The sequence below is a fragment of the Podarcis melisellensis genome (assembly GCF_964234715.1).
Source record: "Podarcis melisellensis genome assembly, chromosome: 12".
Lineage (NCBI taxonomy): Eukaryota > Metazoa > Chordata > Lepidosauria > Squamata > Lacertidae > Podarcis > Podarcis melisellensis.
The window spans coordinates 46906304-46978392 of record NC_138544.1 but is presented as its reverse complement, the minus strand read 5'-3'; the positions used below and the strand labels follow the sequence as shown (position 1 = coordinate 46978392).

Here is a 72089-nt window from a genome sequence, read left to right as displayed (position 1 = left end):
GCTGCAGATTTGGAACACACCAGACGCCTGTCCACCTGCTTTTATCATGAAAATGCAGTCTAGGGCTAATTCCACTGTAGCTAAAGGATGAGCCTGCCGCTGGTTCGTGGGCAGGACTGCCTGACTCTGTCCGACTTTCCAGGCAACTCTGACTTGCGATGGCACATATCATAAGTAGCAGCACAATGACAAGGAAGAGAGAAAAAGCTGCAGGTTCAAATCCAATTCAACCAAAAGACTCTTAATCTCAGGTTTGATTATTGCCTCATTAGAAATGGTTTTAAATAGAGGGTGAATTGAATGGCTGGAGGGGCGGGGGTTGGAGGAGAGGCGGAAAGAAGAGCTAATTTGTCTGTGGCTAGGGGGCGCAATCTGGAAGGTTCTGCCAGGGGCGCAAGATCACCCAGCTACTGCTCTGGCTGTAGTGCTTACCTGGAGGCAAGTCCCATTGAACTCAACAGGGCATACTTCAGACATGCACAGGATTGTGCCGTAATTGACTTAACTGTTGGGTTGTATTTCTTAATTGACTGATCAGTTACAGCAGTGTTTGTCAACCTTTTTTGGGCAAAGGCACACTTGTTTCATGAAAAAAATCATGAGGCACACCACCATTAGAAAATGTTAAAAAAATTAACTCTGTGCCTATATTGACTATATATAAAGTAATTCTCTTGAATAGGAATCAAATAAACACAAAGAAAGTATTTTATAATTACTTTATTATGAAATAGTAAGTAAACAGAAATATGAAAAATTATAAAATACTTTATTTTTAAATCTTTTGAATTTTTCAATTTTTCCCATGGCACACCAGGCAACATCTTGTGGCACACTAGTGTGCCGCGGAACAGTGGTTGAAAAACACTGAGTTACAGTAATCTATTGAAATATTTTAGATAGACTGAAAAGATGACTCAGTCAGCAGATTAAAAAAATATATATTAATGGCTTTTAATACAGGTGTACACACATGACTGCAGGTGTTAAGCACCATCTTAAAAGAGACATCCCTTCTTGCATATGAGAACAAGGAATGCCTCTTCTGAGATTATGCCTGATGCAAGACGAATGCAACATCTAAAATAGGGATGGGGAACCGACAGCCCTCCCTATGTTGTTGGACTACAAATCCCATCATCCCTGACCATTAGTGATGCTGGCTGAGATTGATGAGAATTGGAGTTCAGCAACATCTGGAGGGGACCACAGGTTCCCTCTCTCTGATGAGAGTATGAAACTGAAATGGAAATGGCTAAGTTAGTTTCATTACTTTCAACAGGTCTACTGAGTAAAATTCAGTGGGCTACAACCCAATATGCTGAAGGTTACATTGGAATACACTCTGCACTTGGCTGGGTTTGACTTCTAATCATACCTGCAATGTAAGTGACTTGTTGATAGACCTGCAGTGATGTGCGGTGATTTCCTACTGCATGAGAAGACTTCCCCAGAATCTTTCAGGGCAGGTGAAGTTTCTGACAAGCACTGCATTAAGTAGGTGACTTCATCTTTTCAAAACATGCGCCAGGTCTATAATTAGCTGTGGGTTGTTACATTGTTGCCAAGAACAAGTTGTCTGTTCTTTTACAAATAACTGCAAGAAGAGATTTCAAGTATACGGGAGAAAAATCCCATTGGCCAATAAAACTTTTGATGTTTAGGTCCAGGGATTGCATTCTCATTTGGAGAAAGCTCAAGAACTTAACTGCTCTTGTAATACTGGGCCTTCGCTTGTTCTCAAGCACGTTTTCTCATTTTTCACTTTGACGGGCCTACCGAATACTGCGGAATGATACTGACATCATTGCTAGGACTCTAATCTTATTAACTAAATTGTGCGGCAAAATCCTGCACATGCTTGCTCAGAAGCAAGTCCCATTGAGTTCAGTGGAGCTTACTCCAAAGTAAGTGTCTGTAGGGTTGCAGCTGAGTGGATCAGCACTACTGTGTGTAGTGAGTGGATGAAATTGGAGAGCTTCCATGTTGGAACAACCACCATGTCAATAGCCCATCCAGCTTTCTGCAACCAGGTGAGAAGATGGATGAACAGGCTTCCCCCCTCCTGTTGACTCCAGTGGGAGGGAAACTACTGGGCTGGTGTAATTTATTTATTTTTAATATAATTTTTATTAAATTTTCTGTTTTACAATTTGGAATATTCATTTAAACAACCTTAAAATATCAAAAACTTCCCTTCTTCACTTTCCATGGTTCATTTTGCATAGCATAAATCCCTGCATATTTCATATAAACTAAACCATTCGGTATTCCATTACTACATCCATCAAAACATATTTACACTGTTGAATTAATCTTAATGTGCTAACGTTTTCAAGTGTACACAATTCTCCCCCATATATTCAATAAACATTTTCCAGTCTTCTTTAAACATATGTTATTCCAGTTCTCTTGTTCTGTATGTTAGCTCCGCAAGTTGCGCATATTTCTTAGGTAAAAGTAAAGGTAAAGGGACCCCTGACCATAAGGTCCAGTCGCGGATGACTCTTTTGGCCGAGGGAGCCAGCATACAGCTTCCAGGTCATGTGGCCAGCATGACTAAGCCACTTCTAGTGAACCAGAGCAGCACACGGAAACGCTGTTTACCTTCCTGCTGAAGCGGTACCTATTTATCTACTTGCACTTTGATGTGCTTTCGAACTGCTAGGTTGGCAGGAGCAGGGACCGAGCAATGGGAGCTCACCCTGTCACATGGATTCAAACCACCGACCTTCTGGTTGGCAAGCCCTAACTGGTGTAATTTTGGGTCCGTTTTGAAGGTGAGGGTGCTTCAGATCATGTGGGTGCACAGCTGTTCCTGGAATGCTCTCTCCATTGCCTCCCAATGGAACACTACCAGCCAGATCACTGGTCCATCTAGCTCAGTTTTGTCTTCACTGAGTGGCTCTCCAGGGTTTTCAGACGTGATTCCTCCCAGCCCTACCTGGAGATGCCATGAATTGCAGCTTGGACCTTCTGCATCCTAAGCCGATGCTCTGCCACTGAGCTATGGCCCTCTAGATAGCTGTAGAGAGAAGATATACAACAGGTGCACTTTGATAGAGCTGCAATGCAGCAGACTGGGATCCCAAGGGGAAAAAACATGTAGCAAATGCATGAAAACCAGGGGCATATTAAGACTTAAGAGCAGAAACAGGCAGCGTTTTACACAGCTGCATTAGGAACTGCACATGGTGTAATGTAACAGCTAAGCTATAAAGTGAATTCTATTGGGGAAAGGTTTATCAAGAGTTCGGAGAAACGTAAACAAGTGCCCTTGTAAAATTAGAAGCTGGAGACAAACTGATGTTGTTGCTTTAGGCTGCTGTTTATAAAATTAAGCATTGCTTTTTGCAAAGAATGTAAGTATGTGTTTACCTTTTAAGGCTATCCGTCATTGCCCTGCAAAGGACTTTACTGGGATTTTTCAACTCTGTTCCTTTTTAGTTGAATTTCAGATATGTACCTGCCGTTAGGAACGGGGGCATTCTGTTGCAATGGAAGGCAATAGTCTAGTTCCTATTCTCAATATGGAGTCATTGGTCCCAATTCAGGAAGGGTGAGCCACGGCTAAGTTGTGGGAAGCAATGGAAATGAGCCAGCCACACGAAGTTCTGGAGAAACCTTGCAACACTCTGAGTCAGAAGAAAGCATTTGAATCCATGCAAAACACTGGAAAATTGGTTCCCTTCCTTACATAGTTCTAGCACAAGAGCTCTCTGGATCTGATGGATGGAATAAAGGAGAGCCAGCTATACGATACTTTAGATTAATGGGACCACAGAATACAGCTTCCCATAACTCTATTTCAAGGCACAATTTTTGTCCTCAATACAATTTAAATTTGGCAGAACAAATTAAGGGTTGGATTCTTGGTAAACTAACCAAGCCCTCTAGGTCAAAATGACTATGGTGGACTATATATATATAGATAGATATAGGATCATCACATCTGCCCCAGTCAGCATGGCCATGTTGTTTGGGGCTGATGGTGTGGGGTAACCAATCTCATATAAGCAACATGCTTAAGTCTAATAAATGTATGAAGGGGTTAATACCATAAACTAAGCTGTCCTGCCAGGTTTAGCTATGTTCACTTCCTCTCACTTTGGGAAGAACTAGGTAGTCAAGTCTTTGTTCTCCTCTAGTCTACATGTGAACTTTGGTATTTGGGGAGCTCTTAAGCTGCTTCCTCCAGCAATGTGGCTCTAACAAGCCTCTCTTAAGTTCCTATACCAATAATCTAGGAACTTTTACCACTTTGTAAGCCATACTTTACTGCCTGTGCAACTTTTTCTGAAAGATGAATGGAAAAGCACATGAATCTGACCTTTGGAGAGGTTGTAAGTAAAGCATATTTAACTTACTAAACATGGGGTCTTTTTCTATGCTGGTCGAAGTGGGAAACTTTGGAAACAAACTTTTAAAGGGGACATTTCAGGACTCACTTGAGAAGGTATATTTAAAAGGTCTAACAGCCTCTATTTCCACACTTTACTTTGCTGCATATTTTGTGATTTTAAATCTTGGCTGGAATTCTCTCACCAAACTTGGATCGTGGCATCCAGGAATTCTCCTTTATTTATCCCCCCCCCCAAAAAAAAACAACATATGGGGAATGTAGTCCAAAACATCTGGAAGTCACCAGTTTGGAGGAGGCTGGTCTATAGGTACCTAGCCATGATTTGCACCAAAGACTTATCTATGGTAGCCATTCATTCATTCATTCATTCATTCATTCATATTCCCTCTCGTCTCTAGAAAATATGAACAGGTGCAAATGCTGCTCTTATGTCCAGAAAACATCAAATAAATGTAGCAATGGTCTTTGACCAGCACAATCCAGGTCAAAAGTGGACCACAAGTCAACCAGGCTTTGCGTATATATGTTTCATTATCCCATTAAAATCATTAACATTAATGGGATTTGTAAGTGCTTAATTGTGGCTAGGTCAGGTGGCTGATGTGAGCTGAATGCTTCTGCCCTTTGTTAGTCCCAGATGAAAGGTGTGATTCATCCTAGACAACGTTTGGAACCTATGCAGATTAACACAACTGTACTATTCATGAATTCATCTGTGACTGACTAATGTAATATCTGGAGCAGCATTGTCTTGTTGTATATAAAAGAGATATACATCATTGTTCAAGTAGATAATGAGAGGAGAGCAATGAAGGTACCTAAGACCAAAGACAATCTCACAAAGAGGATTGTGGAGAGCTAGTATATTTACAGAGACGCCTTTAACCCGACACATTAAAGGTAAAGGTAAAGGTACCCCTGCCCATACGGGCCAGTCGTGTCCGGCTCTAGGGTTGTGCACTCATCTCACTTAAGAGGCCGGGAGCCAGCGCTTCCAGGTCATGTGGCCAGCGTGACAAAGCTGCTCTGGTGAGCCAGCACCAGCGCAGCACACGGAAACTCTGTTTACCTTCCCACTATAAAGCGGTACCTATTTATCTACTTGCACTTAGGGGTGCTTTCGAAATGCTAGGTGGGCAGGAGCTGGGACCGAAAGGCAGGAGCTCACCCCGCCGCGGGGATTCAAACCGCCGACCATACGATCGGCAAGTCCTAGGCACTGAGGTTTTACCCACAGCGCCATCCGCGTCCCAATTAAAACTGAATTAAGTGCCCCTAGAAGCAATAGATAAGACCTGAAATTCAGTAGCTCCCAAACTTTCTGCATAGGAAAACCACCAATAGACTCTTATGCTAGTTCTATTTGGTGACCCAGAAACCTCCCCCTGATTTCATTGACTAGATTATGCCTGATATACGCAATGTGCTCTTTGCAGGGCTGCTTTTGGAAAACCAAAACCAGCAGTAAAAGTTCTGGTTGTGACTTCTGGATGAAGGGTTTTTTTTTTAAAAAATGAATTATTACAGAAATAGAACAAACAAAGGGAAAAGAAAAAAGACACCCTTTACACCCATACCATATGACTTCTAAAGAATACCTCCTCTGAGCAGATGTTCTGCTTTTAACTCTCGGACACCAAAATGGCAGGCCGGGTTTGGGAAGGAAGCCAAATCCAGCAACAGTTGTGGGCTGCTAGCCCATAATTGGCAGAGATGTTCCTGCCAGCTGGTGGAAAAGTGTGGACTTGAGTTTTCCTAAGGGTATTTTGGACACTCATCAAATGTGGTTGTTATTATCCCATTATGAAAACCAATCTTGAGTACTTTTGCTATGACAACGTGGAAGTATGCTCTCTTTCCTGATGTGATGCATCATGGGAAGGTTTAATGAGAGGTGGAAATGGCCACCTGACTAAGGAGGATAAATTTGAGGCGCTCTTTGATTTTGTTGGGGTGAAGTGTAAAAATAAACGAACTGTAAAGCATTTGCATTTGTGAGAGTGGAAAAGTGGAAGATTTGGTCCGCTGCTTACTGGGATAAGACACGAGAGAGGTGCCACTGGGTGGGAAACCTGCCAAATTGCAGAAAATGGGCCCAGGAGCCTATTTGTAGTTGATTTTGGGATGAGGAGAACTAAAATGAATTTCTGAGTAAAAAAATCATTCCCTTTGATTATAACAGAGTCTTTCCCCATGCCTTCTCCCCATTTTGGTGGTTAGTTTCTCTTTCCCCATCATGCTACCCTTGTGTTATGACATTATGGTAAGCTTAGAGATGTTACTTTCACTTTCAGCAAATGTCTGCCTGCCACATTTTTTGAATGTCTGGATCACTGAGGTGTTTCAATTTGTGCCACCTTGTACAAATCCCATTCCGCCTCCAATAAACCTGAAATGTTTGGATTTGGATTAATGCCCAAGTCTGACGTAGATTCCTAGTATTTATGTAGGAACCAATGCACGACTACAGATTAGGATAGATTCGAAATGCAACCGTTTGAATATGTCTCACAGAAGACAAACTCCTAAAAGTAACTCTTATTACGAAACATTTTTAACTCAAACTGTGAAATGACCACAGTTTTTCTTGCCCTTCAGTTTCTGTTCCGAACTTCATTTGTGAAGAACTTGCAGAGCTTTGTTCAGATGCAGCTTTTCATCTCAATAATTCAATTTGCCTGCATTTGAGTTCCAGGCTGGTGGTTGGCATTCATATTTAAATGCCTCTTTCATGCTCTGTTACTGTAATTTAATTTGGCAGGGAGAGAGATCCATATTGTTTCTCTCTGGCGGGTGGGAGGGGGATGGCTTTAGTAAACTGTGTTTGGAAAGTTGCAGTAATAGAATTGTCTGTAACATGGATTGTTAGGGTACCTGTACTAGAATTAAAATAACCACTGCAAAGCTTTCCTCATGGTGTTTCTAATGAGCCCCCAGATCATTGTCATCAAATTACCAGCCCGTGTTTTTCCCCACTGCATTTAATCTGGATTTACCCTTTCCAGGGCAAGTTTGTTAAATTATAAAAAGCTGTTGCAAATGAATGAACGAACCAATGCAACATCTCAATAACCCATTTAAAATATTAAATCCCCACCTGGAAGCACCCTCAGGGTTTGTTGTTGTTCAGTCATTTAGTCGTGTCCGACTCTTTGTGACCCCATGGACCAGAGAACGCCAGGCACTCCTGTCTTCCACTGCCTCCTGCAGTTTGGTCAAACTCATGTTGGTAGCTTCGACAACCATCTTGTCCTCTGTCGTCCCCTTCTCCTTGTGCCCTCCATTTTTCCCAACATCAGGGTCTTTTCCAGGAAGTCTTCTCTTCTCATGAGGCGGCCAAAGTATTGGAGCCTCAGCTTCACGATCTGACCTTCCAGTGAGCACTCAGGGCTGATTTCCTTCAGAATGGATAGGTTTGATCTTCTTGCAGTCCATGGGACTCTCAAGAGTCTCCTTCAGCACCATAATTCAAAAGCATCAGTTCTTTGGCGATCAGCCTTCTTTATGGTCCTGCTCTCACTTCCATACATCACTACTGGGAAAACCATAGCTTTAACTATACGGACCTATACGGACCTTTGTAGGCAAGGATATTCTATACCCTCAGGGTATAGAATACCAATTGTATTCTATACCCTCAGGGTATAGAATACCAATTTAAAGGCATGTTTCTTCCTCACGCACCAGTATGTGGAGTGAACTTATGAACACGTTCCTCTGTTTCCTCCTTTTCTCAACCATTTGCAGAGGCAGCTTGACTCAATGGAAAGTAGGTGGGACATCCTACCTGTCTATCACATGATGTCATAATGGCAGCACATGACTGACCTGTGGTTTGTCCAATTGCTGTTTTCCCGAGGGGTGGCAGCCTGGGAAACAGGATATATGTGTATTGCGTTTTTTCTAGTCTTTATTGAGCATTCATTCTGATTTGTTTGTGGGGAGATTACATGACAATGAGCAATCATCCTGATTTGCTTCTGGGGTATCCATAGAAAATTGTCCCAATGCACCTTTCTCACAAAACGCACAATTTTATATATCTCTATCATGTATCCTCTCTATCATGTATCGTCTTACCTTTTTTCTAAACCAGAATGCCCCAAATTCTTCACAAGGGAATTATTCCAGACCCATTATCATTTTGGTCGCCTCCTTTCTGAACCTTTTTCAGCTCTACAGTATCATATATTTTTTTTACATAAGGTGACCAGAAAAATCCCCAATGAAGGTCATTATATATTTCGTAGAATATTTTATAGATTAAAGAACAGAAGATACAAATGCAGTTTTACAAATATGAAAAGCCAGTCTATTTACATCCATTTTCCTATACATAAGTGAAATTAAAACTAAAATAAGTCACATCCATTTACATCAGGTTTTTCACTGTATACGACAGGATAAAAGAAAAGTAAAACTGATAGAAGTATCAGACAGAACATCCTGACAGTTTCTCTCGAGGCTCTGTTGATTAAAACCCAGCAGGGAATATTAAATTCGGTACAAAACACACAAGAGGTAAAGCCATTCCACGTGAATCATTTTCATTACTATTTTAAAAGAGCATTTTAGCCATTTACCACAATACCTAATTCTGAAGAACAGTGCCCACAGGCTCAACTGCATAATGTGATCTTATCTGCCACTGACTGGCACATGGGTTAAGTATTAGGTAATACAGTGGTACCTCAGGTTACGAACTTAATTCGTTCCGGAGGTCTGTTCTTAACCTGAAGCACCACTTTAGCTAATGGGGCCTCCTGCTGCCGCTGCTGCACAATTTTCTGTTCTCATCCTGAAGCAAAGTTCTTAACCCAAGGTAATATTTCTGGGTTAGCGGAGTCTGTAACCTGAAGTGTATGTAACCTGAAGCCTATGTAACCCGAGGTACCACTGCAATAGGCTGGCTGTAACAGTTTGTCAGAAATTACCATGGTCCAAAAAATACAACCTAGAAAAAAATATCACGCTGTCATTGCCCTAAACCAGGGGCAAGGAACCTCCAAGCCTCTCAATCTCATTCCTGGAATTCTCCCCTATGACCTATTCCCTCTCCCGATAGCTGGGCACGCTTCACACCCGAAGTGTTTCTGCCTTTCTGTAATGCAACCTTGAACTCTGATGCCTCTTGCTTTTCTGGATGTAAGAGAGAGAGATGTTTGTTTGTGCAAAGAGAGACAAACTATTTCCTTAAGGCAGCAAGGAAATTGTGCAAGCCCCAATTGCTTTGGTCACCCTGAGAAGGGGACTGGAAATAGTGGTTTGTTGGCACCTCAATTCCACCCCCCCAAAAACGTGTTCTACATCTGTTGCCATAGTCACGGCCGAATCCAGGACCAGGCAATCCCAGTGGCTGCCTGGGATATGGAGTTTGTAGGGAGACTGTCCTGGATAAATGATCCACTCACCAGCTAAAACCGAGTTCGTGGCTAGCACTCTGTTGTTATTTCTACTTCATAATAATAATAATAATAATAATAATAATAATAATAATAATAGAAGCATATACAACATCATTGCCCATGGTGGTCATGTGAGTGGTTGTGTTAAGATTGAAGTGTTTACTATCAACTTACTTACCATCTTATATGAGGGGGATATAAACTATGTGAGCAATTTGAGAACCCATGAAATGGGCCCCCAAATGCAGTGCAAAACAAGGCATTCAAAAGTTGAGAACAGATTTTTTGGGCTACAGAAAACTATTGCAGCCTAAGGGGGCTGTTTGATTCAGAGCTGGCCCTGGCTAGGGATGGACAGATCTGTCAGATTCGGTTTCTGCCATAGTTCCAAACCAGTTTTATTTATTTAACGAAATCTTCTGGTCATAAAAAAAGTCTTAAGCGGTTTACAAGAACCTTTGAAAACTAGCATACAGTTTGAAACATTTAAGGGTAATTAACAGTGATTTTATTTGGAAAACACGCCAGCATCTATGTGCCTAGATGGGCTTGCCTAAACAAACAGGTCCATATTGCTTTGCATGTGGTGAAGTTGAGCCAAATGGGCCTTCTAAGAACCTGCTGTATGTACAACACCACTTGCCATTTCCCCTGTGAATCAGTTTTCTAGAAATCTCCACGCTGTTTGCTGCCTGTGGTGATTTTGCTAACCCTTCGGTTTATGAGGTAAAAAAAAAAAAAAGTCATTGTATGAGGTATTTTTTTTTTTGTAAGTCCCTGTGGAGAGCACTGCAGCATTTGCATCTATTATTTAGAAAAGACGTGGTCACAGGCGACAACAGAAATAAACACACTCACGCTCCTTTCTTTTAAGAGTGTAGACACGGCATGCTTATATTTATAAGAACCTGTCAGCTTCATATCTTTCCCTTTGCAACGGCTACATAAGGACAGGAGGTTAAAACAAAACAAAAAAAGCCCCTTTCAGTTTATGCCTTTTATGGTAATTATAAAGGGATCCTCTTGGACTCTCCCCCCCCCCCTTTCTAAATGGCCCTGCTAGGTCTGAAGTTGTAAGCAGCAGCACAAAGATACAAAGTGGTACTACAGTAAGGGTATTTACATAGCCCATTAAGTTCCAGCAATATTTATAATCCGATATACTAAACACCAAGGTCCAACCATGCAATTATGAAACATTAAAGTAGACTTTTGGGTGGGAAAGCTACAGTAAAAAAAACCAAATGTTTGACACGAGCTTGGGAATACCCATTTTGATGAAAACGTATCGCACTCCCGGCCTCTGAATTAATCATGCAGGGAGAGGCATTTGTACTTGACGCATTGCAAAAATGTTATGGCCTATCAATGCGTCCTTTGCCAGCTCGCTTTAAAATGCACCAAGCTGATGAGATGGGAAAAGAAAGGAGCAAAATGAAAGGCTCCTCTGGAAAGCAAACACTGTGGATTGGTTGATAGAATGGCAGGTTTGGCATGGGAAATATTAAGGCACCTCATTGTGTTGGTGTGACCTATTCCCCCTCCTTCTTCCACCCAGTATACCTCAGGCATACCCTCAGGGGGCAAGCAACTCGGTAGTGGCACCCTCCCTGTGGAACACCCGCCCTTCAGATGTCAAGCAAATAAACAACTATCTGACTTTTAGAAGACATCTGAAGGCAGCCTCGTATCGGGAAGTTTTTAACGTTCGATGTTTTAGTATGTTCTGATATATGCTGTGAGCTGCACAGGGTGGCTGGGGAAACCCCAGCCAGATGGGCAAGGTATAAATAAAAATATTATGATTATGATTTTAAAGGCTGCAGATATGCGCCTGCATAGCTGTGACTCAGAAGAACATCTGCAACAGCCACCCAGGACATAGAAGAGTCAGCCAAGAAAGGACAGCAGAAAGAAAGAGTCAGTGTGGTGTAGTGGTTAAGAGCGGTGGACTCGTAATCTGGTGAACTGGGTTCGGTTCCCTGCTCCTCCACATGCAGCTGCTGGGTGACCTTGGGATAGTCACGCTTTTCTGAAGTCTCTCAGCCCCACTCACCTCACAGAGTGTTTGTTGTGGAGAAGGAAGGGAAAGGAGATTGTTAGCTGCTTTGAGACTCCTTAAGGGGAGTGAAAGGCGGGATATCAAATCCAAACTCTTCTTCTTAGCTCTGAGTCACAGAAGCATCGATGGAAGGAACATGGAAACTGAACTAAGCCATGTGGCCTTCAGAATCCAATTATGCTTGTACTTTACTGGGGGTGTAGCCAAACGTACCTTTCCACTGCCCTTTTCAGGCACGGCCCACAATTTAATGTTCTGTGTTCCAGCGCCTTGGGGGGGGGGGCTCCAGAGCTTTCCTTGTTAAAACATATTCTTTGAAGTTCAATCGGAGCAAACATCCATCTGTGGAAACCCCAATTTGACCTTTGCTCCTATTCAGCTTTAAAGAGCAGGTTTTCGTGAGGAAAGCTTGGGGCAACGAAAAAGAGGAGGGCAACAAAACTCAGACATTAAGCGTGCCTGGGAAGAGAAGGGTGAAAAGTAAGTGAGGATAATAAGCAGAACATCAATACTACACCCTACAGTCCAGGAAAAGTTTTAGTGCATGATCCTATAACATATATAGACTGGTGGCTGGTCAAGAACATTAATTTTGGTTAACTGATGGGATTAGGTAAAGATTTACCTGGATGCTCTAGGTAAATATTTTAAAATTCTTTTTTTGACAGACTAGTATTTAAATATATATATATTGTTATTGCTATTTATTGTGGTGAGCCTTAAGCAACCAGGTGTTCTAATGCTAGGAATAATTCAAGCCTGGTCCGTTTCTCTTTCCCCTGCTCCAAATGGTGCCGTTCTCTGACTCTGGGCAAGTAACTCGCCTGGTGCCTTCTGCTTCAAGCTTTATTTTTCAATCTGCATCATTATGGTCTAGGTGTCCTAAGCAATAGTTGAAAGTTTTGTTCCCTCCCACTCCCCCCACCTCTTCTTTTACTTTTTACAAATGCACATCAGCATGAATGGAAAACCGCTTGGCAGATATCATAAACACTGGAAAAGAAAATTATATACTGTATATAGAACGATATTCAAAGTATGCTAGAAGAGTTGTTGCATTAAAGAAGTCACAAAAGCATGACAAGTTTTGACTACACGAAAAGACTTGTGCTACCCACACTATTTGATCTGGAAACCATGTTTTTTATTCCAAGATGTTTGGGAGTTCGGGACATAAAATGAAGTCACTCTGCACATACAGAGCTGGTGTAGCGTCTAAGGCTGCTCTTTATGCAGAGTCAGTGGGGCTTACATCCAAGTAAACACGCTCAGGATTGCACTATTAAGAAACTGAGCTGTGAATCAATGGACAGCCTTGGTGGCATCTCTTAGCCTCAGTCGCCCATCTGCAGTACGGGAATACCAATAGTGACCCAAAGCCCAGGGTTGTCGCAAAGATAAATGAAATAATTTAGGTGAAGTGCTCTGAACACTCTAGAGCACTACATAAAACCATCATTTTCTGTCTGCTGAAATTAGATTTGAATAGCAAGCTGACAAAAAGGGAAGCCTTAACAACAGGCAAAACATAAGACATATATGATGATGTAACATAAAAATGCATACAATAAATTAGTATTGGAAACGGTGTATGTGAAAACACGCAAGTCACAAAACAAGTATTTGGAGAATGTAATGAGAAACGTCACAGGAATGGGGAAGCCATGGCGCTCCAGCTGGACTCCAGCTCCTAAGAGCAAAGGCAGTGGTCAGCTGTGCTGCAACATCTGGAGGGCCACAGGTTCCCCATCCCTGTGTTCAAAAGACAGCCATTCATCCCACGTACAACTGTTCCAAATGCAAATCCATTCATTCACTCATTCATTCCAAGAAGGATGAAGAAACAAGTCCAATAACTTTCCCCAACAAGGTCAGAGGCTCCCCTCATGATTAAGGACCCTGTATGGGGGAATTGAAGGTCTGAAGAGGGGATGCATTTGAATACATCACTCTTTGCCAACCTGGAGCCCTCCAGATGTTTTTGGACTACAACTCCCATCAGCCCCAGCCAGCTTGTGCTGATAGGAGTTGTACTCCAAAAATTTGGAGGGTTCCAGGTTGGCACAGCCTGATTTGAAAGTGAATTTCTTATGAGGAATCCTATTTGGAATAAGGGAATTTCCCTTTAAAAAGGGGGAAAGTTGACAGCTATGAACTGGATAAACCTCTGTATAAATTGCAGCATCCTTTTGAGCCTTCTTAGTCAATATAGTAGCTAATTCCCAAGATGGCAAAGAGTTTTATAGCCCAGCTAAAAAAATAAATAGCCACACTGAGACAAAGGTTATGTGTGAAGAAACAGGCTCTACCCACTTATAGCTCTAGGTTGCCTGGAAGGGAATGTGTCCCTTCAGCTAATAAGGTTCCCTGCCCATGGTTTATAAGGTACCACATACCTCAGTCTATACAGTCTTTTTTCTGTCTCCGTGCGGTTCACCGTTCCTCCTTTGTCAAGTTCCAATCTCTGTCTTAAGACTCATTGCACAACCCTGAGCCAAATCATTGGCTCCCAACCGCAGTTTCCATTTGTAAAATAGTAATAATAGTGACCGACATCACTGGCTTGTTGAGAGAGCATATGCAATAATGATGGCGAAACCATTTGCAAATTAAAAGTGCAACATAACAATCAATACCCAGGACACAGCCAAACTGTAGGAACAGAGGGAAAATATGCCAGTGTGTGATAAGAGCGAGGATGTTCTATTAATCAAAGTTCGTGCAAGCTGAATTCTGCAGTTTGTGTGTGTGTCTGTGTCCCCTACAAAAACCTTAATTCTTTTCTTCTGCTAGTCACGGCAAAGGTCTGTGTATGACATCTTACCCAAGCCTCCACCCCCTTAGGCTTCTTAGAGTTCACCAGATTTAAAAGTGCCATTAGACTATGGGCTATATTTTGCAGCGTCTGCTCATTAGTTCCAGGGTGGTGTCTGCAAGCCTCCATATCTTTACCTGATATGGCTTGGCCAAAAGGGACTAGTGAGCCAAATGAGTTGGTCTGGGGGGCCTCATTAGGTCCATGAGCCAAAGGTTCCCCATCCTTGAACCAAAGCCTAGTAACACTTTCTTCTGAAACTATGGACCAGGCTGAGGCCTGCATGCCAACGTGGGTTGATATCATGATCTACATCTATGTAACAGAGCTGGTCCTAAGTCTGGCGATGTTTGGCCTCATGCAAATGTTTGCTGAAAGAACATGGACAAGCAAGCAATATGTTTAGTGGGCATCTGGGAGAATGATTCAGATGCCAGGGTGATGAATTGAAAGTGACTGGCAGGAACTTCAGCACAGACAAAAGGAAGTTCTTCAGACCTCACCTAATTTATCTATGGAACTCAATATCACAAGGTGTGGCAATGGTCAGCATCTTAGATGACCTTAAAGAGGATTAGATACATTTGTGAAATATTAGGCTACCAATGGCTGCCATTCATGATGCCTATATATACCATCCCGGTTCAGGGGAAGTACATCTCCAAAATTATCAAGTTTTAGAGGGCAACCACGGTAGAGGACTCTTGCCTTCATGTCTTGATGTGATCTTTTTAGAGATATCTGGCTGAAAGCTGTTGGAAAAATGGATGCTAAACTAGAGGGACATTGGTCTGAGGCAGCACAACTTTTCTTTTTCTTAATCCAGTAAATCCCAATTATTTTCAGCATGGAATTGGCAGGGGTCAGAATGATAACTAATAAAAATGTATCAAAACACACCACTTCCTATGGTCCAAGGACACAGAAATCCTACAGCTGAAAACAAGTTCTAAGGCTAAACACAAAGGGTACCACGACCTGCACTAGGCCATTCCCACATTTTGACACGTAGACAAAAACGGGGTAAAAACTCTACAGACGTTATAAAATGTTATCACGCTGACCGAGCTGTACAATGCAGCAATATGCCCTATAATCTTTAGTCTTTTGCAGGCACCCATGTGGCTTATATCACTGTGGTTTCCGTTTGGAGGGAAAACTGAGTCGCTGAATTACGATGCAACTGGGAGATGCTTTCTGAGCCATTCCGAGAAATAGAAGAGCTGTGAAGTCTGTAATCTCGGCCCATTCTTTGGTTCAAACACCAACTCCGCCATTTTCTTTTCAGTTCGCCTTGTACCTAAATGTAAACAGAGTGCATCAGCACGCAGAGTATTAGGTGTGCACATTCATAAGTAAAGCTTACATCAATTTGGGGGTGGGGGCTTGGAAAGGTCAACAATGCTTTTCTTTTCTACACGATGCTTTAACATGCAGCAAGGTTGCATAATAATTCCTTTTTGGGAAGATATTTCAGATATACAACGCTGAGAGTGGATACCTCTGAACCAGAGACAGCAGAGCTGCTAAGTATCCCTGGTCAAAGCTGAATCCAAATTTGCACCCACCCATACCCATCCAAATGTTCGAGGGTCCCTTCTCTATCTGGCAACACCTGGTAAGCTTACCTGTTCGTCATGGTGGGTGGCAGCAGAGGTGCCATATTAATTACCCCAAATGCCCCTGATGCAGCATTGCTCCAGGGCACTGTGGGAAATGAAGGCCACGCCATCTTTTAAAAGCACTATGATACCATTTTAAATAATCATGGCTCCCCTCCACACACCCAAGAATTACGGGAGCTTCTGTTTGTTAAGGGTGGTGAGAGTTGTTAGGAGACCCCTATTCCCCTCACAATTCCCAGAGTTTCCTACAAAGATGGGCTGGTAATCGTAGCCTAACAACTCTCAGCGCACTTAACAAACTGCAACTTAACAAACTACACTTCCCAGGATTCCTTAGGAAAGGCATGGCTGTTTAAAGTGGTATTGTAGTGTTTTGTATGTGTGGTGTGAACGTGGCTTAAAATGGCACCTCCTCTATCACAGGAAAACCACCTTGGGGGTTCAGCTGCCTGATCTGAGCGGGAGGGTAGAAGACCTTTATTAGCAGAGAAGTGGGGTCCTGCTGGGGTGCCATGAACTGTCTAGTAATGCTGGGTGCTAACACCAGCCCTGGATCCCTCACAAAGCCTTGAAAGCCCAAGGAACTAGAACGTTGTGGGTTGCACCTGTAAGCTATAGCCCTTCCTTAGTTATTACCACAAGAGACTAAATAAAAAACTTACTTCGCTGTTCAGAAAGCAATATAGGACTGCAACAACCAGGCCCTGTAAATGGGAAATATTAATAAGTTAAACATAACGATAAACTTTTTCAGTAAAAATAATGAACTATGTCAGTTTAAAAAACAACAACAACACTGGGATATATCTTACCTGAAAAGATCCCAGACATAACTCAAAAATGATCTGATAGTTATTAGAAATGCGAATCGGAAAGACCGCAAACAACATGTAGTGAACTCCAAACAGTGGTATAAGCAGCAATGTCGATTTTGCAAGTCTCCTAAAAAACAAACAAACCAACACACGAAAAAGTAAGGATGAATCAGAGCTTAACAGAGATCCCCTAAATTTCCATTTTCCCAACAGGGACTTCTGGGGAGTTTCACTTACTTATACTGGGACTGGTCATTGCCTCCAACATCTGGCGATCTCAGCTTTTGCAGTAGAATTCTTATAATGCTGATGAAAAGTACAAAATTCACCTAGAAGACAGCATGCATGCACACCAGTAAATCCACACATCTCTCCCTGGCAGTAAAAGTTCAATAAGAGTAAACTGAAAAACTAACAATTTATAGTCCTTTCATGATACCCTACATTAAAAGGTGCATGAGGAAGCTGCTTCACTCTAATAGTAGGGCTGGACTTGATTAAAAATTCTGGCCCATGGTCAGTTAGTAAACTTTGTAGCTGAGCAACGATTTGAATATGGACCTCCCCAGTCTGATACTCTAAGCCAGTGGTTCTCAACCTGTGGGTCCCCAGATGTTGTTGAACTACAACTCCCATCATCTCTGAGGTCTGGCCTTGCTAGCTAGGGGTGATGGGAGTTTTAGTCCATCAACATCTGGGGGCCCACAGGTTGAGAAAGGCCCAATCACCTTTGAAATCTGGCCTGCAGGCGGTCCAGGAACCAGCATGTTTTTACATGAGTAGAATATGTGCTTTTATTTAAAATGCATCTCTGGGTTATTTCTGGGGCATAGGAATTCGTTCATTTTTTTTTAATTCAAAATATAGTCCCGCCGCCCACAAGGTCTGAGGGACAGTGGACCTGCCCCCTGCTGAAAAAGTTTGCTGACCCCTGCTCTAAGCCCTACATAACACTAAGCTTAGCGTAAGCCACATTAGGGGGTTGTAGCTGAAAGGCAGGATAGGACACAGCTTAGTTGGTTAGAGCATAGTGCTGATAATCTCAAGGTTGTGAGTTCCATCCCCATACGGGCCACCTGCATATCCCTGCATTGCAGGGCTTTGGACTAAATGACCGTCAGGGTCAACTATACAAATCTAGGATTCTAGGACTGAAAGGCAGGTCATTTGTAACTGCAGGACTGCAAAAAGTCCTATGTAGTTCTCAGTTCAGATTTTCGCTAGTCTAAAACAACACCTTCACTGAAGGAGAATATAAGGCAGCCTTCTGCAATCTGGTGCCCACCAGATGTTTAGCTTCCATCATACCTGACCATTGGCTATGCAATCAGGGGCTGATGGGAGCTGTAGCCAAAAACTTCTGGAGAGCACCAGGGTGGGGGGGGGGGAAAGGGCAGCATATGGACAGAGAATCAGAGAATCAGAGAATTGCAGAGCTGGAAGGTACACCGAGGTTCATGTACTCCAACCCCTGCAATGCAGGAATCACATCTATTGAATCCTAATCATGTGTCTCTCACCTGTTTGAGTCTTTGCCTCAAATTCTTGGGCTTGTTGGAATTTCACTGTGCCAAGTACTGAACAGCGTGGCTGGTACAGGACATCTCAAATTTAAAAGACCAAGAAGAGAAACACGGCACGGAATGCCCAGAGCTTGCCAAGAAGGATTCTTCCATGGCCAAAATGTTATTGGGAGATGTTTCCAACACGCTAATGGTGAGAGCCATTAGTGGCATCAGAAACGAACAGCTCGGTTTGACAGTGTTACCAAAGGGCAAATTACAGCCATTTGACTTCTGGCAAATTTGACCACCACCCAATGAAAAGTAACAGGGAGACTGAATTATAATTTACTTGTGTCCTATAGACGTTAATCCAGAAGTGAGATATTTTTGTCTCATAAATGAATGGAGGCATAACCTCAGCTGAAAGAGAGGTGTGTGTGTGTGGGTGAGTGAGTGAGAGAGAGAGAGAGAGAGGCTACAACTATCCTCCCACTTTTGCGTACATTTTGGAGGTGCAGGTGGGGAATTTCAAGGGCTGAAAGATCTTGGGAGTTCCAGTAAAAAACAAAGTACATCTGACAAGCCTGCCGTCTGTTCACTCCTGTCCTGCCTACTGCAATTTTACTCTACCTTGCTACTCGGTGAACCATCCCTGACACCTCCTAGTGTAGGGCGGTATATAAATTCAATAAATAATAATAATAATACCTACCTATCTTCTCATTATACTTTTGGGGACAAGAAGAGAGCTGCCACAATTGACATCGAGTATAATGAATCCATATAATTCACGATTAATGTGCCTTTTGCCTGTCACTTATAAACAAGGCTAATTAGAGCTTGGGGTTCACCAAGACCTAATTAGCAAATAAACAAACAAAAAAGCCCCATCAGGGTTTACAGGGTCAGCACAGATGGTTTCTGGACAGCCTAGAGCTACAGTGCTTCTATTTTTAATATATATATATATATATATATATATATTGAGGGGGGGATTATTTACATTTTTTTGTAAATTGCTTAGCATACCATTAGAGGGCATTTATACACATCTATATTAAAATGCAATGCATTGTGCAGGCACACTCGTGCAAACACACACACACACACACACACACACCTATGTATGAATATGCCTACAAATAAAAAATAAAATCCTTTGAAACATGAAATTCCTTGATGGGGATTTGAAAAGGTATTGCTCTGGCAGGATGTAATGGGATAAGTATTGCAAGCATCATCAGCTGGCATAGAAAATGCTTTGGTTCCGGATAGTTAGCCCTATGAATGGTGATCTTGCAAATGGAGGCTGATTTAGCTACATCTATTTTAACTTTTATAAAGCAGGTAGGGGCTGTTTTGGTCCACTAAGTATTTGAAGACTGTGTCTGGTGGGGCGGGGGGTGCTGTTGCATTTTTCACTGTTGTTTTTAGGACTTTGTGGGAATTTTAAAAAACCAAAACATATTTCAATGTGCTAGCAGGAGTTCTTTCTGACGGACATGTTATATTAGCTGCCTTAATGGATCATATCATCCTTGAGCTGAAAAGTAGGTTATAAATAAAATCAATACGTTAAAATATGATAGCGCACTTTGCTCAGATCGACACACGCGTACAGAATTACAGAGCTGAAAATCACAGTGTGAAACCGAAGCGTTAACATGCCATGTGAATTTACTTACTAAAATTGAAATTAGGATGGGTAATCTTATAACCCACCAAGGAACGCTGTGATCGTTCGTATCCCAGCAACTATTGGGAAGAAGGGAGGGAAAAAAAGGGAAAAAAATAAAAAAATATTAATCCCGGTAAATAAATTGAGAAGCTGCATTGAAAATGCCAAGCAAATTGGAAAAGGGCAAAACCTCCTAAAAAAACAAAAACAGGCACTATTTTCTCTTGCAAATTCAGTGCTGGAATCATGGAGATATGGGCAGAAGTGAGGCAGCCACAGTAGTAGAGTCCTCAATAACAGGAGAAGCTATAGAAAGCCAGACAAGTCCACCCCTTTTACAGGGCTTGAGGGTGGGGTGGGGTTTCCTTGCTGGCAGTTTGGGGGTCCCAAGTGGGTGCCCTCTTTAGCCCCTGCAAGAGTAGTGAGGTCACACCTCCCTGTGCAGCATCTAGCACGACCTAATGGAAGGATGCACTGGCTTGTGCAGTGTTGGGAGACACATGTGACATCACATGGCTCACGTGTGATGTCACATGTGCACACTGGGCCCCTTCACTTTTTGGAGCAACCCGGTGCCTGTGAGCCACTGTATTAGCAAAGCGAGCAACTTTTGTTAAAAGATGAATTTACCATGTGCTTTGAGTCAGGGGCGTAGGAAGGGGGGTAGGGGCAGTCTGTCCTGGGTGTCATCCCGGGGTGTGTGTGACAAAATCCCCCCGAGTGGATCGCCACACCGCCCCAATGGGCGCCAATAGCCGTGCTGATCACCGCACTGATCGCTCCCAATGGGCGCCAATCACCATGCCAATTGCCCCCCTGGGCAGCTCGTTCCACCCCCGGGCAGCTCCCCCCTGCCCCCAGGTGCACAGCATGTGTGCCACTCTGGGTACCCAAGTGGTTTTGAGTTAGTTCACACAGTGGCCAGCTGTGTGCTTCTGAGAAGCCAACAAACAGAGCACAGAGGTGACAGCCCCTCTCTTGATGTTGCTCCTCAAGAACAGAGCAGAAATTCCCCACAGCTGCTGTTACTTTTGGCCACTGAAAGACCTGGCCTCCCCTGAAGTTGTCGAATCCCCCTTTAAAGCCTTCTAAGCCAAGTTAAATATGTGAAGAAGCATTTGACTGAACCACACAGGACTGAACCTGCTTGCAAATCCCGCGTTCTGTTGTTGAGCACAGAACTACATATGTCAAGCACTTACACCCTGTCCAATCTGGTCTCCTCTAGATGTTGTTGAACTAGAGTTCCCAGCAGACCATGCCCAGGATGGTTGAGGAAGTCTGCTCTATACAGTAGCAGGGAGCAGCCAATATAAAATATTTTTAAAATGATGAATTCATCACCTGTCACTCCCCGTTGTCCCTGGAGCGGGAATGAGCCTCATGAAATGTTTCATAGACACCTCAAAGAATTCTGACATTCCAAGAATTGGTAATATTGGACATAGCACAATTGCCAAAGGACACGTGGCGACAAAACGTGGAAGCATCAAGTTTGCTTTCCTTTTTAAACTTACCCAGTGTCCTCCAAATAGACTCTAGACACAATCCATGCGATGATGAACACTGTGGGGATTCCTGAGAGTGGAATACGAAGTGGAGGGAAAGGAGAATTATTAAATAGATCACTTCCGCAATGCATCAACATTAGAATGCATTACATGCAAAAAATATCCCAGGGTGCAAGAACTAATTGCTAGGTAGTGTTAAATATAGTTAAACGTTTAAAGTAGCTAAACATGTGGCAGAGGAGAGGGAGAGACTGCTGCCACCGCCACATTTGTGGTGTTGAAACAATCAGAAGTAAGGTCTTAGGCTAAGGCCCTTCTCAGCCTTGCTACCTAAACCCCATTTAACTGGAGATGCCAGAGACCGAGCTTGGAATAAATGCTTTGTCTGCAGGAAGCCCAACATGAAGCTACAGCTCCCTCATACTATCTGGCTCCAGAATAGCGATTCACTGTGCATAGTGCTGCCACCTGTCTACTGTATTTTTCGCTCTTTAAGACGCACATTTTCCCCTCCAGAAATTAAGGGGAAATGTGTGTGCGTCTTATGGAGCGAATGCAGGCTCCTTGGCTTCAGCAATAGCAACACGAAGCCTCCGAAGCACAGTGGGAGTGCTCCCGCCACGCTCCAGAGGCTTTGGGTTCCTTTCGCTGAAGGGTAGGTGCCCCTTCAGCAAAGGCGCGGCGCCCCTTCAGGTAAGTGGGAGGAGAAATGGAAAGGGCTCCATTTCTCCTGCCGCTTCACTGAAGGGGCGCTGCACAGAGAGGGGGAGAATTTTTTTTTCTTCTTCTCCCCCTCTAAAACAAGGTGCGTCCTAGGGTTGGGTGCGTCCTATAGAGCAAAAAATATGGTAATTGTGCTTTTAGTTTATACACTTTACTGTGGGCTTGTCCACACTTCTGCTTTTCCCATTTCTACAACGCATCGGTCTGAGCAGTTTTCCACTTGACCCATGCTGTCTATAAGGAGTCCAAGCAGTTCTCCCCTTGCCCTGCTCTTTTCCCAGGGAGAACCCTAAATCCATGCTAAATCAGAGCAAAGGTCATCCCGGAGAAAACCTGAATTGCCATTTGCTCCAACTGTGCACCAAAGAACAATTTCCCTGGGGGGCAAAGCAACGGGACGAGAGGAAGTGTGGATAAACCCTGTTATATCTTGCATTTCAGTTGCTGTATTGATTGAATTCATGTTATGGGGTGGCTATACAAATTCAGTGAATGAATGGATAAGCTTGTCTCAGGATTCCCTCCTTCCCAGGAATGCTGGACCTCTCCTCCAGGGGTTTTAGGCTTTACACATACACACATACATAAACTTCAAGAGTTCTGGGTCCACCAACCAAACAATATGAATACCGTACTTTTTGGTGTATAAGACTATGTTTTTTTCTTTAAAAATCATGCCAAAAAGTGGTTGTCGTCTTATACATGGATAGTGCATAGGGAGGACGTTTGATTGGCTGCTGCCATGGCTGTCAGCAGCTATTGTGTGCGTGCTGTTGATTGCTGTGTCAATGGGTGGTGTTGATTTGCTGACACTGCGGCAGTTGGGCGGGCAATTGGCAACTTCTGCTGGTGATGGAACATAGGTGTGCAGGTGAGCAATTTTCGGCAATCCCCCCTAAAAAAAGCTCAGCAACCCTGGGTAATCCCCCCTTCCCAAAAAGCTCAACAACTCTGGGAAATCCTTCACACAAACACCTCAACAAGTGTGTCATCTCCCCCCATTTACTTCAATTCGAGTCCCACAAAATAGGGGCATCTTATACATGGGGGCATCTTATACACTGAAAGGTACGGTATCTAGGTCAGGCCTGCACAACATGTGACTCCCACCACCCAGCCAAATGCATCTCATCAACCACCAGCAGGAGCTGGTTGCATCTCCATTTTTGCTGCTTGTTTGGAAGCTCAGAAAGAGAGATGGGGGTGAGGGAGTCAAGCAGCCACAATGTATGCCGTGTGTGTCCATGTTGCTGGATCTCAAGTTCTGGAGGCCAGACCTAGGAGCTAAGATACAAAGACCCCGTTTTTACACAGTAGAGGCAAAGAGAGAAGAAAAGAAGGTTGTGTCAATCTTCTTACCCCATCCAATAAGGAGATATAAGGCGAAGTGTCTGTTAGGAGAGAATATGACCATGAGGATGTGGAGATAAAGTCCTTCAACTAAGAGCCAATAAAAGTTGGCCATTACACAGTACTGGAAAATTACCAAGCTACCCTTGCAGCCGACCTGGAAAGTTACAAACCAAGGATGAAACGTTTGGATAAATAAATTGCTTGAACACAGTAAATGGCTTCCTTTGTTAAAAATCTTTCTTTGATAGATACAAGCTCTGACATGAGGGACTTCCCCTTCCATGAACTTGCCTGTTGGTCGCCTGAAAGGGCCTCTTTCTATTGTTTGGATTCTGGTCAAATTATAAGTTTTAGAAGTGAATGGAAACAAATGCCAAGTGTTTCTCAAGGCTTGCTTCCCTAGTGAAACATTTGGGATTTGTCTTGTCTCCTAAAAACCATCCTGCTTCCCCCTCTCTCTCTCTTTATACCTTGTGTTATTCCTTCGTCCTAAATATCGCCTTTTCATTTCAGGGCAAAATATTCCAGGAATAAAAATGCCACCACCGTCGAGGTTAATCTGGGGCAGGGAGGTAATAATCAGGACCACCAGTTAACCAGAAGTAATTTGGTTTAGGGAAGAGGCTCCTGTCACTTTTTAAAGCTAGTTTATTCTATAGAAGCTGTGCCAGAAGCAAAAATAGCCCTGTGGAATGCATAACGAGCGACTGAAAGCTCTTCCTAGCTCTTATGTAACTAAACCGGGGTCAGCAGAAGCAACTCTTTGCTGCAGATATTACATCACCTGGACAACACTGCAGCATATTGATTTATACCAGTTTAACTACAGCGACAAAACTTGCTGTCTTGAAATTCCTTCTTAAATTAGCCAGAAAAAATGGGTGGTGGGAGAAATGAAATGAAAACTTAACCTGTGTCTCCCTGCTAAATTCATGATCCTGAACCTCTGAAGTGACAAGTAATGCTGACATCTCGGTCAGCGATATGGGAAGCTCTGTGGAAGGTTTATCAGCCAATCGCATTTAATTAAGGCAAAAGAAAATGGTTCAGGGAGGTTCGTTCAAGGGACATGTAAAGGTTCGTGCATGTTTCCCACCATTACAAATTTCCTGGTTTTCATGGCTACGTTGAACAGAGTGGAGATATTAACGTAAGGAAAGGGGAAATTCCCCAAGCAAGGAGATATTTATTTGCGGTTTTGCACAGTAGACGTCAGATTTTTAGTCCATTTAACTCACAATTTTCTACACTGATTCGCAGCAGCTGTCCATCAATCTTTTCCTGTAATGTTATATGCAGAACAGGGCTGCAAACTGACTTCGATGCTCTCGGTGTACATAATATGTGCCCTTTTCACTGATTTGTGGCCCCTTATCTTTATCTGTAGTCTAATTCTATGCATGGATAGAAGTCCCTCTGTACTGTATTTACACCCAGGCAAGTTTACTTAGGATTTAGCTCTTAATTATGTTACATCAACATGGAATCCTATTAATAACTTTTTTTATGAATAGCACGGAAGCAAATGTCACCGTTCATCTTCCACCCATTGAATACCCTCTCCAATTCACCCTTTGTCACTGTGTATTTATTAAAAATGTTGAATTCAGAACGTGCTTTGCAATTATTTGACCTTCCAAACCCTGTGAGATAGGTCATTATTATATCAGGTTTATTTTTCAGATGGAGAGCTCAGGCAATTTCCCTAAGGCAACGGCCTGAGTATGGTGTTTTAGGGGGTGAAAATGGTTTAGTTGCACAAGAACACCAGGTCAACTTTAATTACACAAACTTGAATTTGCTTCTTTGTGACTGAACCCTATCCAAAAAGAATCCAAAAAGAATGACAGTTTGGAAGTGCCCCTAGATCATGGGTAGGCAAACTAAGGCCCGGGGGCTGAATCTGGCCCAATCGCCTTCTAAATCTGGTCCGCGGATGGTCCGGGAATCAGCGTGTTTCTACATGAGTATAATGTGTCCTTTTATTTAAAATGCACCTCTGGGTTATTTGTGGAGCCTGCCTGATGTTTTTACATGAGTAGAATGTGTGCTTTTATTTAAAATGCATCTCAGGGTTATTTCTGGGGCATAGGAGTTCATTAACCCCCCCCCCCCAAAATATAGTCCAGCCCCCCACAAGGTCTGAGGGACAGTGGACCGGCCCCCTGCCTTAAATCCAAATCATGCTGCTTTTTAAAGCAATCAATGCCTCTTTCCTTTGGGTCTCACATTACATTACCTCTGATAGGCTTGCTGGAATCCTGCCCTGTTCCTTCACTGGTCAGCCTCACTGCATGTATGGTGTGGATATATGACCCGGATGTTTGTGTTTTGAATTCTGATTGGTTCTCTTTACCAACTCATCTACTATTGCCAATTCATTTCTTCACTTAGGATGAAGATAGGGAACTTCTGGATTTGCAGATGTTGTTGGACAACTTCCAACCCTCCTGACTACTGGCCATGCTGGCTGAGGCTGATGGGAGTTGAAATCCAACAACACCTGAAAGGCCACACTTTCCCCACCCTGAAGCCCCATCCTAACCACCCTGAAGCCACATCAGCGGAGGTGTTGACTTGCACCCAAGACTGAGGGGGCCCATCGTGTGTCACACACACATGACATCATGCACGTGTTGCATATGTGTGATGTCATGTGCCCATGACGTCATGTGCAACGTTGTACTGTCAGGAGGAGGCTGAGTGTGGTGGTTCCTCCTCTCTCTCTCTCTCTCTCTCTCTCTCTCTCTCTCTCTCTCTCTCTCTCCCCCTCTCTCGGAGTTGACTACTGAAGCTGTGCTGTGCTTCTTCTGCCCCCTCTACATGAAGGGGGCCCAGCTCCCTCCCAACAATGCAACCTGTCTGCGACCAATATAATGCTCTCTTAAAAAGGTAAAGGGACCCCTGACCATTAGGTTCAGTCATGACCGACTCTGGGGTTGCGGCGCTCATCTTGCTTTATTGGCCGAGGGAGCTGGCGTACAGCTTCCGGGTCATGTGGCTAGCATGACTAAGCCGCTTCTGGCGAACCAGAGCAGCGCACGGAAACGCCGTTTACCTTCCCGTCGGAATGGTACCTATTTATCTACTTGCACTTAGACGTGCTTTCGAACTTCTAGGTTGGCAGGAGCAGGGACAGAGCAATGGGAGCTCACCCCGTCACGGGGATTTGAACCGCCGACCTTCTGATCGGCAAGTCCTAGGCTCTGTGGTTTAACCCACAATGCCACCCATATCCCTAATGCTCTCTTACACGCCCCAAAACACAGCACAGGAATGATAAAAACGCTTCAAGTTATAGCAATTTGTTTTCTTACCCAGGATGGTTGATCCTCTGAGCAATGAACTGTGTTACTACCAGAATAGAGGATCTCATCTTTGACCAAGACAGAGATTGCTTTTAGAATGAAAGACAGGAACAAATTCAAATGTATATAGTTCCTGGTGCAGTGAAGTTTCCTACACATGGGGAAAGGATACAAAAACGGAAGAGCAAGTGAATATTATTTTTCTTACTCTTAGCAAAATGAATACCCAGCCTTAAAGAAAAACCTGCAAATGTCATTTCTTAACGAATCAATGACAGAATACACTAATTAAAATGTTTTTAATGGCAGTTGTTTATGCTGGTTCTGTATTTCATTAGCATCTACAATTGGCTGCTTTGTTTTGACAGCTATTCAAGCATCGCTATGGGTTGGATTCAGACTATGTTAGTCATAATTTCGTCACATAGATTTCAGTGGGACTAGACCTGCAACCGTATATTCAGCAGGGCTTACTGTAGGTAAGTGGAGAGGGGATTGTAGGTTAATAAACAGCTTACTACCCCATCCCGATTTTTAGGTATACTTACCTAAAAAGGCAAAGAATTATACTTCCTGTAGTCAGAGCAATGAGAGACGCACTGTGTCCAAGGGTGTAAATCGCTTTCACCAAAACATAGAAAATCTACAAAAGAAACAATTTGCATGCATCGGTCACCGTAAGAGAGCATAAATAGAAGATTCACCAAAATTGGATGATTTATAGTAGTGCCAAGGAATCATGCACAGAATAACATTTGCATCTGCTCTGGTCAGACCTCACCTGGAGGACTGTGTCCAGTTCTGGGCACCACAGTTCAAGAAGGACACTGACAAACTGGAACGTGTCCAGAGGAGGGCAACCAAAATGGTCAAAGGCCTGGAAATGATGCCTTATGAGGAACGGCTAAGGGAGCTGGGCATGTTTAGCCTGGAGAAGAGGAGGTTAAGGGGTGATATGATAGCCAAGTTCAAATATATAAAAGGATGTCACATAGAGGAGGGAGAAAGGTTGTTTTCTGCTGCTCCAGAGAAGCGGACACGGAGCAATGGATCCAAACTACAAGAAAGAAGATTCCACCTAAACATTAGGAAGAACTTCCTGACAGTAAGAGCTGTTTGACAGTGGAATTTGCTGCCAAGGAGTGTGGTGGAGTCTCCTTCTTTGGAGGTCTTTAAGCAGAGGCTTGACAACCATATGTCAGGAGTGCTCTGATGGTGTTTCCTGCTTGGCAGGGGGTTGGACTCGATGGCCCTTGTGGTCTCTTCCAACTCTATGTTTCTATGATTCTATGATTATATGATCTTCCATATGTAGACCCAGCAATACCTCTCCTCTCCAGGGCCTTAGACATTTGACCTTTATAGTACTCATGGGCAACCCTCTCATTAAAAGAAGTGGCCGGGAAGTGGCCATTGCAGTGCATTCGGCAACATCCATGCCTTAACTCTGGAATTGTTTTCCTTATCAATATTTGAGAGATCAAACCATAATATTGAATGTAAAGAACTGTATTTTTAATATTTTGTTGGAAGCCGCCCAGAGTGGCTGGGGAAACTTTTCCGTGTATAAGACTAGGTTTTTTTCTTTAAAAATTATGCTAAAAAGTGGAGATCGTCTTATCCCTGGATAGTGCATAGGGTGGACATTTGATTTGTTGCTGCTGCGGATGTCAGCAACTATTGGGCGTGTTATTAGTTGCTGCGTCAATGGCCGGTGTTGATTGGCTGATGCTGTGGCAATTGGGCGGGTGATTGGCAGCTTCTGGGGACAGATGAGAGGAAGATTTTTGGACACTTGTGGCTGAGCAATTTTCGGCACCCCCCCCCAAATAGCTCACAACTCTGTGCCATCCCTCCTCCCATTTTCTTAAATCTGAGTCCCCCAAAATAGGGTGCGTCTTATACATGGGGGCGTCTTATAGATGGAAAAGTAAGGTAAATTATAAATTATTGTTATTATTATTATAAATTATTATTATATTGATCTTGTTTGTTGGTGGCAGCATGACAATCAGTAATTCAGAGATGAAATTCCTTGGAAGAGCTAGAGCTTGGCATAAAAATGTTTGGACTATTGCACACTTGGGAAGGGGGATCACAGATTGTATTAGACCCCTGCAAGGCACAAAAACCCTTAATTTTATTTGCATATAGTGATGACATGCAAGGACACATGTTGCTAGCTGCCTCAGAAATACAGAAAGGGTGCGGTGATAGAGATAATGCATTTAATTTGTATCTCTTGCACCAAATGAAAATTACTACGTTTTAATTTCCTGGATGTAATGTTATTGAAAATCCTGTATTGGGGGGCTATTTTTAAAATTCTGTTTAATGAAATGTTTTTTTTAATAACCAAGTGAGTATAGTGAATATAAATCTCCGGATGCTTCAATAGAATTGGTGCCTATTGATCTGAAAGCCATTCCCAATTATGTGAGAGTTCATTGCATACATGGCCCAAAGTACATTTCTTTCAACCAAAGAACTGTAAAAATATATCTATCTATCTAGCCATGCAGAAAAAAATCTATGCAGCTTTCTATTAATATGCTTGCTGGCTATAATATACTAAAGTTAGCTTGCTTGAGTGTGGCTTGACAGGCCGTTCTTTCCACTTCAGAGCATATTTCGCACTTTTGCTTAGCAAGGCGAAAAAAGTTGTTAGCCAAAAGGTCAACTTTGTTGCTGCGGGGTCTACAGAGACTTCCAGAATCTACCAGAATTCGACAGTCATCTCTCCGGAATGAGTCGTGCTGCAGTTTCACATGTGACACTGCTTGACATGAAACCACAGCTTAAGAATGCAGGAAGAGGCATGTTAGATCAGAAGAAAGGTCCGTCAGTGGTGTGCCATCAGAGGACTGGTGGGTCTAGGCTTTTCCACTAAAGGTTCCTGGTAAACAATAGAGTATTAAAGTCTGGTGCCTCTTTCACAAAGCCTGGGAGCCTTCTGCCTGGCTTAGCGAGGGTGGCATGATGCTCCAACAGGGCCCAAGAGCCTTTCCACCACCTTCCCAAAGCCCTTTCAGCTTTGGAAAGGAGGCACCAGGGATCTAGCATCCTGCCAGGAAACTGTATGAATCAGATGATTGGGGAATGCTTTCTCAGGCAGATCAGCTCCTCTTTGAAGTGGAGAAAGAGGAGGGGGAAGATTCGCCCTCCCTGTTTCCAGCGGTTTCAGGAACAGAGAGAGACACAGACACTGAACAGCTTAGGCAGGAGTTACCGAGTTACGAGATAATGGAAAGAGAAACAGAAGAGAGGGAACAGTCAGCAGAAATGTCATTAGAGAGTGTGGGGGACACTCCCTCCCCAAGAACTAGGAGGTCTGTCTGTATTAGAGAACAAAGAATGAGCCCAGGATGGTGCTGGAAGGAGGAGGATTTAGAGTAGCCAACTGCTCCCCTTGTGGAGAGATGTGGATTTTTGCTTGCAACAAGGTCCAAGAGCCCTCCTGCCACCTTCCCAAAGCCCTTTCGGTTTTGACAAGGAGGCACCAGGGTTCTAGCACCTTTCCCAAAGCCTGGGAAGTTTCTGCCCGACTTAGGGAGGCGCAAAGCTCACACACGCAACACACCCATCACCCTCACAAGCTGCCACCTCTGGTCCTAACTGTTCTGCTTCGAAAAATTTAACTGAGGTTCATCTAGCCCCATCTCCTGCTTACCAACTAAACACCTCCTCCAGGAAGCCCACAAGCAGGTTGTTGTTGTTTAGTCGTTTAGTCGTGTCCGACTCTTCGTGACCCCATGGACCAGAGAACGCCAGGCACCTCTGTCCTCCACTGCCTCCCGCAGTTTGGTCAAACTCATGCTGGTAACCTCGAAAACACTATCCAACCATCTCGTCCTCTGCCGTCCCCTTCTCTTTGTGCCCTCCATCTTTCCCAACATCAGGGTCTTCTCCAGGGAGTCTTCTCTTCTCATGAGGTGGCCAAAGTACTGGAGTCTCAGCTTCACAATCTGTCCTTCCAGTGAGCACTCAGGGTTGATTTCCTTCAGTATGGAGAGGTTTGATCTTCTTGCAGTCCATGGGACTCTCAAGAGTCTCCTCCAGCACCATAATTCAAAAGCATCAATTCTTCGGCGATCAGCCTTCTTTATGGTCCAGCTCTCACTTCCATACATCACTACTGGGAAAACCATAGCTTTAACTATACGAACCTTTGTTGGCAAGGTGATGTCTCTACTTCTCAAGATGCTGTCTAGGCCTGTCATTGCCCTTCTCCCAAGAAGCAGGCGTCTTTTAATTTCGTGGCTGCTGTCACCATCTGCAGTGATCATTGAGCCTAAGAAAGTAAAATCTCTCACTACCTCCATTTCTTCCCCTTCTATTTGCCAGGAGGTGATGGGACCAGTGGCCATGATCTTCGTTTTTTTGATGTTGAGCTTCAGACCATATTTTGCGCTCTCCTCTTTCACCCTCATTAAAAGGTTCTTTAATTCCTCCTCACTTTCTGCCATCAAGGTTGTGTCATCTGCATATCTGAGGTTGTTGATATTTCTTCCGGCAATCTTAATTCCGGCTAGGGATTCATCCAGCCCAGCCTTTCGCATGATGAATTCTGCATATAAGTTAAATAAGCAGGGAGACAAAATACAGCCTTGTCGTACTCCTTTCCCAATTTTGAACCAATCAGTTGTTCCATATCCAGTTCTAACTGTAGCTTCTTGTCCCACATAGAGATTTCTCAGGAGACAGATGAGGTGATCTGGCACTCCCATGTCTTTAAGAACTTGCCATAGTTTGCCGTGGTCAACACAGTCAAAGGCTTTTGCATAGTCAATGAAGCAGAAGTAGATGTCTTTCTGCTGATGTTTTGAATGTACAGAGAATGCAGGGTTCGGAAGATGGGGGAAGTCCACTAGATCTATGGAAATTTGTAATTGGAAGTTGGATTCTGTATTTTATAAACTTAATAAAAAATTATATTAAAAAAAAAATAGATGTCTTTCTGGAACTCTCTAGCTTTTTCCATAATCCAGCGCATGTTTGCAATTTGGTCTCTGGTTCCTCTGCCTCTTCTAAATCCAGCTTGCACTTCTGGGAGTTCTTGGTCCACATACTGCTTGAGCCTTCCTTGTAGAATTTTAAGCATAACCTTGCTAGCGTGTGAAATGAGTGCAATTGTGCGGTAGTTGGAGCATTCTTTGGCACTGCCCTTCTTTGGGATTGGGATGTAGACTGATCTTCTCCAATCTTCTGGCCACTGCTGAGTTTTCCAAACTTGCTGGAATATTGAGTGTAGCACCTTAACAGCATCATCTTTTAAAATTTTAAATAGTTCAGCTGGAATACCATCACTTCCACTGGCCTTGTTATTTGCAGTGCTTTCTAAGGCCCATTTGACTTCACTTTCCAGGATGTCTGGCTCAAGGTCAGCAACCACACTACCTGGGGTATACGAGACATCCATTTCTTTCTGGTATAATTCCTCTGTGTATTCTTGCCACCTCTTCTTGATGTCTTCTGCTTCTGTTAGGTCCTTTCCACTTTTGTCCTTTATTATGGAAATCTTTGTACGAAATGTTCCTTTCATATCTCCAATTTTCTTGAACAGATCTCTGGTTCTTCCCATTCTATTGCGTTCCTCTATTTCTTTGCATTGCTCGTTTAAGAAGGTCTTCTTGTCTCTCCTTGCTATTCTTTGGAAATCTGCATTCAATTTCCTGTATCTTTCACCATCTCCCTCGCATTTTGCTTGCCTTCTCTCCCCCGCTATTTGTAAGGCCTCATTGGACAGCCACTTTGCTTTCTTGCATTTCCTTTTCAATGGGATGGTTTTCGTTGCTGCCTCCTGTATAATGTTACGAGCCTCCATCCACAGTTCTTCAGGCATTCTGTCTACCAAATCTAAATCCTTAAACCTGTTCCTCACTTCCACTGTGTATTCATAAGGGATTTGACTTAGATTGTATCTTACCGGCCCAGTGGTTTTTCCTACTTTCTTCAGTTTAAGTTTGAATTTTGCTATAAGAAGCTGATGATCTGAGCCACAGTCAGCTCCAGGTCTTGTTTTTGCTGACTGTATAGAGCTTCTCCATCTTTGGCTGCAGAGAATATAATCAATCTGATTTCGATGCTGCCCATCTGGTGATGTCCATGTGTAGAGTCGTCTCTTGTGTTGTTGGAAAAGCGTGTTTGTGATGACCAGCTTGTTCTCTTGACAGAACTCTATTAGCCTTTGCCCTGCTTTGTTTTGATCTCCAAGGCCAAACTTGCCAGTTGTTCCTTTTATCTCTTGACTCCCTACTTTAGCATTCCAATCCCCTATAATGAGAAGAACATCCTTCTTTGGTGTCACTTCTATAAGGTCTTGTAAGTCTTCATAGAATTGGTCAATTTCAGTTTCTTCAGCACAAGTAGTTGGTGCATAAACTTGGATTACTGTGATGTTAAAAGGTCTGCCTTGGATTCGTATCGAGATCATTCTATCATTTTTGAGATTGCATCCCTGTACAGCTTTCGCCACTCTTTTGTTGACTATGAGGGCCACTCCATTTCTTTTACGGGTTTCTTGCCCACAGTAGTAGATATGATGGTCATCCGAACTGAATTCACCCATTCCCGTCCATTTTAGTTCACTGATGCCCAGGATGTCAATATTTATTCTTGCCATCTCATTTTTGACCACCTCCAACTTACCCAGGTTCATGGTTCTTACATTCCAGGTTCCTATGCAATATTTTTCTTTACAGCATTGGACTTTCCTTTCGCTTCCAGGCATATCCGCAACTGAGCGTCCTTTCGGCTTTGGCACAGCCGCTTCATCAGCTCTGGATCTACTTGTACTTGCCCTCCGCTCTTCCCCAGTAGCATGTTGGATGCCTCCCGACCTGAGGGGCTCATCTTCCAGCGTCATATCTTTTATATGCCTGTTGTCTTTGTCCATGGAGTTTTCTTGGCAGGGATACTGGAGTGGCTTGCCGGTTCCTCCTCCAGGTGGATCACGTTTGGTCAAAACTCTCCACTACGACCTGTTCATCTTGGGTGCCCTGCTCGGCATAGTTCATAGCTTCTCTGAGTTCTTCAAGCCCCTTCGCCACGGCAAGGCAGTGATCCATGAAGGGACTCAAGCAGGACTCAAGGGCAATAACAACATAGGAAAGGCTCTGCTGGATCAGGCCAGATGCCCATTTGGTCCAGCATCCTGTTCTCATAGTGGCCAACCAGTTGGCTATGGGAAGCTCACAAGCAGCACCTGAAGGCAACATGACTCTTCCTACTTGTGTTCCTCAGGAATGGGTTTTCCTAGTTATACTGCCCACGACAGTGGAGGTGGAATATGAGCATCATGTCAAAGGACTCTCCGTGGGCCCCTTTTACCTGGAAGAGGATGGGAAGGTGCAAACAGAAATTTTTCTCACAGTCTCAAGGTTCAGGGAATCCTATCCCTCTCCCGGTGGCAGCCAAAAAAGCAGGTAAACAAGAAGAGTCCTTACCATGTAATTTATTCAGTAGTCACAGAGAGAGAGAAAGGAATGTAATCCCTATTGAATAATGGCATTGCTCTGAGTAAAGCCTAACCCCCTCCGTCTCTCTTATCCAACATCATCCCTGACTTGGGCTTTCTGCCTCTGAGCTTTCTGTTCCACTACCCTCAATGCCTGTCTGGTCCTGGGAGAGGGCGCTCAGGAATGCTTTCCAAAGACACTGGGTCTGTCAGCTGTCAATTCCCCGGTATTCCTTCTTCCTGCTGTTCCTCTCCCAGTATTTCCCAGCTTTTCCACTCTGCAGTCTCTGAACTATGTCCTTCCGCAAACCACTGTTCTAAATCTACACTGTCCTCCTGTTCTTGGGCAGCTCAGTGCAGCTCCTGACACACAGTTTCTGACCTTCTTGTGCCTTCTGTGCATATTGAAAATGTGGGTGCTCTTGGTTCAGGGGCCCCCACCTGCTAGTCTTGCATCCCCAGCAAATGCCCAACATTTCCACTGCCCGCATCCAGCCCCCACCATGGCGGCTGTTTTTTTAAATTGACATTATTTTGCAAATCACAGCAGTCACATGCACAGCCTACCAGTTTCAAATAACGTGGAAAACATAGAAGCTTTATTTTAATTACTTAAAAAATACTGTCACACCAGGAAACAGCTTTTCTCCAAATCAGACTGTTCTTGCTGCTACAGACACTCCCTGTCAGACGTAAGAAAGCACCATAATAAAATGTCATATCTTCAATCCGTTCTGCACTGTACAGCTTTAGAAGATTTGATTGCATTATGCAATGCGAAGGGCGTCCCCCCCAATAAAAATGGTCTTATTACTTTGTTTTAGAGATAAGAAGCTTGCAAAGATTCGTTCCAAGCATATATGCTTCATTAGCATTTTCATTTTCCTGCACTTCAAATTTGAAGGCAAAAGTGTGTGATCAAATATTCTGCTTTGCCCCCCTCCTAGTAAATCAGAATATCAAGTATAATAAAGTATAGCATCAGGCAAGAAATACATAATTTCACAGAAATATGTATTTCTGAGTCGGCCATAGCAATTTGCCTGAGTCGGCCATAGCAATTTAATCAGGACATATGTAGCCTTGGTTCCCAAACTTAATCCATTCTGGGAGTCTGTTCGACTCCCGAAATGGTTTGAAAACCAAGGCACGGCTTCTGATTGGCTGCAGGAGCTTCCAGCACTCAATCAGAAGCTGCGGAAGCTGAGTTGGACCTTCAGCTTCCAAAAAACATTCGCAAACTAGAACACTCACTTCCGGGTTTGCAGCATCTGGGAGCCGATTTGTTCAGGAGCCAAGCTGTTCAGGAACCAAGGTACCACTGTGGAGCTTAGGACCATTCCAGATATTTGGTGGCGCTTTGGTAGGCTGTCCTCAGTGGGGCCTTTCTGTGTTGACCCACCTCCAGGACCTACCACAATTTGGGTCTGCTGGCAGTGGAGCACCTGCCAACTTTGTACTCAGCTTAGTTCATGAGGATGCAGAATGGTGGCAGCCCTGCACTATAATGAGATAGTCTTTGGATGCTGCATACATCTAATATTTGGTTCTTTGGGTCTACTGCTGTTGTTGTTGTTACACTTGTATCCCAACAACCTTGTGGGGTAGGTGAGGCTGAGAGATGGTGACTGGTCCAAGGTCACCCAGTAAACTTCACGGCTCAATAGGGATTTGAATCCTGGTCTCCCAAGTCTGAGCTCAGCACTCTGATGAGTACACCACACTGGGGTGGGACCCTCCAGATATTGTTGGACAACAACTCCCAACATTCCTGATCATGGCCTATGCAGGCTGGGTTTTGGAGCCCAACATCATAAGGACAACATAAGAACCTAGGAAGAGCTCTGTAGCTGGATCAGGCCAATGGCCCTCTGAGAGACAGAATCAGAATTGTAGAGTTGGAAGGGACCCCAAGGGTCATCTAGTCCAACCCCCTGCAATGCAGGAATCTCAACTAAAGCTTCCATGGCAGATGACCATCCAACCTCTGCTTAAAAACCTCCAAGGAAGGAGAGTTCCACGACCCCCTGAGGGAGTCTGTTCCATTGCTGAACAACTCTTACCATCAGAAAGTTCTTCCTGGTGTTTAGTCAGAATCTCTAGTTCTTGTAACTTGAAGCCATTGTTTCGAGTCCAGAGCAAGAGAAAACAAGTTTGCCCCACCTTCCACGAGACAACCCTTGAGATATTTGAAGGTGGCTATCATATCTCCTCTCTGTCTCCTCTTTCCCAGGGTAAACATACCCAGCTCCTTCAAGTGGTCCTCAGAAGGCTTAGTTTCCAGACCCTTCTGATATCAAATTCTCACAATGGCCAACCTGTGGGAAGCTCGCAAGCGGGACATGAGTGCAAGAGCACTCTGCCTTCCTTTGTTTTCCAGCGACTGATATTCAGGGGCATTGTTGCCTCCAACTGTGGTGGCTTGGCTTAGCCATAATGGCTAGTAGCCATCGATAACCCTCTCCTCCATGAACATCTGGAGGGTCACGGGTTTCCCATCTCTGTGAAAGGAACCAATGGCTGCAGATTGGACAATGGAACTTGAGCCAAGCCAGCTTCTCAGGGAAGGGAAGGCCAATAGCAGGGCAAGGCCAACCACCCTTTAGAATGCCTCTTCACTCACCTGAGGCACCAGCTTTTCTAGCACCAGCTGGCCCCTTCTATGGTGCTCTGTCCAAGGTCCTGTTCTTTGCACCTGCCTTTCCTGTCATGAACCTGCCTTATGAGCAAGCGTCTCTGCTGCTGTCAGCTTCCTTCAAGTTTTGAGCCATGATGGGGCAGACCACCCTCCCAAAAAAACACCACACACAAATAGCTTCATGGTGGGGGAGTGTTATCTGAATTGAATCCAGGTCAAGAAGTCTGATTGCCGTAGAATTGATGTGTTTGAATTATGCTGCTGGAGGAGGCTCTTGAGAGTCCCATGGACTTGCAAGAAGATCAAACCTATCCATTTTTAAGGAAATCAGCCCTGAGTGCTCACTGGAAGGACAGATCATGAAGCTGAGGCTCCAATATTTTGGCCACCTCAGGAGAAGAGAAGACTTCCTGGAAAAGACCCTGATGTTGGGAAAGATGTAGGGTACAAGGAGAAGGGGACGACAGAGGACAGGATGGTTGGACAGTGTTTTCGTAGCTACCAGCATGAGTTTGACCAAACTGCGGGAGGCAGTGGAAGACAGGAGTGCCTGGCGTGCTCTGTCCGTGGGGTCACGAAGAGTCGGACACGACTAAACAACAAGGGGGTAAGGAGGAATTTTTAAAAAACCAGTTGTTGCTGCACTGATTTTCTAGCTTACAGTAAGTCCCTTCTTCGGAGCTTCTCTTAGTTGCAGAAGAGAGAACACGAAGCCCTTAAGCCTGCAAATCACCCCCCTTTGTAGGAGCTTGGGGATGGAATTTGGATTGGATCTAAGGGAGCAGGAGACCTTCAGAAAGCAGAGGGTGGTGGAGCTGGAGGAGTGAAAATCATGGACTGGGATGGTTACCGATACGAATGGGGGTAGGATAAGAGGAGGGCAAAAGTCCATGGAAGGCTTTGAAAGTCAGGATGAGGAGCTTATGCTGAACCTAGAAGAAAACGGGAAGCCAGAGCTTTAAGTAAAGTGTCATGTGATCAACACGTGAATAGTTTTGGCAGCAGGGTGTGGGATTGATATGAAGGGACCGTGGTGAGAGAATGGCAAACCAGGGAGGAGACGGTGGCAGTAGTCTAGGTAAGTGGCCATGTGGATAGAGAAAAGAGGCAATTTTGTTGCAATGCTATTGAATATGGCTGGGTGGTGAACGGAATATGGGAGGCACAGGAGACAGAGGAGTCAAAGGTTATGCTGAACATCAGAGAGAGAAGGACTGTGAAAGTCACCGCAGTAACAGGGAGGGAAAATCTGGTACTGGAGCTCCCTCTCTGAGATAGAAGCAATCTCTTTCTGCCCTTGGGAGGGGGGAATTCCATGTTTCCTATGGTCTCTGGGATGGTGGTTGCTTGGTAAGGCCACAGCTTTTATTAACACATGCAGTACAGTGTGACATGCGTCACTCAAGGGAATATCACATCCCCCTCCCCCTTACTGGAAATCTCTGAATGTTTGCATTCTGCTTCCTTAGAAAAAATATATTGCTTAGCCTCCTCAGATCCCCAAATTATTGCAATATGTATATCCATATAGGTGCAGATATATTTAAGAAGGCTTTTCCTGTTTGTAATTAAAAAGGAACGAAAATGGGGAAAAGCTTCAGTAGGTCTGCAGGCAGCTGCTATCCACATATACACGGTGTTCAAATGTTCCCTGTGTCTACATGCATGGCTCTGACAGAACAAAATGAGAAAGACCAGAAGTGAGCTAATAATAGTTGTCAAAACCCACAGGAGGAAACATGTCTTTGCAGAGATATATTAAGCAAAGAGTAATAGGGGCACATACATAATATGACATCTTCATCTATCATAACTTTCTAGATGGGGCTTCGAAAGCTTTCTTGGAACCATTCTACACCCCTCACAAAATAAGATCAGATTCTGAAGTGGCAGGGACAGAAATGCCCTCCCCCTTAAACTTATGCATGGGGGGACAGGGAAACTAGAATTTCAGTGGGAGAGTTAGGCTAAATATTTCCGCCTGGTGAGCAAGCGTTCTCCTTGCAAGTCAGTTTTCTGTGGGGTGGACATTTTTAAATAATTCAATCTTCTGCCTGCAGTTTGATGTGGTGCAGTTTCAAATCCTACAGTCTCCTTCTGTCTAATGTGCAGTGCAAATCTAGACACTAAAAGACATGGGTCACTTCTCAATCCCTATTTCTAATCTATTGCCTGGAGCTGGAATCCACCCATCACAGCACAGTTTTCAGAGGCCAGAGCATGCATAGCTGTCAAGTGTCCCTTATTTGAAGGGACAGTCCCTTATTCCAGCGCCATGTCCCGCTGCTGTCCCTTATTGATGGATGTCCCTTAAATGTCCCTTAAATTTCAAAGGAAGCAGCTCCTCTCCCTCCCTCCCTGCCAGCCAAGGAGGGGGGAGGCTCCAACTGTGTTGCTTGGCTGTGTTGCTCACACAATAAGAAGTCTAAGAACGACTGGGGAGTGGAGCTTGCATGCCTTGTGTGTGGCTAGTTAATGCAAGCTGAGGGGGGTTTTGAATGCTGGACGCCATTTTGTTGCACGTGCTGCTGCAAACTTTGCAGTGCAAAGCCAGGCCGGGGAGCCATCTTAAGTTGAGGCTGCATAGGCCTTGTGGTGCATGTGATTCAGATTCTATTCAGTTGAACCTCTGGTTACAAAGTTGGTCAGACAGTGTTCTCGAAGCTACCCAGCATGAGTTTGACCAGACTGCAGGAGTACAGGAAGACTGGAGTGCCTGGAACAGGTGAGGCTGCAGGTCCCTTATTTTGGCTGCTGGTCCCTTATTTTCAAATCTGTAAGTTGACAGCTATGGAGCATGTGCAATTTCACTGTAGACGGAAACAGCAAGACCATGGAAGAGGATGCGTTAGGCACATGGCTTCAGCTATGTGAGGGGTGGTGAGAGGGGTTTGTGGTTCTGAAGAGCCCGCTTCCACCTAACCAGCTGAACTGGTTTATCGCGTGACCAAAACCACCCACATCCCAAGGCCAAGGAGAACAACTATAAATTGCTTTGGGGTGCCTCATGGGAATCAATAACAACAGCAACAACAACAACAACCTCAGTGATCAGTATGTTTCCTCAGAAATAGGCTGGAAGGTTTTCACCCACATTTCTTTAGAAAATAACTACAGCATTGTGAAAAATGTCAACATGAACGACTTGTAATTTCCGCTGCAATATTTTTTTGGGGGTGTTGGTGATAGAGATCGCCAGCATGGCCACAAAATGCTAGAGCAGGACCAGCATCACAGAAATGTTTCCCAGTCATCCCACCGTAAAGGTGACGTCTATGTAATATTTACACCACAGGCCTCATCTTCAAGTAAATCCCTTGCACAGGGACACAGGCCCTCAAGGTTCCCAAACAACCTGCAATTCAGAGTCCGTTTCTACACCTTTCCCCTCCTCTAGGTTGTACCTCTAGAGATGCATGAAGTAATGTGGCACGGGGTGGGGTGGGGTTAGCTAACTTCCTCTCCCATTAACCCAGTTAAAGGTAAAGGTACCCCTGCCCGTACGGGCCAGTCGTGTCCGACTCTAGGGTTGTGCGCCCATCTCACTTAAGAGGCCGGGGGCCAGCGCTGTCCGGAGACACTTCTGGGTCACGTGGCCAGTATGATGAAGCTGCTCTGGCGAACCGGCACCAGCGCAGCACACGGAAACGCCGTTGACCTTCCCGCTATAAAGCGGTACCTATTTATCTACTTGCACTTGGGGTGCTTTTGAACTGCTAGGTGGGCAGGAGCTGGGACCGAAAGACAGGAGCTCACCCCGCCGCAGGGATTCAAACCGCCGACTGGCAAGCCCTAGGCGCTGAGGTTTTACCCATAGCGCCACCTGAGTCCCATATATAAACCCAGTTAATGCCCCCTAAAGCTGCTATTTGCTCCACAGGGCAAAACAAACAAGCCTCACAGGTGCCTGCATGTTTTGCTCTGTAGGGACAAATAGCAGCTATGGGGGGTGATTTTGATGGGGGAAAGAGTTCAAGATTTAATTCTACTTCCACAGCACCATTTTTTTAAAAAATGGATGATTTCTCAAACAAGGCCTAGTATGGTCCTGAAAATGGTCCAAAAATTGATTGAGTGCATACTGTAGGAAACAAGATTGTATGAGGTAGAGTTTATCATTTGGTTTTAAAGGCTTTCTGCAGTTAGTCAGCAGTGTCACAGGAGGAAAAAGTCAACAAATACGGAAAACACAAGATTTATTTGATGATAAAGCATATTTGATTCAGTACATATGCAGAATTAGAATTTCTAGAACATTCGACCAATGTTCCAGCATCTCCGCTGGGTCCATACTGCCTTCTAAAATCAACTCTAGGTGCTGGTTTTGACCCATAAAGGCCAATTGGTTTGGGCCACTACAATTAAGATGGACCTATGCAGTCTTCCAGGAGCAGTGTTTTATGTTGCGCTTTCTAAAACCGATCTGGATGGTGTTCCATCTCTAACATTTAGTTTGATTTGTTTTCCTTTAATTAACACAAATTGGCAGCTTAAAATTTCAATAGTTCTCCAGTACATTCAATTCCGAGTCATAGAATTGTTTGACTTACCGCGCTGTCTTCGTCAACTTCTTTATATCCACAAGCAAAGAAGAAATCTGGAAATATATCTGTCCAACCGTTACTTGTACAATTTTTGCTGATATTTCCTAAACAAAAGGGGGGAAAGTGTAGCAATCAGGAGCTGAATTCTAATTCACTAAAAAGGTTGTCCCTCACAGGTGACTTGAGGCTCCTGCTGCCAATCTACTATAACCTATAGTAATGTACACACCATCACTAGCCTCCACCAGCAGAGAGGAGTGTTGTTGTTGTTGTGGTGGTGGTGGTGGTGTTTGCCCAGTCACAATGGAGGCCTAGTTTCACTCTGGCAGGTGGGAAGCTACCACCAGTGGTAACCAACAGCAAGCTCCCTAAACTGGCCATTTCCCACTTCCCAAGCCAGTGGAGGTGACAGGACTTTAGATTCAGTGCTGCGTCTGCCCTGTTGCTTCCAGCCAGGGGTCAGGATTGCCCTGAGTATCTTGACGCTGAAGTCAAGAGAACCCATGTGTCTATATTTGGCCAAAGTCAGAGCGCTTACTTCAGATAACCTAACTTGTGTCTCATCATCCCAAAATAAAACAAAAGCATCCATGGTATTGTCACGACTAGAAAAATGACCAAAAATGACCAGGTATGGGGTGTGTTCTTCGTCAGCAACAGATCAGGAGGCTCCGTGCGACATTTAAAAATCACTTGGCAGAGGTTCTATTAGCGTCCAGCTTTTGAGAAGACTAATTTGCGGCTATAAATGTGTTAGATGGGGACGTAATTTGAATAAAATTATCTTCATAAAAAGCCTTTCATTACCCTACACTATTATTTAAGGTGATATTGAATGATCTATGGCAGGGTTATTAAAGCCTTCAGATCCTGCAGTGATGAATAACTAGCTGGAGAGATGAATATTCTTCTGACACACAGCAATTCCCAATTTCGCTTATAATGTGTTTCTAAAAGCCTTGTCCCAATTATGAGAAGAGGAGCAGAGATGAGAGAAAGTTCTAGAAGGAACAACAAACTGGAGGGCTTTCCTATTGTCCCAGAACATTGCGGGAAACTCTTCTGAACGCTAATTCATAAATATGCACCTGCCAAGTAGGCAATGCTTAAATAAATCTACATATCCAGAATGACTAGAGTCGTAACCCTGAAATAATCAGACCAGCGTGTTGGATTGGGAATACCTGCCCTTGAATCCATCCCATAAGCAAGGTGGGAACACGGAAACACAGAACGTAGAAAGCTGCCTTATACAGAGTTAGATTACTGGTCTACATAGCAAAATATTGTCTACACCAGGGGTCAGCAAACTTTTTCAGCAGGGGGCCGGCCCACTGTCCCTCAGACCTTGTGGGGGGCTGGACTATATTTTTTGGGGGGAAATGAACAAATTCCTATGCCCCACAAATAACCCAAGATGCATTTTAAATAAAAGCACACATTTTACTTATGTAAAAACACTAGGCAGGCCCCACAAATAACCCAAAGATGCATTTTAAATAAAAAGGCACATTCTACTCATGTAAAAACACGCTGATTCCCGGACCGTCTGTGGGCCGGATTTCGAAGGCGATTGGGCCGGATCCGGCCTCCAGGGCTTAGTTTGCCTACCCAGATATCTGTCCTATCTAGAGATGCTGGGGACTGAACATGGGACCTTCTACACGCAAGCCACATGCTATACCATTAAGCGAAGGACACAAACGTGGTCCATCCTCTGCTGATGCTGAATGTCACTTCTAAAAAAGGTCCTGCACAATATTTCAGAACTTATCTAAAATATTGTGCAAAATAGGTCAGCATATGTTGGGTTTCACACACTTCTGGGTCCTGTTCAAATGCTATGCCCCATGCGTAGGGGTCCAATGATGCTGGAGAGGGGGCATGTGTTGGCCTAGGGTTCTCCTAAGGCATTCTCTTGTTTCTTGCCAGGTGTATGAGATAGATCCAGGGACAGATATGGTCCAATGTGGCCCATAACCCACATAAAGGCAGGCCTCTATAACAGTCGACATCCACCAGTCATCAGGGTCACTCTGAAGATATTTTCCTGCCTGTGGCCTAAGACAAGATGGTGCCTTTTCCCATTCCACGTACAAAAGACAACTAGACTAGCAGCCGAATCTCACTGCAGGGCAGCATAGGGGGTGCAGTGCAGACCAAAGTTATTCCCACTTTCCATCTCTCAGCAACTGCAGCCTGAGGCAGCTGTGTCACTCTATCTAATGATAGGGCTGGCCCCACAAGTCATCAGTTGCGAGGCCTACCAGGTGCATAATCAAGCTCCACCCTTCTGCCCTGAGTTTACTGTTCTGGACAGGCTGCAAAACCCATGGGACACCATATACAGCTGGTGGGCTGCATTTTGGTTTGGTGGGTCACAGACCCTGCAAACCTGATACCCATGACATAAATTCATAGAAATTGCTCAGCACTATGGCCTTGATGCAAACCTGAATATAATCACTTGCATGTTTTCAAGATTATAGACATACAGTAAGCCTTTGTAAGTGTACACATCTTGAGATACAGGTATTAAAACAACAACGACAATGACAGCAACAGTCCTTTCAGTATGTAAGTTGCCCATCACCAAATTAAAAATGAACTCTTCGTAGCAAAAATGATTTCTTAATTTCTGGCTGTTGTTACCTGCACATGAGAACCCTTTAAAACACACACACACACACCTCAATATGGTTTCCATTATATAAAAGATATATTACCTGATTTGCTGAAAAAATTGCTGAAGACTTTTGGGCACGGTACTGTCACGGTTTCTCCAATTTCTGCAGGGTGCCAGCAGGTAATGTTATCCCAGATCCCAACACACCCTGGAAAAAACAAGCAGAAAGCATCTCATCTGGAGCTCCTTGAGTGAATCCCTCCTCCCACTGTGTTCTTCCCTCTTCCACAATTACAGTGGTACCTCGGGTTACATACGCTTCAGGTTACATACGCTTCAGGTTACAGACTCCACTAACCCAGAAATAGTGCCTTGGGTTAAGAACTTTGCTTCAGGATGAGAACAGAAATCGTGCCATGGCGGCGCAGCAGCAGCAGTGGGAGGCCCCATTAGCTAAAGTGGTGCTTCAGATTAAGAACAGTTTCAGGTTAAGAACGGACCTCTGGAACGAATTAAGTACTTAACCCGAGCTACCACTGTACTTCTAAGGAAGCACCTGTGTTTTTGGTTATTATGAAATATTTAAAAAAAACAACCAACATCTGCAACAAGTGCTTTGAAAATGTAGCAGGTTTTATATCGTTAGCTCTTTGCCATCAGGAACTGTCTTCCTGTACTTTGCAAAGGATGAGGTACACTGATGGATTTCTGCAGGTAATAGGAATAAGTCATGTCTGGACAGGGCAGGCCTCCCATTGAGGTGGTGGATGTTGTGGAGTGGGAAATGGCGACAAGATCTCAAGAGTCTGAGTGTACCACATGGCGTGCCCTACACCTCCCTAAGCCAGCCTGCTGTGGAGGATATTGCCACACTGCCAGGGGTGAGCTAAAAGTCAGCTGCCAACACCGTTAGTTTCTGTATGTGGAACAGGAGGGTGCAATCCTTCCCCTCACAAAATACACACAGTTCTGCCTGCGACTGCCTATCAATTATTTTACATTTCGAATGGAAAAATAATAGCCCTGGCCTCTTGGGTACCTAAATTGGATGCTGGCAATCCAACACAGATTTGCAGACTCAATAAGAAACAAATATTGGTTGACTTATCTCCCATAGGATTTTCTGTATCAGCAACTCAAGCAAGATTTGATCCACTCCTGTGTACCCTAATTAAGCAGAGACTGTGTTAACAACCTCTTTCCCTCGCAGAATGTGTTTGTTTACAAAGATTACCGTGCAAGCAATGTTATTATGATGTAATTAATGCAATTGCCCTCATCTGTTTCCTGATTTAAAGAATTATACTATAAAAGCAGCAAGGCTTAATGAACAATTTCAACATACTCATAAATCTTAGTAACAAATCTTTTGGAACTTTATTAAAATGGACTTTCTAAGGGGAAAATGTTACCAATGAATCATGCAGAAATAGAGCTGATTCATGTCTCCCTAAGTAATCGTATGCCATGTTTGTGGAGAACTTCACTTTTTAATGCATACTTCCTCCTAATCTATGCATTTTTGCATGCATTGTTTAGCTGGAGACCTGCACTTCAAAATTCAGAGAACTGCAAATTTCAAAGGATAGCCTAATTGTGTTTTTGGTTCAAGAAGTGTGGATTGACTTGCTTCTCATTAAAATGCAAACAAAATCAAATTTCTGCCCCATTCCTGGTCAGGTCAACCAAGGTCCTGGAAATTTCAGCTGCATCAAGATCAGGAGTCCTTTGGCTATTTTTCCAGTTACCTAGTCACACCTGCTTTGCTTTCTCCACCTTATCTGCCCCTGCTCTACTCAACTGACCATAGCTGTCAACTTACAGATTTGAAAATAAGGGACCAGCAGCCTCGAAAATAAGGGATCAGCAGCCAAAATAAGGGATTTTAGTCAACCAGCTCCTTTCCTTTCCCCCATGTTGGACGTGTACAGTACTGTGAAACGACAATGGAAATAGGCGAGGGGAATGGTCATTAAAAGAAAAAAAAGGGTGCACAAGGATTTGACTGCCATTCCATCGGCTCGGGCAGGCTGGCTTCAGGATCGTTACCAGGTCCCGGCGAGAGGTGACAATGCCCCAGAGAAAAACAGCGCAGCAGGTAATCTAAAAGGATCCCTCTCCCCCTAGATCAGGCACGTCCAACTCCCAAGTTGGACTCCCATGCCTGCAGTGGCGGAGCTTCGTGCTGCGGCACAGGGGGTGGGCTGGCGCGTGTTCTGGGGGCAGGGAGCCCAGCACGGGGCAGGCAGCCGCGATTGCACCCTGCCAGGATCACACTGCCGGGGGCTGGGCGCTCCCCCAACCCTCCTCTTCCTCCGCCAGTGCATGCCTGCCCTAGATCCTATGCCGAGCAAGACCCTGCGTATCTAGCTGTGCATGCCAAAGTTGTAAGGGATGCCTTGGGCGGCTGTAGCAGCGATAGTTCTCTCCCCGCTGGCTCTTTAAAGAAGGGGGTGAGCCCTGTCGCCCGACAGGATGGGCCGGACGCGGTTACCTCCGCCAGCTTAGAGCTCCCCAAGTCTTGCTGGAGTCCAGGGATGGGGGGTTAGCTGGCCGCTTTTCATTTGGGGAAGGAAGCCCCCAAATCGCCCCTGAGTGCACATTATCTTTGCAGCTCCTGGTGCGCCCTAGGAGTTATGGGCTGTTGGGTGTGTTGGGTGGCGGGCGCTGTGACTCTCCAACAAGCTGACATTCTCCCCCAAAGGCGCGCTCCTCCCTTATCTCCAGAGACAGGCGGATGCTCACCGAGGCCCTGCCGCGATGTAAGCAGACCCTTGTGGGGATGGGTCTTATCCCTGAGAGTGGGGGTGGCTGGGAGGTGGGGGTAGTAGCCCTTTTCTCCCAGGCAGCATTGAAACCCAGGAAATTTAAGGGACATCATCAATCCGGGACAGCGCCGGGACACGGCACTGGGATAAGGGAGTTTCCCACCAAATAAGGGACAGTTGACAGCTATGCAACTGACCCTCTCCTAGATTCTGAAACTACTTGGCTTCCTCACAATCATTTCTTGCCCCTTCACTGCTATGGAACAGACTTTCCTCTAGCCTTGAATGTGTGTACCTTGTGTGTACTTTCACCTGCTAGTTTGATTATTTTAACAGAGGCAACGGGGATTAAAAGAACACTGAACCACACCAGCAACAAAAAGAAGACTGCTTCACATCACAGCGCCACCTGCCTGTGGCCAAGCAAACTGTAGCGTGACAACACTCTTCCATATATTAAGCATATAAGGCAAACCAAAGCACCACTTATTCTCCATCACTTCTAAAAAAAACTGCTTTAGTTTGCTTCTGGCATATTATTCCAATGATTGATTTTGCTTTGGGAAAATTATTATTTACTGCCAAGTGCCACAATAAATAAGCACTGGGCTACTAAAAGGCAGCAATACTAACAAGACTGAATTATTTTTACTTTGGCATCAAAATGCATTAGGATCTAACGACTTGGGTATAATCAGAAACGTTTAGAATTCCAAGTGAAAGAGCCCCAAAAATATTGTGATGAGAAAACTTAATTCTGTCGTAGGAATAAATCATGCACGTCAAAAAGATCTCCAGTTATCTACCACATTTACAAACTTTATTATGCAAAGGAGAATTCTCGTCATAGGGCTGCTCCCCTTTCCCTTACAGGAGGGGAAAGCTCAAGAAAAATGGCACCCATGAAACTGATATGGCTCTATCCCTCATCAATTTCATGGTAGATGAAAGACAGTGAAGTAAATGTAGGTACTGAATAAAAAGATGGGTTTTAAGTATCCAGCTCTGTTCTACTTAGAGTAGACCCATTGAAATTAATGCACTTGTTAGTCAAAAGCATTAATTTCAGTGGTAGGACTCTGAGTATGGCTAGCACAAGATACAACCCAGGAACCCTACTCAGCTACCCCAACCCACCACAATTGCCACCATGGGGGTGAGTCCATTGGCCCTGTGCCTTCCCAAACATTTCGACCCCTGTTCCTGCACCTCTCTAGGCACTGGGGGTTGAATGTCTATATTGGGGAGACTGCTGCCTTCGAGTAAGTTCCCTGCATGAAGTTGAACCACAGAAATCCTACATATAAGCAGAGAAGGCTCCCTGCAGCAAACACCCAGCCTCCAACATGTGATGGCTGCAGGAATGTCATCAACACCAGGTACCACTTTGTCACTACAGATCACACTCCCAACTCCTCCACTTGATGCAGGTGGAACAAGCCTACATTCAAAGCCACAAGTGCACTGCCATCCTATGTAATTCACACATAAGGATTCAGGACTGGTAGCCTGGTAAAATTGGGAAAGGTGTATGGTGCTTACAGAGAGTCCAGACTAGCAGAAGAACCTTCCTCTAATCCAGGGGTCAGCAAACCTTTTCAGCAGGGGGCCGGTCCACTGTCCCTCAGACCTTGGGGGGTGGGCAGATTATATTTTGAGGGAAAAAATGAATTCCTATGCCCCACAAATAACCCAGAGATGCACTTTAAATAAAAGCACACATTCTACTCACGTAAAAACACCAGGCAGGCTCCACAAATAACCCAGAGATGAATTTTAAATAAAAGGACACATGCTACTCATGTAAAATCACGCTGATTCCTAGACCATCCGTGGGCCAGATTTAGAAGGCGATTGGGCCAGATCTGGCCCCTGGGCCTTAGTTTGCCTACCCATGCTCTAATCTGAACGTCCCCTGTGGATGAAATGAGGGTGACATTTGTTTAAGGATGGTCTATCTGCACTTTGCTCTTCCTTGTGCATGGTCCAAATACATTTTATCTTGATGAAGTGTGTTGTCTCTGATTTTTGAGTGTGCACTGCGTTTCCAAGAATCCAACCCTACACTTCATAGAACTGCTGAAAAAATGTTCTTGGCTACGTGGATGTTCATTTCCTAAAAACATAAAGTGGAGTCTGTAGACACTCTACTATCCGACAAGATACTAAATTACTAAGAGGCTCTTGAATGGTCTCAGCCAGGCAAGATAAATCTCTTTTCTCTGTTGCTGGATGGCCTGGAGCGACAACGGATGGGATCAAAGGAGGAACAACTTGACAAAATGGAGAAGTGTTACTGGATCTGCAAGGTGAGTGGGAGCAGGAAGGTGAAGGTGAAGGTGTGGCCTCCTAAATTATAAATCAAACTGAAACAGTAAAGCTAACCTTTCCTAACCCTGTGCATATACCATAAAGCACCGACCCAAAAGCTGTAGTCCAGAGCACAGAATATATGGTTTCCTAGGTTTCACAAAGCAACAGGTAAGAAAGACAAAGGGAAATAAAAGCAAACAGCAAAACGCAAGAGGGGTGAACCAATCAGGAGGCTTAAAGCCTAGAACATTCTCGTGTTTTGGTGTGGGTGGCTTTTCCCACACACACAGCTGAAATAAGTTCCTCAGCCTAGATAGCGCAGAGGCCTCAATTCAGCGACATCATCTCAATTACTGGGATACAGTTTTCTTCCAAAAGGCTAGCATTTTACCCAGAGACCTATGCAGAGGAACCATTTTCTTGACAATGTTGTCATATTAAACAACAACAACCCCACAATTCTACCACAAGTAGTGGTCATGCAGGACAATGCCCAAGTACTAGAGGATGGTGGGTATCACTAATAAAGAATTATTTTTTATATAAAAAAACCAAACCCATAAAACTAGATTTGCTATTGTGTTTATTTAAATGCATAAGGACTTTGGGACATGTGAAATTATACAAGCTTCTTTATGAAAAAAAAAAGTGTAAGGCCTACAATGGAAGAATCAAGTATCGCAAATCGTTACTTTGATGGAGCGGATTGCATCTTAAAGAAACAGCAATTATAATGAAATAGCAGTTATGGATTGGAAACCAGTCTGACTTTATGTTAAGTATTTTGGGGTTTCAATCTATTAATTATAACTACCTGAGTTAAATACAAGTTAATGATTTGCAATCACCTTAATTAGGTTATTTGGTGAAACTGCTCCCCAATTGCAGGATTGATTGAATAATTTAAAATGCTATATTGTGTGTGTGTGTGTGTGTGTGTGTGTGTGTTTGTTTGTGAGAGTGTTGTCCATAGCTGCTTTTCAATCAAATTTTCTGAAGTGGTAATCTATTATCTCTATGTTTGTTTTTTAAAGGGGTCCCTCACACTGATGCAATGAGATCCTTTGAGCATATGTAATCTTGCATAACCTGTTTGGAAACATCTCCAAGCTTCTTGCCCTGTGACATGAGCTGGTGATGGTTCAAAAAATATATTCCCATGGTAAGGGTAAATCTCTACTTCTCTAGATCACTTGCCAGCAAGATCTTCCCCCTTTATGGCTGCACTTTTCATCTGACTTCCAGTTTTAAGATCACTTTTTAATGTTGGCATTGCAGTGAACATTATCTGGTTCTCATAATGAAAAGTAGATAGTCTACCAGCCAGCTTGACCATTCCCCCCAATCTGTATGCTCCCGCTCAAACTGTAAACAACTTTATTAAAACATGTCTGTAAGCCACTTTAGACTATGCAAAACTTATTGGAGGCTTATACCTGAAGGAGTGTCTCCATCCCCATTGTTCTGCCCGGACGCTGAGGTCCAGAGCCAAGGGCCTTCTGGCGGGTCCCTCACTGTGATAAGCAAAGCCACAGGGAACCAGGCAGAGGACCTTCTCAATAGTGGCTCCCACCCTGTGGAATGCCCTCCCACCAGATGTAAAAGAGAAAAACAACTACCTGACATTTAGAAGACATCTGAAGGCAGCCCTGTTCAGGGAAGTTTTTAATGTGTCACATTAAATCTTTTTAATGTGTGACATTTAATTTTTGTTGGAAGCCGCCCAGAGTGGCTGGGGAAACCCAGCCAGATGGGTGGGGTACAAATAAATTATTATTATTATTATTATTATTATTATTATTATTATTATTATTATTTTAAGAGAAAGGGCATATAGAAATGTTCCTATGGGGTTTCTTCTGAGTAAACATGCATAGGATCATGCTGTGTATCTCACCCCCACAGCACTATCCCATACTGATCTTGTTATCTTTGTAACCTGCATCCAATACGAGCAAAGCCAAACTGTCAATAAACCTATTTGACATGACTCCGGCCCACCCACTGATGTCCAGCCTGAAAGAAAATGCTTGAAACAGACTTCCAGGATTGTACAAAGTAATGGTAGACTTTTGCCCCTCGCTATCTCACAGCGACATGCGCACGTCATTTGTGCTTGCCATTCAATGTGTGCAACCCGTGCCCATCTCACGCCGGCACATCATGTGGCGTGAACATGTGATGTGAGAACATTGTGTGGTGCTGGCCCCCTCAATCACGGGGGCAAGCAAGCTTGCCTGCCACCATAACAGTGGAATAGGGATGTGCAGGTATATTGTGAGCTCTACCATAGGTCTTTGTGGAGGTGATGCATTTGTAATTTCATGTGTTCCGGTCTTCAACCATGTACAGGCTTGGAGTACGCAAACAGCAGCCATAATCCACAGGACTCCTGTCGTACTTTCGGTTCATAACTGTTTCAACAGGCAGCATGGCACGGTTTGGTTCTGTGCCCCATGGTGCTCCCTGTGCCACCGACAAGGGTCCCCTATCTCTGTGTGAGGCGGTGGTGAGGTCAGCAGCAGTGCAGCCAATCCAGCGCTCCAATTGGAGCATTTGCACCTTGTTCAAACTCCACCGCCACACTGATGCTGCACTCCTCTCTCTCTTGGTAAGCCACAGTGACACAGACAATGGGAGGTCAAATAAGCTTCCCCAACCTGCTAACTGGATCCAACTGAGCTGGAAGAAACTGAGCTATTTTGCAAGTTTGTGGAGGATATAGTTCAGGTGGGTTTTTTTTGTCCATTTCTGATCCTAAGCAGGGACAATCAGTCCATTACCATCTGGGGTAACTTCACATTTTAGGTGTTGCTAGCAAAGCTATGTGGGCAGAACCCCTATTTGTTTGATTTACGGCACCTATTCTGGCCTCTCAAAGAGGATTCAGTCCACCTACAGGACTCCAGACCAGGCTTTCTTTTCCCTCCAGTTGATTTTAGGCCAAAGACAGCATTAGAAACCTGACACACAAGAATCCCAAAAAGACAATCAATTCTTATTTTTTTAATTTATACTTTAAAGAAGTCTGGCAGCGCTGGTAATTATGCACATACTGAAAAATGAGTAACTTTCTGGCTCGACTGGATGCGGAATTCATACCAGTGGCAAAGGACAGCCGAATAAATTACTTCTTTTGCTCCAGTGCGATGTTTTTGGGTCTGTTCCAGAGATGAAGGGCAAAGGTCCATCTTTCCCTCACTTGTGGAAAATATCTGAAAGATGTTGATAGGAAGGTTGCTTTTCTTCGTGTACACACAGACTACTGATGAACGTTCCCGTGCTGGAGCTAGAGAGAGAGCTTGTCCTCCTAGGCTAATGGAAGGCTCCAAGGTGTGAGTCCGAAATCACAACAATTAGGCTTTGGCATCCTTTCTCCTCTATCATCAGCGCTCTTTGCATTATGATCTCTGAGCTTCAACCTGCACTATCTAGGCAAATGTGAATGCACGCATTGCCACAGACCCAGAAGTGGAACAAAAAGAGGCAAAAACAGCCCTAAAAGAGCGTAAAAATGGCACAAAAATAGTGTCTAGCAATCCCACAAGCCTTTGCAAGTGCAACCTCAGGAGTCTTTGCACCAACCTTTGAGGCCTGTGGAGAGTTTGAGCAAGGAGGTTTGGAGGGAGTGATTGTGGTGGATTTCTGGTTTTTTAAGGGTTTCCAGAGGTGTAGAGGGTGTTTGCAGGCTTTCTCAATAGTGTCCCCCATATACATGATTCTACTTAAATGTGTGGTGCCCAAGAATGTACCCCTCCCTGCTAAATGGGGAGTTGCCTATATTTGAATGGACTTTTCAGTGCATTTCAACTTTTATACAGTGGTACCTCTGGTTGCAAACAGGATCCGTTCCAGAGGTCTGGCTGGATCCTGAGGTTTTTGCAACGTAAGGATCACTGTTATACACATGTGTGCGGGGTGGTAGACCGCTTCTGCACATGCGCATGAAGTGAAACACTTCTGGGTTTGCTGCTTTCGCAACCTGAAGTTTACGTTACCCGAGCGTGATGTAACCCGAGGTGCTACTGTACAGTCGTACCATGGTTTGCATACCTCTTGGTTTGCATACATTTTGGATTACAAACACATCAAACCCGGAAGGGCGTGTCCCGGTTTGCAACCTTTTTTTGGATTGCAACCCTTTTTTTTTTTATTACCAACAATTTTTGGGGGGAGGCCCCATTGGCGAAAGTGCGTCTTGGGTTACAACCTGTTTTGGTTTACAAACAGACCTCTGTAATGGATTATGGTTGTAAACCAAGGTACCACTGTATTTTAAAATGACTGTTACCTCTCATCAATCTGCTGCAAACCTGGGAAATGAGAACCAAGGAAATGAATTTTTAAAGTAAGCATTGACTAAGATTTTTTGCACACAGGCGCACACACGGTAAAATCTCTCCACAATTTCCAGCTTATAATTCTAAGAGTTTTATAGATACTTCATATTACTGCTGCATGTGAAAAGAAAAACTTAACCCAAAATTAGTTCCAGTGAACCTGGTAATAAAAAGATGCAACTATAAAACGTCACGAGGGCAACAGGAATCATTAATATGCAGCTTAGGGCTATCAAAAGAATGTGGACAATCGTTTCAGGCTTGATTTGTGTGTCTTTTGGCAATTAGCCTTGTTATTATTATGGAAGAAACTAGAAAGAGAAAAAGAAATATCCCAAAGTGATTTATTACCATGGAAAAATATGTTTTTGCTATTAGAAACACATACAGGACAAAAATATTGGACTCGGCTCGAATGCTGACAACACTAAATATAGAAACTTACTTTTTGACATCCTTATAATTTCTATATTTTAAAAGCCCCACACTTTAGGCTTTCTTATATACTGGAGCTAACATTCTATGCACAACAATCTGAGAATTAGCCTTCACTTATGACTGAACAGGCAGAGGGTTGTGTTGTGAGTTTCTGTTGACATATTAACAAATTAACCAATGTGAGTCACATGCCACTTGCAGACCGTTTATCAGTAGCAAAACCAGCTCAGCACTTCTTCTACATGGTCTATAGTGAAGACCCCGCTGGAAACCCAAGCCGGAGCGTCCCAAACAGCCTTCTGGAAATTACTATATTTAGACAACTGTGTTGTGTTGCTTCTTGAATCACTTTAGAAAAAAAAATAGGGGTAGCTTTGGGGAGGTACAAACATGCCTGAAAGCTCTGTCTAATTTGGGGGTTATATTGGCTCCATCAACATATAAGCACATGTATATTAACGGGCAGCTTCCCTTTAAGCAACATTCATACCCAGTGCCTTTTTTCTATTAAAAAAATGTTTAGGGGTACTCTCATTTTGATTCAAGAAAAATAAATACAGTAAATGGAAATCAGCCCTGAGTGCTCACTGGAAGGACAGATCATGAAGCTGAGGCTCCAATACTTTGGCCACCTCATGAGAAGAGAAGACTCCCTGGAAAAGACCCTGATGTTGGGAAAGATTGATGGCACAAGGAGAAGGGGATGACAAGAGGACGAGATGGTTGGACAGTGTTTTCGAAGCTAGAAACATGAGTCTGACCAAACTGCGGGAGGCAGTGGAAGACAGGAGTGCCTAGCGTGCTCTGGTCCATGGGGTCACGAAGAGTCGGACACGACTAAACGACTAAACAACAACAAAATGGACAAAAGTACAAAGATTCACAAAATGTTTAGGGGTATGCGTCCCTCTGCATCCCCCCAGAAAAAGCACTGTTCATACCAAACTCCCCAGATGGCTTTTAAAACAACCAGCAGGGAAGTCCTATCTTAGCTGGAAGCCTGGCTGGTAGACTTTAGGAATCAAGGGTGGGGAACCAGCTGTTGTTGGAATCCAAGTCCCAAGTCAAAATGGCCGGTGCTCAAGGACAACGGCAGCTGTAGTCCAACAGGTTCCCCATCTATAACTATAACTGCTGCTCCACTAGGAAAGAGGAGATGCAATGGCAGGAAAGCACCTGTACTCTGGAGGACACCAGAATGCCTGCAGAAAACTTCACCGGCATGGAAAACTCGACCTGCTGTGGGTGTTTTGCAAGTAAAGGTAAAGGGACCCCTGACCATTAGGTCCAGTTGTGACCGACTCTGGGGTTGCGGTGCTCATCTCGCTTTATTGGCCGAGGGAGCCGGCATACAGCTTCCGGGTCATGTGGCCAGCATGACTAAGCCGCTTCTGGCGAACCAGAGCAGCGCACGGAAACGCCATTTACCTTCCCACCGGAGTGGTACCTATTTATCTACTTGCACTTTTGGGCATGCTTTCGAAATGCTAGGTTGGCAGGAGCAGGGACCGAACAATGGGAGCTCACCCCATCGTGGGGATTCGAACCGCCGACCTTCTGATTGGCAAGTCCTAGGGTCTGTAGTTTAACCTACAGCGCCACCCGTGCCCCGTGTTTTGCTGGTAGTAGTGTCTAAATCAGGACACTTGCAGAGTGGCCCTGGGTCCAAAACACCCTAATTTCTTTAAGATGCCCAAAGCAAGGGCTAATTTTCCTTCTGTTAGATTTTTTTTAAAAGTCAAATTAAAGAAACAAAAGGGGAAAGCATATTTTTCTGCTCTGGCCACAGGGGTAGTAAGTAACAGGAATTCTGTTATGGATTCTCCTCCCTGACCCCTCTATAGGATTACCCTCCAAAACTCCCATCCCATACACACTTAACCTGATAGCATACCCCACTTCTGGGGGCTTACTTCTGAGTCAACAGGGATAGGGTTATGCTACACAGCAATTAAAGCTGCCGGTGAGGGTTGGCAGAGAGGAGAATTTTTGTTCCACTCTTCTCCGGAAGAGCCGGGGGCAAACCACAGGGCTATCTTTTTCGCGCAGCATATAGTTAAAGTGTGGAATCCGTTCCCACAAGGTGATGGCCGCCAATTTGTACAGCTCTGAACAGGGATTAAGACAGATTTCATGGAGGAGAAGGTATTGATGGCTACTTGGCACAATGCCTAGATATTACCTCAAGTCTGAGAAGGGGTATGCCTCTGAATATCAGTTGAGGGAGGTGATAAGCAGGGGATTCATGCCCTGCTATTGCATTCATTGCATTCATGCCCTGCTTGTGAGCTTCCCATAGGCATGTGGTTGGCCAAAGATGGACTACATCTTTGATCAGATCCAGCAGGTATCTTCAGCAGGTATCCAGTACTTAGAAGTTCTAGGGTCTTCCAGCAGTGTTTTGCCTTTAACAGTTCTCTTGCGGGCGGAAGGTAGAGAAGTCAGCGCTTAGATAAATCCTTCAACTTCATCTCTGGAACTGTTTGCTTGCTGAGGGCTTTGTGATTGCTAAGCATGCTCTAATCCTGAAATCTATACGAGGTAATCCATACAGTTTTTGGACCCGTAGCAAACCATAAAAGCAACACGATTGCATCTCCGTTTAAAACAAAGTTCCCCACGGTCTCAACTAAAGCAGTTATTATGTTCTCTATAAATAGGACACGTTATGGGCAGGAGGTCACAACCCCCCCCCCCAGTTTCCTAGCACTTCCATGTCCATTTAAAAATGCTCACTGAAGCAATTATTTAGCTTTGCTGCAGTCAGATACGCTTTCAAGCCAGCAAATGCCATGATTGAATGAGTTAGACGTTTAGACGTTCCATTTAAACAGAACACTAAACCATGGTTTGGCATTATGTGAATAAGCAGTGAGGAGTCTCAGTTTGCATACTTATCCTACTGCACACTGATCCTGCTTTGAAACAAACCATAGTTTATCATTTCATCAAATCCTGGCTTGAGATCCTGGTTTGCAGGGCAAGTGCTGGTGCGAACAGTCAATCCCTGTTCCCAGGGAACTCTGGGAATTGTCAATTTCCGAGAGGAATAGGGTTCTCACAACACCCTTAAACTACAGCTCCCAGGATTTGGGGGGGGGGGGGAGCAATGACTGTTAAAAGTAGTTTCATGGCATTTAAACATATGGTATGAATGTGACCTAGGACTGTTGTTGTTTAGTCATTTAGTCGTGTCCCCATGGACCAGAGCACGCCAGGCATTCCTGTCTTCCACTGCCTCCCGCAGTTTGGTCAAACTCATGCTGGTAGCTTCGAGAACACTGTCCAACCATCTCGTCCTCTGTCGTCCCCTTCTCCTTGTGCCCTCAATCTTTCCCAACATCAGGGTCTTTTCCAGGGAGTCTTCTCATGAGGTGGCCAAAGTATTGGAGCCTCAGCTTCAGGATCTGTCCTTCCAGTGAGCACTCAGGGCTGATTTCCTTAAGAATGGAGAGGTTTGATCTTCTTGCAGTTCATGGGACTCTCAAGAGTCTCCTCCAGCACCATAATTCAAAAGCATCCATTCGTTGGCGATCAGCCTTCTTTATGGTCCAGCTCTCACTTCCATACATCACTAGACCTAGGACTAGGGAGACCCAAATTCAAATCCTCACTCAGTCAAGAAGCTTACTGGGTTACCTTGTGCCAGTTGCTATATTTTTTGGCCTAACCCATCTTACAGGGCTACTGAATATAAATACAACAATTAAACTCAAAATAAATAAAATAAACCAGCACAGCAATTAGGCTTTCTCATTTTCTCTGTGATTGCAAGGAACCTGCAGGCTTGTATTGGCTCTCAACCCACCCTTCCAATTGGCTGGCAACCTTATAATCCTTGTCAAATAAAGATATCCTTGCCAAATAAAAAAAAATCCTATAACAGACTCTTTTAAAATTCTGACTCACAGCATCCAGTCTAATTCAATTCATTGCTACTGATCCATTTTCTTTTACAGGCAGATATGTGTTTACTTTTCTGTTTCAAACCCTTTGCTGTATTTATTGTCTCCCTACTGAGAAGAATGAAAGATCATTTATTTACACTGTGAGCAGATGGCCTTGGTTGAGGCACTGACTTGTGGGAAATGTTTCACTTCTGTATTTGCTTTTTGATAATCTTCTGTTCCATTGCACTTAAAGCCATAGTGAAAAATTGTTTTAAAAGCAGAGACAGGAAAGGAATGGAATCAACTGCCTCCTTCCAAGCGCTTTCTCCTCATCTTAAAAATGTAATCATTGCCCCATAGGACACTTTATCATTTTAAAAAATCCAAACATCTTCACGTAGTGCAAGGAATCCCTGCAGAGACTAAGTATAGCCCTACAACTAAGTTCTTCAGCCACAGTTCCTGGACTACAGCTCCCATGATCCTCAGACAGGTCAGGGATGATGGAGTTGTAGTACAACAGCATCTGGCAGACTCAAGGTTGAAAAACTATAGTGCAGACAGTACTGAACTATATGCAGGGCAAGCTCAATTTGCTGTGTGAGATGAAGATGGCATCACCCACCTTCTTCCATGGACCAAAACCAACTTTTAATCTGATTTCAGCACTGGTGATGGGACAACATCTTCCACCAAGACTACCTCAGAGCCACAGAACAAATTGCTTAGCACACAGTTGCTCTCTAACACCTCACTGTTGCCTGCCCCTCAGCTATCTGCCACCTAAAGCGCCTGCCTCATTCTGCCTACTGGTAGGGACAACCCTAGCTAGATGGCCCAATGGTCTGATTTGGTACAAGGCAGATTCCGATATTCCCATAAGACCTACTATTGTGCTATTTGCTGCTCCCCATTGCTCCTGCCCTTGGAGTTAGGAATGTCTTTTCATTTATGGTAGGAGTGTCCACTGGTGAAAGAGTGGACTTCTAAATATAAGAGATGGTCGTATTCAAAAACTGCAAGCTAAAGAATTAGTGGTGTGGCTTCTGGCAGCAGCTAGGATACCCACAGCACAAAAGTGGAAGAGCTTCAGATATCCCTGTGGTATGAAATTGAATGGAATGTGGCAAGGGCAGAAAATATAAAGGTTTCCAAAGGCTTAGAAGACCCATAACATTTTTTATACTGTGTGGTCAGATTCTATCATTTATACCGGCACAACTAATTTCCAAGATGCTGTGGCACCATATGCAGGAAACAGGGACATCTAAATGTTTCTACCAACAGATGTCCCCTCACATCTTCTGATTTTGTTGACAAATTTAAGAGAATGGATGTGTCATTTCTGATATTTTTGTATTTTTACATTTGTTTTTGTACGTTTATTTTATGTGTAATGGAATAAAATAAAAGTAATTTACTAATTACAGTAAGTAATCATGGAAACACAGCAGGCTGGCAGAGGGGGTGGTGGATAACCCTGTCCCATGTCAATGCTGACCATGAGAAGGAACCTTCCTTTCATTTGCAGCCAGCATGGAAATGGAGGCTACAAGCATCTTAACAGGTTCCTTTCATTTGCAGGCCAGTAGCTTTTGTGGTGGCGCTGTGGGTTAAACCACAGAGCCTAGGACTTGCCAATCAGAAGGTTGGCGGTTCGAATCCCCACGACGGGGTGAGCTCCTGTTGCTCAGTCCCTGCTCCTGCCAAAATATGGTCTGAAGCGAAGCTCAACATCAAAACGAAAGCACGTCAAGAGCAAGTAGATGAAGAAGAAGAGGAAGAAGAGTTTGGATTTGATATCCCACTTTATCCCTACCCGAAGGAGTCCCAAAGCGGCTAACAATCTCCTTTCCCTTCCTTCCCCACAACAAACACTCTGTGAGGTGAGTGGGGCTGAGAGACTTCAAAGAAGTGTGACTAAACCAAGGTCATCCAGCAGCTGCTTGTGGAGGAGCAGAGACTCGAACCCGGTTCACCAGATTATGAATCTACCGCTCTTAACCACTGCACCACAGCGTTTCCGAGCCCTGCTCTGGTTTGCCAGAAGCGGCTTAGTCATTCTGGTCACATGACCCGGAAGCTGTACGCCGGCTCCCTCGGCCAATAAAGCGAGATGAGCACCGTAACCCCAGAGTCAGTCATGACTGGACCTAATGGTCAGGGGTCCCTTTACCTTTAGCTTTTGTGAACTTATTTGCAAGGCTACATGACTGAATCACTCTTTTCTTTTCATTCTCTAACTTGTCTTCTTACCTTTAAAACCCACGGTTTTGGCATTTTTTAAAAGCTCCAGGCACCTTATTTCCTCTTTATGAAGCTCCAGCTGCAGTCTGCATTCTGGGTGAATCCCATTTACCTGTTAAATTGAACAAAGGACACGACTGAAATATATTCATAACACTAAGCACACCTAATCATTTTTATTAGGTTTTTCAAGAATAAGTAAATATATTAGCATTGGAAGTTATAGGCTGGATAAAGTATACTCACTCAGCAAACAAACGTGCAGAGAACCACTGTAACAAATAAACTGACTGACTGAAACAAAACTAAATCTCCCTAACCAACAGACCCTTTGCTTCCAAGTGTCATTAGAATGTATCATTACTCCTCAGAAGGTAGGTGTAGCAAATAAATAACAATTTACATGCAAATCACGATGCATGCCGAAATATATGAAATCTACCGAAAGAGCAGTTTACATCAAGATGTTCATTCATTCCAATGGGACTACTCTGAGTAAGGCTAGCACTGGGCACAACCCAATGCCATTTGGCCTGAAAACAACCACTGGTATCAAAACATGTATTTTAGTTCTATAGCAGAAACTGAGGAATCCTTGACGTGCTAAGAAGGTAGTGATAACCAGCTATGAAGGCTGTGGTTTTTCATTTTAATGGGTAACTGTCTGATGTTGCAGGTTGAAAAAGTTAGTAAAGCAACACACTGCTTGACCACAGGGAGTCACTAACTTCTCCACCCCAGATCCTAGGGAAATCTCTCTAGGCATGGAGCACAGCTCCAAACAAAGATATGGAAGAACCTGCTGCTGTCCAAGGTAGCCTGAATAATCCCATTACAGTGGTACCTCAGGTTACATACGCTTCAGGTTACATACGCTTCAGGTTACAGACTCTGCTAACCCAGAAATAGTGCTTCAGGTTAAGAACTTTGTTTCAGGATGAGAACAAAAATCGGGCTCTGGCAGCGTGGCAGCAGCAGGAGGCCCCATTAGCTAAAGTGGTGCTTCAGGATAAGAACAGTTTCAGGTTAAGTACGGACCTCCGGAACGAATTAAGTACTTAACCTGAGGTACCACTGTACAGGGATGCCTCGCCTAGGCCCCTCAATAACTCCTCCAACCTTATCCCAAGTCCTCAATTCATCACCCAAGTCTGCATCACCCTCTAGGCCTCAGGAGCAAAGGTGTCAGTAGACCTAGTGCATAGCCTAGTTGGCTTCTAGAAGGCTCTTTCACCAGAGGTGTACTTGGAAGGAAAGATCTATTTGGGAGGAACAAACTTACTTGGGAATACAAGGAAGATCCAGCTGCAAGCATTGACTCAGCAGAGGACCATCTCTGGTTTAACAGTTTCCACTGAGGCTCATTAATGCCTTTGTTTGAGCTCTGGCCTCCACAACCAGGTGCCAATAGTGGCCAGAGGGTATCTCCCAGGGGGCTGAGGTCAAGGCATTGTGGCTAAAGACACAATGGCAGAAACAAAACTCAAGCCACTGACTTTCTGGTTCACCATTCAGTCTCTTAACTGCTGCGTTTACTACGTTGTCAGCACCTAAGGTTCCCCAAACTGGGCTTTAAATGTTGGCAGCCTGGTGGCTCCCAAGCAATGTCAATGGGAACTTTGAAAACCGCACTCCTCTGTACAAAGAAACATCCTTGATTGCTGCCTTGAACATTCCCCAGTGAACAATGCCACTACAGTTGGCAATCACTAGTCACCACAGGGATATTTGAAAATATTGATTGAAGTGACTCACAGCTTTTCAGAGCAACTTGAACATTATTATAAATGAAGGAAATGTACATTTTTGTTATCAAAAGAGAACCTGGCTAACTATGGAGCAGGGTGGAAGAGAACCCATCTAGTGTGATAAGAACAAAGTACAGTATCACAAATTTTAATGTGATGACTTTTTATTCTTCTCCCCTTTCCTCGTACATCTTATTTCTTAAATGCTGTGCAATGGGAAAACCCAGTATAATGTGCAAGTCTTTGTATTAATTATTCTTCTGAACTGGAATGGTTCATTGGTTGCGTTAAGGCAGGGATCAGCAAGGTGTATCTTGCCTGGGCCAGATCGGTCCCATGGAGTTCCCTCTGTGGGCTGGATTGCGTGCGCGCCTGTGATTTTTAGTATCTGTGTCTGCGCAGACGCGATTTTGGGGGCCACAGAAGCGAGTCCCCATGTGCCTGTTTAGTGCAGCACGAGAACGGGCAACTCAGTTCAGGGGCAGCTCAGGGGCCGGTCAAATGACCTCCACCGGCCTCTTCCAGCCCATGGGCCTTAGCTTGCTGATCCCTGCGTTAAAGTACCACAATACACAACCAAACCATGGTTTATTGTGACAAGAACAATTCTAGCCTCTACCTGAGCTCACATGCTCTTCCTCCCTGCCCTTCCATCAACATTGCCACAGGGACTGTGGACATGTTTGAGATTTTTTCTTGGAAATAGAAAGTGGTATAGAAATGAAATTCATCATCATCATCATTATTATCTGAACCCAACAAACAGCGGTTAGTCTTAACTATAATGTATTGAAACAAGCCAGCTTCTAAACAGTATAGACTGAGATTAACCACAATTTGGGCTTCAGCCATAACGTTAACGATATAAGCCTTGTTATATTTATGCACAGGTGCAGTGTCAGGGAAAAAGTATGGCAACCATGAAAAAATAGTGGTTTCTAATGCTTGTTTCCTTTTCCAAGTATCTTTCTTGGATCACAATGTTCTAATGTGTGGCCCAGTTCCTTTTAGGACTAAAAGTGTCCAGAGAATAGTTTTTCTCCGTCTTGCATGGGGCTAGAATTTGTGTGCATCTAATGAAGATTGGAAGATTCAGGGCAGATAAAAGACATTTCTTTCTCATGCAGCAGATGAACTATGGAACTCGTTCCCACAGAAAGCAGCGATGGCCAGCAATGCGGATGGCTTTAAAAGAGGATTAGACAAATTCATAGTCAGAGGCAGTAACGCTTCTGAATACGACTTGCTCACATCCTGCTTGCAGGTTTCCCACATACGTCTGGTTGGCCACTGTGAGAACAGGATGCTGGAGTAGGTGGATTACTGGCCTGATCCTGCAGGTTCTTATTAGGATTACTTATGAGAATCACAAAACGAAACATAGATGCAGCTTTGTGTACCACTAGTGAACTTTAATTCTCAGTGTTTATCATTTGTCGATTAAACAAATGTCTAAAAATATTCTTTTTTTAAATCTTTAAATCACATGATTTAAATGTTCTCTAAACAGTGATTTAGCAGTGAAGCTCAGGGTGCTGTTTGAAAGATATACATCAGCTGCGGAAATTGCAGAAGATGTGCAATGCCCCTGCTCGCTTTATTCCAGGCGTGCCGCATTGTGCAAAGGCGTTCATTTTCCAACAAATAAGCCAGTTTGAATCATATGCACTTTATGAAAGGCCTTTAGGCACCAAGTGATCTAATGAATTCACAGTGTTGCGTGCTTGGAGTCTGGAGTTATTTCCTTATGCACATTTATGAAAAAAAGATGATTTTGGAAAGTAGGGAATACAAATTGGCATTCTACAAGCCATCGCATAGGATGAACTGCGGCCATTAAATAGTTCACTATTGTAAAAAAGAAAAAACACCTTTCAGGGACAGGGAAAATAAGCCATTTGGAAACAATCCAACATTTTTAACTGGCATCATTTACCAAGCTTGGTTAATAACAGGTGGTTCCCTGCTGCTGCAAGATCCTTCTATGCAATTCCACCTGATGTGCGAATTAAACAGCAGTTCGATTTTGCTCTGTTCAACAGCACATATACTAAAATTGGAACGATATAGAGAAGAATAGCCTGGCAAAACAGCAGTTGGATAAATCACACTTAACTACTTCCAAGTCCTGGAAGACTTGATCCTATAGTATGTTGCAATAAAACAGGAATCAGGAATGTGGAAAAACTGCTGTGCCAGAGTAACAACATTGCCTGCATTTTTTTCACTGGGCATCACACACACAGGTGATGTGTGGCATAAACCTTTGCAGAGGACTGATGGAGGGATGGGCACTCACAGGGATGATTCACCCATATGGCATTCCAAGATCCAGTCAGAATAAGGAATGCTAGGCTAAACGGACAAATGACCTCACTAGAAAGCAACTCCACATGTTCATTATAAAACAGAAAGGAAAGCGAGCACATGAAAATAGAGGAGTTAAAAAGCCAGGCTACATAATATAGCTTAGGGACATGGGTGGCGCTGTTGTCTAAACCACTGAGCCTAGGGCTTGCTGATCGGAAGGTTGGAAGTTCGAATCTCCGCAACAGGGTGAGCTCCCGCTGCTCTGTCCCAGCTCCTGCCAACCTAACAGTTCAAAGTACATCAAAGTGCAAGTAGATAAATAGGTACCGCTCTGGCAGGACGGTAAACGGCATTTCTGTGCGCTGCTCTGGTTTCGCCAGAAGTGGCTTAGTCATGCTGGCCACACGACCCGGAAAAACTGCCTGTGGACAAAAGTCGGCTCTCTCGGTCAGTAAAGCGAGATGAGAGCTGGAACCCCAGAGTCGTTCGCAACTGGACTTAACTGTCAGGGGTCCTTTACCTTTACACCTAACTTAAGACAAGGGCTTTGGGTCACTTCACACATTATATACATGGGTTTGTTTCTGCAGGAGGACTCAGCAAACTGCTTTATTTCTGGCAAGTACACAGGAGGCTGCTGTCTCCTGAGTGAGACCACTGTTCAATCTTGCTCAGTACTGCCGATGCTGAGTGGCAGCCTGGTTTGAGGCAGAAGTCATTCCCAGTTCTACCTAGACATGTTGGGGAGCTAAACCTGGACGCAAAGCTGATGTGCTGCCACTGAGCTGCCCTTCTTCTGCATGATGCCTGTGATTGCAAACACATGCTTCTGTTTACAAAACAGCTCCTCATCCAGGGTTTGCCCTACGTTTTCCAGAGTGCAAATGATCACATGGGAGAGAAAGTGTGAGGGAGATATCGGAAGGATTTTAAAAGAAAGTTAAGAGCAAAGCAGAAGACTAGGAGGCAAGAAGAAGCCAAAAGAGGAAACAGGAAGATATAAAGCTTAAAACAAGAAGCCATGCATTTTTAAACATTAGCTTCCTTTGGGCATATTGTATATTCCTGTATTATTATTTTTTAAAATACCCTTTAAAAATTCCCTTTACCTTTGAATCCTATTGATAAACTCAATAAACCCCATTAATCCGAAGCTTTCTATTGACACACTGTTCATTTTACTGAACAGTGAAAAGAAAAGTGTGTGGATTTGTGAATACGTGAATCCTATTGATAAACACATGCATGCATGCCAAAACGTTGGGGTGGGGGAAGTAAAATCCCTTATCAGAAAAGCACTGCAGTCATGGCTAGGAGGGTGTAGAATAACTTTTCTTTGAGGTCTGCAAAGAAAATGTCCCAGAACCTCTAAGCAGTACTGAATGCTTTGGGGCAGCCTGCCTTTTACGTTTTCCATGGGTGAAGTTTAAAGGGCTGTTTCTATTAAAGTGGTGAGTGCATGCAATAAAAAACTAAACTGTTGATTAAAAAACCACTTTCTGTCCTTCTCAGCAGCATTCACACATATTCCAACTCTACCATTCTATGCTTGCCTCATAGGGTTGTTGTGAGGAGAAACGCAAGGATAAACCACCTTGAGCTCTTTGGAAGAAAGAGGTGATGATGTAGGGGAAAGAAGGGACTCCGAATAGAATGGAGAGAAAATTGTATGACTATTCTTTTTGTCCTTACTAGACAATGTCAACAAGCTCAAGAGGAAAAAACACACACTTGCAACACACTTCCAAGTAATAAGACTGATCTCTGCATGCAAACTATAATGCCTGCAGCAGCCCCCAAGGCTTTTCCTCCAAACTAGTAATTTGAAAGGGATGTGCAAAAGCATTTCTAAGATTAGAAAGACCATGCATTAATGAAGTGGCTTTGCCATTAAGTACCACAAAGCAGGAGGTTCAAAGGGGGAATATTTTTTTCTTCCTCCATTTCTGTCCATCATTTAAAATTTTTTTAATCAAAACCAGTAGGCATTGTTTGGTCTTTTTGATTTAGGTGCAACAATGTTTGAAGTCCAATACTGGGTGTTGGTATACGAGATGCGTGAACTGGTCTGTATGTCCCAGAAACTTAGCAAGGTGAGTCTCACATTCCTTGCACTAATATTAAGATACCCACCTGCAGCTGCTTCCCGATGTGCAGTGTCAAAACACAAGTATTTATTATGTATGTTCTTACACTTATACCCATGCTTTTCTTCTGTCACAAAACGCAAGGTAACATAGATATGGTTCCCAGATGGCATGGCAAAATAAAGACTGCCTTTATTATTATTTTTTTGAACTTTGGAGCACTTGATCCAGAATTATCATTATTAGACACAAGTTTCATGTTCAAAATTACTAATAGTACAGGCTAGAATTTCCACTCCAGCTATAAATGTCTACAGTGGTACCTCGGGTTACATACACTTCAGGTTACATACGCTTCAGGTTACAGACTCCGCTAACCCAGAAATAGTATCTCGGGTTAAGAACTTTGCTTCAGAATGAGAACCGAAATCGTGCAGCGGCGGCGCAGCAGCAGCAGGAGGCCCCATTAGCTAAAATGGTGCTTCAGGTTAAGAACAGTTTCAGGTTAAGTACGGACCTCCGGAACTAATTAAGTACTTAACCCGAGGTACCACTGTATTGAAAAAAAGTGGGGCGGGGACTTCACATATTTGCCATTCCTTAATAATTTTGATTTTGACGAGAAAAGGCTTGATATTTGTTGCAGGGGGAAACCAATCTGCATAAAATTATCTTGAGGGTAATATTTAGCCTGGAGGCTAGTTTGACTGCGTGAATAGCACTGGAGGCATCGCCATCAGGAATACTTCTGTTTACAGCAGTGACAGGACTAATTCATGCTGTCTGCTTTGTCCTGATCTTTCTCAATGAATTACGGTAAGATCCAGAAGTTTACAGAGGCAGGGAACACCTCAGAGGAATTATGGGTGATGCTGTACTTCATCCTTTATAGTCCTGCCACGGTTGTGGGTGGAAGATGTCTGGTTCTATAATGCTGAAATATTGAGATCTTACTAGGTTCCTCTCTCCATCCAAAAGTGAATCTGCTTTTCAGTCATGCTTTGCCTGTCATATCTGCAGTGAAGCATTTATTGCTACAATTCATTGCCCCCTCACAATCCACAGTGCTCAAGAATTCACCAAGCAAATTCACCTGCTTTTATGACTGGGCTTAAGATCCGTTACAGCAAATTAGTTACCAGCCTATCAAACAGGGAGGTTAGAGAGGGTGAGTGAGTCCCACACACTTTGTTGCCTAAATTAGTGAAGCAGCAATGCTGTTATATCCTAAGTCCAGGAATATTTCACATGTGCAGCTGAGCATTTCTGACCCACTTCCACCCAGTCACACCTGCAGTGGGGACTCCCATGCTAAGTCAGCATTGGGAACAGGCTCACACTTTCGTCCCCACAATTTTATAGAATTTGCTCCACGCTCCTCTTTTGTTACTGGCGACGTGAAAGATCCAAGTGGATCGATTTGAGAACAGAGGGCCACCTATAGCCTAAGGAGAGCAGTCACCCAGGGAGGGGATCCTATGAACGCAGGGTAGGCAGAGAAAAGATAAATTATTCACTGTGTCCTCTTTTTAAATAAAGGGGCTCCGTGGGAGCCCGCGCGTCCTGTGGTTGCTCAGCTATGAACTGCGGGAAAGGTACTTTGCACATGCTCAGAGACTAACCCCGCTTTATGATATCAGCACCCAGGTGAGGGAAGCAGGTGCCGGGGGTGGGGGACTCCACAAGAAAGCAAACAAAGCCAGAGTTACTCACCAGCCCCAAAGTCCACCAACCGATCGAGAAGAGAAGAGCCGGCAAGTTCATCCCAGCCAAGTGCAAGGGAGGGGCAAGATCAGCTCTCCGGGGCCGGGGGTCGCGGGCTTCCGAAGCTGCAGAGACCCCCCAGCAGAAACATAAGATCGCCGAGCGGGCGCTTCCCGTCTCCTGGCGCGCACGTGGGCCGCTCCCGCCGCGCCTCCCGCTGGCAGCACGAGTCCCCGGTCCCTCGTCGCCCGGACTGCGGCTCCTGCCTCCGTCGCCTCCCAGCCCAGACTGGCTCCCCGGCACGCTGGGCTGCGCGCTACTGTTCACCCACCCAGGACTCCTCCTCTCCGCCTCCGGCTTTCTCCTGCCTCTCCTCCTCCTCCTCCCCTCGATCTGGTTCTTCCATTGGCGGCCTGGAGTTGCTGCTTGCGTGCTGCGCGACAGGCAGAAATACAACAGGTGATGCACTTTACATTTTTATTCTGGGGTTGGGCTTCTTAAGTTTAGGGGCAGGGATAGGTAACTTACTGGACTACAACTCCCTCCCCAAAACAGCTGAGAATTGCAGTTTGTGAAGGAAGCTGGGAATTGTAGCTCTGTGAGGAGTAAACTACAGTTTGTGAGATTCTTTATGGGGTGCTTCCATGGGGATTTATTTTAGGGGAGCAGGCTTTATGTTAGGGGGGGCAGAGCCAAGTTATCTGCGACACAAGGTGTCAGTTAGTTGTTTTTATTTATTTGTTTGATGGCTACGCCCTTCAAATGTATGAGGGGTACACAGTCTCTCTCCATTCTGCAGCCTAGCTTACACCTCTCTGGGTCATAGCTGTCGACGTTTTCCCTTTTTTAAGGGAAATTCCCTTATTCCAAATAGGATTCTTCGCAAGAAAAGGGTGGTTATTGAAGAGGTCAAATGGGATGATGTCAGAGGAGGCCTGAGGTAGATTTAGGGGAGCATGGCACTGAGCTAAGAGGATGTCACAGGGGGCACTGCAGCAATGACAAACAATGGAAGGCGCCAAATTTTGGCGCCACAAAGGTGCGCTGCTGAAATTTGAAATCCCAAAGTCTGCCACTGCGTACTGTCCTTCTGTGGAGCTTGGAGAATCGGATACAAGTATGACGAGTACAATTAATGATTGTATTGAAGCACAGTGTCAAGAAGTATGGGGTCCAGATCAAGGGAAGTCATAGTCCCATTCTATTCTGCCTTGGTCAGACCACACCTGGAATACGATGCTCAATTCTGGGCACCACAATTTAAGAAGGATGTTGACAAGGTGGAACATGTGCAAAGGAGGGCAACCAAGATGATCAAGGGTCTGGAAATCAAGCCTTATGAGGAATGGTTGAAAGGTCTGGGTATGCTTAGCCTGGAAAAGAGAAGACTGAGAGGAGATATTATAGCCATCTTCAAATATCTCACATGGAAGATTAAGAAAGCTTGTTTTCTCCTGCTCTGGACTCAAACCAGTGGCTTCAAGTTGCAAGAAAGGAGATTCCGATTAAACAACAAGAAGAAAATTCTGATAGTAAGAGCTGTTTGACAGTGGAACTGTCTTCCCCAGGAGGTTGTGGACTCTCCTTCATTGAAGGTTTTTAAGCAAAGGTTGGATGGCATCTGTTATGGATGCTTTAGCTGAGATTCCTCCATTTCAAGGGGTTGAACTAGATGACCCTTGAGGTCTATTCCAAATCTACATTTCTATGATTCTTTGAATGCCCATGAGAATGCACCGATCACTTGACATTCACTTCTGAGGGCCAATGTTCTTGACGCCATTTGTGGCAGCTGCACTGTACATCTAAAGCACATTGAACATTGTGGTTTGTTAAGGGTGCTGGGAACTGCAACTCTGTGAGGAGCAAACTAATGTTCCCAGGATTCTTTGGGGGGAAGCCATGAGCTTTAAATGTACAGTGTGTCTGCAGCAGGGCCAGCTCAAGACATTTTGATGCCTGAAGCGAATGGCAAGATGGCACCCTCCCTCAAGACACAAACAAAAGCCAATTTGACTGCTAGTTGAATCTTACTCCAATACAAGTGAAAGGAATGAATCTTCCACTATACTTGAGGGAAGCAGGCTAGCATAGCGGGTACACGGCAGGCCACGCCATATGGCACACACAGCTCTGTCCCTTCCATGCCACTGAGCATCTGCCACCCAAGGCAGCTGCTTCACTCTGCCTCATGATAGGGCCAGCCCTGGTATGCAGCCTCATTCCCTTTTTCCAATGCTGGCTGACTGGAGCTGGCTTATTGCAACTAGATTGGCTGGCTGGCATGACAGTATAAAAGTTTGTTCCCTACCCATACACTCAGGAGATTTGCACTATGTGCCAGATTTCAGCGTTGGATCCTCATTAACGACAAGAAATCTAGCCACATCCCAAAATAGGGGAAATAACTCTCAAGTCAAAAGCTACATTCAGAAGATCAAAAAGGAGCTAATTCACAAGCTATCCTGGAAGGTCTGACCAGTGGTGAGCTCCGCATAAGAAAAGCTATGCAGGAATCCAAATATTTGGAAAGTATCTGTATGCACATAATTTCTGTTTCTTCCCTTTGTTCTTGCTAAGTGTCCAAGTTTGCACTGAAAGACGTCAGTAATGGAATGGAAGTATTTGAGGAGGAAGAGGAGGAATGTGGGGTGTGGCAACAAGTCTGGCGTAGTTCTCAACCCCCTTCTCCAGTTACTTTGTCATGAAAGATGACACCGTTTTTCTGGCCTTGCGCTGGAGAGGTGAGAGAATTCCAGATCAGAATCACGGGTCTCTCAGAACAGTGTCCTCTGGTGTGTGTGGACTATGGAAGACAGTGAGAACTCTGACAGCTTGCCTGGCTGTGGTGGGAGTGCACTGAACAATTCTGAGTCGCCATGTTAGGAGTTCATGACAAGTAAAATTAAAAATAACGGGGAGGCAGAACAGGCCTTGATAGCAGACCCTTCCAGGGCTTTGGGGCCCTAGCAGTCGCCCAGAGATGGCTGGTGCTGACGTCAGCCTTGTTCCAGATTTATGGTGCGCTGAAGGTAATTTCATTTGCCTCCCTCTCCAGACTGCTTTGCTTGTGCTGCTGGGTGCTTTCAGCATGCAGCGAAATGCATGAGGCATGTGGCTGGCTGCACCTCTTTCTGATCAGGTCCCTGCTTTGATCCATGGAGTGCCAATTCCATCAAGACATCCTGCCGATCTATGGCATGCTGGTTGGCAGAGGTGTCGCCAGATATGTTTATTTCCCAAGCAGACTGTGCTTTCCCAGAGCACAGCAAATTTGAAGGCAAGCAAGCAAAAGTGATCAAATAGGACTCTTCGGAAGTTAACTTACACTGTCAGCTCACTGGTTCGTCTAACCTGGGACTATCTGTTTGATTGACAACAGCCGCTCAAGCCTCAAGCAGAGATCTTTCTCAAGGCTGCTTGCTGAGGTCCTTTCACTGGGTTTTCTGCATGAAGAAGCAATGCATGAGCATAGAAGAGCTCTGCTAGATCAAGCCAATGGCCCATCTTGTCCAGCAGTAGTCAACCAGATGTTCATGGGAAGCCCACAAACAGAACCTGGGTGCAACAACTTTATCCCCACCTGCAATTGACAGCAGCTGGAATTCAGACCATAGAATTCAGACCATAGAAACAGATACTATATATCTATGAATGTTGTTTCTTTGATCACTGTGCATTGGGACAGCTCTTAAATATCATGACCATTTTTATTTTACATGGCGGTTCCATGTAGATCAAGGAGCAGGCTTTTGTCTACGCTTGGATACAATTTAAAACCAAGATGGCAGACTGTACTTTTCAAAACCAGACTGAT

At 44.2% G+C, this 72089-nt stretch overlaps 1 protein-coding gene across 1 annotated transcript; it reads right to left on the bottom strand.

Moving 5' to 3' along the window:
• Nucleotides 1–13996: 13996 nt before the first annotated feature.
• VIPR2 (vasoactive intestinal peptide receptor 2) lies at nt 13997–68456 on the bottom strand. Its single transcript, XM_081882586.1, has 13 exons — nt 68282–68456; nt 60433–60535; nt 44528–44635; nt 41808–41905; nt 27712–27806; nt 27173–27314; nt 23862–24009; nt 21786–21846; nt 20276–20345; nt 17323–17414; nt 17083–17212; nt 16933–16974; nt 13997–15945 (listed from the first exon to the last, which is right to left on the bottom strand). The coding sequence occupies exons 1-13, from the start codon at nt 68330–68332 to the stop codon at nt 15772–15774; spliced, it is 1314 nt and encodes a 437-aa protein (XP_081738712.1). The 5' UTR covers nt 68333–68456; the 3' UTR covers nt 13997–15771.
• Between the last annotated feature and the right edge of the window lie 3633 nt (nt 68457–72089).

Bases quoted from the DNA above. Each gene is read 5' to 3' on its own strand.
- VIPR2 (XM_081882586.1), bottom strand. From the start codon at position 68,332: ATGAACTTGCCGGCTCTTCTCTTCTCGATCGGTTGGTGGACTTTGGGG. The intron at 24,010-27,172 runs GTAAGAAAACAA...GTAACTTTCCAG, and splicing joins CAGAGGATCAACCATCCTGG to GTCGGCTGCAAGGGTAGCTT. The intron at 15,946-16,932 runs GTAAGTTTTTTA...GTTTACATTTAG, and splicing joins ATTGCTTTCTGAACAGCGAA to GTACAAGGCGAACTGAAAAG.